Genomic DNA, 72,089 nt, shown 5'->3' with positions numbered 1-72,089 from the left:
ATAATATTATATATATTATATATATAAATATTTATATATTTATATATATGTTTATATATATTTATTTATTTATATATTATATATATATATTTATATATAATATATATTTATTTATATTTATATAAATTGTAATATAATTTATATATATATTTTATATATATATATATATAATTTTATTATTGGCTTTCTATTTTTCCCAGCTCTCCTGAATTTCTTATTGTCTCTTTTATTTCTGTAGAATTAAGTATTTTGTTATGTTATTTATTTTTTCTATTGCCTTGCTAGTTGAATTCTCTTACAGTATTTTCAGCTCAGCTAGATAATATAACATGTAACCTTGGCCTTTTGATGGTTAATACAATTATGTTTTCACTAATTTAATAAAATTCATAGATCTTAGAGTACTATAACTTTGTTTATTCCTACTGTTAAATTATTTTCTAGTGCTATTGTGCATTTTAATGTGCGTAGGTGTTTTACTTTTCTGTAATGCCAGTATTCTTTGAAATTTACTCATGCAATTACCCTTTCTGTTGCTCTTCATTCTTCATTGCGTCTACTGAATCTTTAATAGAATCATTCTTTCCTGCTTTATTTTATAAGCCTTAGTACCATAGAAGTAAAGGCTGCATAGAGAGAGTACTACAGGGATAGGAAGTTTTTCCTTTGAACTTTAAACTGACTAGTTATCAGCACAGGCATGTAAAGAAACTGTTGAAGTTCTCAAAGAGGAATAAATGGAACTGTCTCCACACATGACCAGGAATTATTTCTGTTCTCATAGCCATTGTGAAAACCTGCTGATTCTCAAAGCATCCAGTAAAGACCTCAGAAGTATCTAGTCTCAATAATAGGGAGTGGTGAAGATTAGCCTTAGAATAAAGTTGTCCTGAATCCTCTTAATAATATTTAAAAGTATGCTTTAAAGATCAAGTAATTCAAATAAATTAACTCTGTGCCAGAACAAAGTGTTAGCTATTTAAAGAATTGTTTTAATGTAAGTTGGTTATAAAGAAACCCATGACTCAAAAATGTAATAACACAGTGCCTGCCATCGAATCAAAAATTACAAAAAAAAAAAAAGAAAATAACAGTGTACAGTGTAGAAAGCATCAATCCCCAGAAACATATCTGAAACACACATATGATAGAATTACTATATAACTATGTTAGAAAACTATTTTTCATCTATATTATATATGTTACACACATATATTAAATATAGTTTATTAGATATATAGTATGTGGACATACTTCATAATACTATACTAATAGCATACTATGTATGCAGTATATTAAGATATTTTCTAATTTTATTCCATATGCTCAGAAAAATAGAGGAAATCATGAGCATAATGAGAAACTTAAGATGTAAAAAATACAGACTTCAACCAAAAATACATTTTAAAATTCAAAATATTGGATGTTATTATAGACCGATAATTCATAAATTTAATTTATTAATTAAATGTAATGACTTTCTATATAAACCAGGAGCCTGATCATACCTTTCAGTTTATACTGATGTCTAATATTGGTGCTCAATATTCTTTCCCAATTCAACCACTTATTTAATAGCTATTTAACACTATTATGATGCCTTCTCTTAATATATTAACAGGCATATGGTGGAGGTAGATGGAAAATTGCCATGCAAAGTGAAAATTGTTATGAGCTATGAACAATATACTTTTGCAGTATGTACGAGGGCAATCTTGGGTAAGTCACAGAAAGCTTCATTGAAAGTACCGTATTTAGCAGAACACTAAAGAAATTAGAGTTCCCCGAATAAAATTGTGGAAAGAGAGATTAAAGATAGATAAATCTATGCAAAAGTGCAAGGGAGGCAGAAGGGAATAAGAAAAGTTTTAGAAACTATTAGTACTTCATTGTGCCTAAACATGAAATCCTACAAATCTGTAGTAAGAGATGGGGATTCAGGGAATTGGAAAATAAAATTGATTTTTTCCTATTGTAGAGAGCTTAAAGTTTTCTGTCTCACAATGGAGATAAAAGATTTTAGGAAAAGACATGACATGGTTAGACGTATATTTAAAAAAAAATCATTCTGGGAGGTGCCTAGGTGACTCAGTCAGTTAAACATCCAACTTCACCTTAGGTCACTATTCCGCAGTTTGTGAGTTTGAGCCCCGCATCAGGCTCTGTGCTGACAGCTCAGAGCCTGGGGCCTGCTTCAGATTCTGTGTCTTCCTATGTCTGCCCCTCCCCTGCTCTCACTCATGCTCTCTCTCTCTCTCTCTGTCTCAAAAATAAATACATTTAAAATGAAGTAATAAAAAAATCATTCTAGAATAAATGTGAAGAATGTATTATTTATCTAGCAGTGAACATGGAGAAAATGATAATTCGAAAAAAATTTAAGTTCAATGGGTGTAAATATTTAATTTACAATGTCTTAACTTCCCACAAGTTCAATTTCTAGAAAAGTACCTGTTGTATATCATTCAATGGGTATTTATGAGAGTTTTCCAGGAGTTTTTAATATACTTCATTCAGGTTTTATTCTGCATCAACTCCTACCAGTTAGTATATCTTTGCTTACCATGTGTTGAGATGCTTTTTCATGGTAGGAAAGAAGTATATAAAACCTTCTTTATAATGACTGTTTAGTCAGCAGCATTTGGTAACAAAATAAATTTGGCTATGCTTGGTATTTGAATTTATTGGTAAAACTTCTAGTATTGTAAAACATTATTATTTTCCTAAGGTTTCCAATTGGCACTTAGGTAGCTGAGTCATCATAGATGAGTCATGATAGATTTTAGCATTAACAAATTTCTAGTTTGAGAACAACCCCTTCTTTAGAAGCCCTCAGGTTGATTCTGATCCCGGTTATATCTCCAGCCTTAAGCCATTAGAAAACATAGAAATTACATATATGTATATATTATATACATATAATTTTATAATAAAATAATAAAATATATGTATAAAGTTATATAAAATATAATCATAAAAACACATAATATTTATGTGTATATAAATAAATATGAATAAATTTATAAATGAATTTGTATAAAATATGTTTATATAAATAAAATTATAAACAATTATATATAAAATACAATTATGTAGTGCAACATGTTTTACGAATTCATTAAAATGTGCAAATATATATTCTATATAGAATATGGACAAATGGATTTAAAATATTTTATTTCTTACTTCATCTATGAGTTTTCCTCTAAGATCATTTTCTTTCTGCCTAAATAACATTCTTTTGTATTTCCTTTAGTATTAGTGTGCTGACAGTAAGTTCTTTCAGTTATTATTTGTATGAAAAGTGCATACTTTCATTCTTTAAGGATAATTTTGCCCATTAAAATGTTCTAGATTGGCAGCTATTTTCTTTCAGTACTTTAACTCTTTCCCCTTCTGGATGCCTTTTATATATCTTTTACTGGTTTTGGAGGGTGTTGTATAATTTTACTATGTTGATATATTTTTTTAAGTCATATAATTTCTTGAGCTTTTTAACACTGTGGATTGGTGTACATTTATCAGTTTTGGAAAACTATCCATAATCATCTCTTCAGATATGGTCTCTGTCCTTTTCTCTCTTTACTCTTCTTTGGAAGTTTTGCCTAAATATATTATACCTTCTGTCTCTGTTCTCTAGCACATAGTCTCTCTCCTAGTAGGTTCCATTTCTTTCTTTTCAAACTTAATTACAAACATTTGAATTCTCTCTTTAACCTTACCCAACCTTTGTTTAATGCTTCAATTAAGTCTTAATTTCAACTCTTGCAGTCATTATAATTATTTTAATTGCTTATGTCAGATTTACACTTTGCTACTTCACGCTAACTTTCTCAGGCTTGACTCTTGTTTCTTTGAATATAGTAAACAGTCTGGTACCCTTCCACTATTATGTTTATTTTTTCTGGTGTGGTCACTTATTAATTTGCCTCTTCAAATGTCTGGTTATACAGTCGCTTATTTTACACCTTGTCTGAACATCTGGGGGGATAAAAAAGGCAAAACAAACTGAATCTTAACTCTTCTCTCTGATACCTTTGTGAAACCTAATCCTCCATATCTATAAATAGATAATCTGTCCTTCCAACTGTGTCAGTAAGCATCTTAGATGACATTCTTTTTTTTCATCTTGCACATCTATTAAAGTCAGGAAATACAGTGAATTTTTACATCTAATGAAACTATAAAATACATTGACAGTTCTTTCTGGTCTGCCATTAACATCTGAATTAGCCAGTGTTCAATCTGGGAAATAATTCAATATCAAAAATTAGGACAAAAAGTTTTAAAAGCTATAAGAACACAAGTAAAGCTCACATGGGTACTCAGGTTGAATGTCCAACCCTGTTGCTAAAACCGTAGATGCTCACAGCCCACACTGGAAACAAATGACTATAGATTCTGTGGAAGCTTCAAAAAAATCAGTCACCCTATGGAGGCTATATTAGTTTTACCATTGCCACTGATGAATTCTGTCCTAGCCTGCCATCATTGCTTTTGTAAAAAGAATTAACATTCTTACCTTTGTCTTCTAAATTTTGTATAAGTATTTCTCATTAAACAATCAATGTTAGAACTCTGATGGTAAGGATCCAAGAAAATGTAGTTCCTCCAAAGGCTCATCTATGTAAAGGAAGCCATGAAAGAGGTCAGAGATGAAGATGGGTGTTAACCTACAATAGTTGCCTCACCACTCTAGTCCAGGCTGCCATCATTTCTATAAACCATTGCTTAGATTCCAGTTTTACTCTTTCCCTTCTCCAAATCCATTCTCCACCCAGCAACAGAAATGACATTCTTAATATATTTAATGGATCATTTCAGACCCCCTTTTAAAACCATTCAGTGACTGCCTTGCCTTTAGCATTGATTTTCTTTGAACTTAGATATAATTGGCATACAATGTTGTGTAAGTTTAAGGTGTACATGTTGATTTGATGGATTTATATATTGCAATATCATTAATGACTGTAGCATTAGCTAACACCTCCATCATGGTACATAAGTAGCATAGACTTTTAATTTCTACTATGTTCTGACAAATTGCCATTGACCACTAAACTGTGCAGAATTTGGCTCTATTTCCAACATTACCTATTTTTACTATGCTTCAGACATGTCATTCTCTCATTTCTTCTAATATCAAATGCAAGGACATTTGTAATGGCAGAGTTTGTATATGTTTGCTTCGCATGGAAGATTCTTTCTCTCAAAAGCTCACATGGCATGCTGTGTTTCACTTTTTAGGCTCTATACTATTTATCACTCGTTCAGAGTGATTCCCTGATCACCTTCTTTAATGTATCATTTTCCATATTGCTACCAACATTACTATCACTTTTTTTTTCTTCATAGATTTTACACAAATTTATAATCATTTTACTTAATTTGGGTACACGAATTTCCTGTCTCTCCCAGTAGAATGTTAAGCTCCAAGAAAATGTTTGTCTTTTTATCATTGAAATCTCAGTGCTAGTCACAAGACCCAACACCAAGTAAGTACTACATAAACTTTTTTAAATGCATGAATAAATGTAGAACCTTGGGGGAAATTAATTATCTTCTTTAACATCTTTAAAATGTAAACACACACATTCAACTTCATAGGATTGTGCTGAAATTAAATAAATGCCAGGCATAAAATACAGGCAATAGAATGTAGCTAATGAAACAATTATTGATAAAAATAATCTAAATGCAGAATCTAATGTGAAGTCATTGGATGCTTATGAGCAGAAGTATGATTTAATATGTTCTTAGGATCTTGAATCTGGTCTCAATTTAAGAAGTAATAGTTAATATTAGGAAATAAGTAGACTCAGGAAGAAGTTATTTTAGTAATATGTATAAGGAATAATCAGGATCTCAATTACAATGGGGATTAGTACGAAGTGTAGGAAGATGTTATAGATTATGGTGGTAGGATTTATTTGCCTGACAATGAATTAGATTATGGAGAATGAGAAATGAAAATACCTGATGTTTCAGACGTGAGAAACTTAAAGAATGCCAGTGTTGTTAAAACCAACAGGAAAATTATATTGTAATGTGGATGTTTTCTTGTTGAGGGGTGGTGGGAAGACGATATCAGAAGAGATAATTCTGAGTTCAGTTTTAAACAGTAAATTTTACTGATATGAAATCAGGAAAGACAATTTGGAACTTAGAAATTACTTTGCCTAGAGATAAAGATGTTGGAGTCTACAGAATTGAAAATAAATAAATCTATGGATTTTCAGCAAACTATTTGGTTATATTTCAAGATTTAGAAGAAAAAAAATTCCCCCATGAGGTCTAAGCAAAAGAAATAAAAGAGGAATGGGAGGAATGATGTGATTATCTTGTAAGTGGGAAAAATAGGGTTTCAAAAAGTGGAATGTCAACTGGCACAGTAAAGTTGAGTATGGTGAAAATTGAAAATAGCCTTTGCATCAGGAATTCTTGATGTGAGAACAGTTAAGTCGTATTTTGATTAAATTTTCATATCTCAAGTGATTAAAAGTAACATAAAGACATTTTTTTTTACTTTAGACAAAGTAAATGCTTTTCTCATAGTTGCTATCACAACACACCGTGGTTAGGTTCTGTTACTGAATTGTGTCTCCTCAAATTCATGTTAAAGCCCTGACCTAAGCCCTCTAGGGTCACTGCAGATGTAATTAAGTAATTGGGAATGAGATGGGCCCCTAATCTGACTGTTATTCCTATAAAAAGGGAAATTTGGACACAGACATGTACACAAGAACAACACCATGAGACAATAAAGCCAGATATCAGGGTGCAGTTAGGGGAGAGGCATAGAACTGATCCTTCCTCACAGTCCTTAGAAGCAACCAACTCAACCAACACCTTGATCTTGGACTTAGAGCCTCCAAAACTGTGAGATAATAAATTTCTGTTGCTTAAATCACTCAGTTTGTGTTACTTTGTTATGACAACCCTAGCAATGAGAAACAGATTTTGATGCAGTAGAAATTGTGCTGAGAATTGAAAACTAAAAATTTAGTAGTGACTATATTTCTTTCTTGTTCATCAAATCTATTTTGGTTTCTTTAATCCCCCATAATTTGCTTCAATCTCCTATGACATACCACCTTACTTAGCAAATTTTGTTACTGAAAGAGAAAAGAGAAAAAAGTTGAAACTACCTTTCACAATGCCCCAATCATTCTATTTCCAAGCATAGAGTATGAAGACTTGTGTCTATCTACTTCCTCCTAGATTATAATGGAATAAAAAACAAGAGCTTCTTGTGTCCAAGTCTTGTTCTAGTTATCTCTGGGTGTTCTGTTTGTTTGTTTTTAATACATACCTTCCCATTCCCTTTGTACCATCCAGCTACTCCAATTTTTTCTTTCATTTTGAAAATATATCCATGATTTCCTACTTTAAGCTATTGCTCTTTCATTCATGTATCTGTGTATAGTTACCACACTATCTAAAGTTTCCCATATGTGTTCAAATCCTTAGAGAAATTTGGATAATTTTCAATACTGTTTTTCATTTCTCATTGCAACTTGAACTACTATAGGTGTATTCCTAACTCTTTTACTGTTCTTGTTTTTTTACTAACTTGTCTCTTATCATTTATTTATAAATGTTCCTACCTCCCAGAGTTGTTTTTAGGCAATGGCATCTACTTTTAAATTTTCAACTACTTGCTTATACACAGATAAATGGCTTCCTTTGCTGAACTTAATGTCTATATAACCTATTAATCAGTATATCTCAGTAAAAAGTATATCCCAAATTAAAAACATTATCTAACTCAAAGAAACTTTCCACTTTCCTATTTTTTTCTGTCTTGGTTAATTGTACTCTTAACTTGGTTGTTCGATCTTTGATTCTTCTAATTTTCTCACTTCTCACATCTTATTGATCACCAACTTTTACATATATCTCTTTTAATACTGACTACATTTCTTGCCTGGTTTCATTAATATTCAAAAGTTTCAATTATAGCACATTCTGTCTCCAATTTGAACTTTTGTAATATCATTCTCTCCATTTTAACTGCCTCCTTTCTGCCCTCAGCCCCTATACATGTCTGCCTTTTTCTGTATTCTCAAATTTTTCTACATATTCCTAACTCTTACTGAAATAGGCATTTTCATCCCTCTGCATTAATTCAAAATGTTCAGAGTCCTTATTATGGGCCAGTCATAGAGCAGGGGGCTATGAAACAAAGATGATTTAATCACAACTACTGTCAAAAAACGTATGGTCTAGGAAGGAAGCGAGGCAACAGAGATTCATAAACGATAACACAATATGAACTATTGAGTCATAGTACTTGTATTAAAAGCTCAAAAATGCAGTTGCTAAGTATGACCTCTAGCAAGTGACCTGAGCCTCTTAAGCCATCACTTTCTTGTTGTTAAAATAAAGCTAATGAGGGGCGCCTGGGTGGCGCAGTCGGTTAAGCGTCCGACTTCAGCCAGGTCACGATCTCGCGGTCCATGAGTTCGAGCCCCGCGTCAGGCTCTGGGCTGATGGCTCGGAGCCTGGAGCCTGTTTCCGATTCTGTGTCTCCCTCTCTCTCTGCCTCTCCCCCGTTCATGCTCTGTCTCTCTCTCTGTCCCAAAAATAAATAAAAAACGTTGAAAAAAAAATTAAAAAAAAAATAAAATAAAGCTAATGGAATGCCTACTCTATAAAATGAAAGTGAGGAATGATTAAGCTTGATATAATTTCTGTCCTGTAATAAGTGATCAAAAATTTTTAGCTATTAACATATTAATATTAATGAGACAATTATCATATAGTTAATAATATAACATAATATAAATAATAAAATACTTAGAGTTAATAACACAATTATTAATTGCTGAATGTCATAGGAATGACGAGAGGGGAAGGTATTATTACACTGGTGTGGTGGAGACCACATGAATGCTCATGTTCTCCTTCCATAGTGTGGAGTTGTCACTGGAAGATGGATGTCCAAACAGGAGCTGCATCTTCCAGTTTTGTTTTCACACACGTGTAGTTCTATGACTAGTTATGATTAATGGAATGAGATAGAAACTGAGAGTGTCACTTATGAATCAGGGATTTTAAGAAATGGGTGAAAATCTCCATTCTATTTTTCCTCATTCCCTGGTTGCAAAGAACTACAAGACCATATGGGATAATGAAGCTACACAAAAGAAGGAGCTACATAATGGAAGGCAAACTGCCAGCTGTTCAAGAACATCTGCATTTGACAGATGACATAAGAAAGAACATTTACTATATTATGCCACTGAAATCTTAGGATTTGTTTCCTACAATAGCAAGCAGCACCCTAAATATACATGCTGGAATCTTTATAAGGGAGAGGAAGATTTTCTTTAGGAAGAGAAAATGTGTTAAAAGCTTCCTATGTGGTATAATACATTATCTTCAGTGTGAAGAAAATGAATGGACAAAAATGTCATGAGAGGATATATCTGGCAGAAAACTACTGTTTATAAAATATTAAATAATATTTGAGTTCAGAGAATCATAAGTTTGGTAAGGTTATAGTGAGTATTTACAGTAAAAAGAGGAGGCAGGCTGGACAGAAAATTTGAAGCCAAATTATACAGGGCCTAGTATTGACAGCTAAGAAGTTGATATGGATAGAGAGGAATATAGAAAAAATTTAGAAAAAGAGTATCTTATAAAAAATAACAACTTTAAGCAAAGAATATTTCAGAAAAAAATAGCTGGATAGTAAACATAAGGCTGTTTATTAGGCCATTTGCATACAGGTTACAGATTTGGGGAACCATAATTTCTTGTTAAATAGGCACCTATTTATACCAAATCTTGAGCATTAAGACTTACACTGGTCAACAACCTTACAGAAAACTGTTTGCATCAAATCTTCCATTAATTAATGTACTATTCAACCAAATACCTTCCCTAACATTGACCAGTGGGACTAACCAACCATGCTTGTCTTCCCTATATTCATCAGTCAGTTTTTATTCCACCAGCATTTCTATAATGATCTCTGTATTCTTCCAGCTCAGACTGAAATTTCCTTGAGCATTCTATCTAGTTTTTTGCCTTTGGGGGAAAGCTTATCTTCCTTAAGTTTCTTGATTCAAGTTTATTGTGGTAAAGGAGGCATGGGGTAGGAAAAAAATGGTTATAAAACCTAATTAACACACATGTTTTCCTAATAAATAGTTTTGTAATCTATGTAGGTATGTCACTGTTAGAGATACTTAAGTAGATCAGCTCAGAGAGAGATGTCCTCTCCATATAGACCAAAAACATAATGAGACAATTGAGTCTATTTTTAGGCTATAGAAGAAATAGCTCTTATCAGCTATATGGGTTGTAGATGAGTGAGTTCTCAAGTGAATTTATCTCAGCTGATGTTTCTATATGCAGTTTTTTGATTCTCCATTAACCAGTTGGATTACTGGGGTCCTGAATACTCTTAGAGGTAATAGATATGAAAAATATCCTTTTTTTGAAATAATGGCTCTAATTGTGACCTACTGTCACTTAGTTGTAATGACTTAAATCTGTGCTTATCTTTCTCAGTAGTTCATAAGCAGAATTGTGTTTCATTCCTCTTTATATCTCTAATGCCTTACTCTGTGTCATGGTAAGCAGTCTATAATTGGTTATTAAGTAAAGGAATGGTTAAATGAGTTAATACTGGGTATTTTATTGGTGGTTGTAATCAATAAGTTCCATTCATGATATAGGTATTATTGTTTAAATAATCCTGACCCAAACTGTAGGCTACAATGATAAGATCATAGCTCTTCATAATAAAAAGGATTGCAGTGGTCAGCATTCCAAATCTCTCCACTCTACTTTTTTTTTTTTTTTTAAGTTTAGAAATCTGAGTTTAGCATGAACACTAACCATTCCAGAATCCCTTAGGGCCTTTTTTCTGTGTGTTTAAAATTTCCCTGACACCAGAAAAACAACAGTTGAATGATGACCAGATGGCAAGAGAGCTGTGGTAATTTGGCTGGAAGTAAGATGAGCATTGAAGCATAATGAGCAAATTAGAGATTTAAATCTTTTCTATGAGCAGATCAACCTAATGGGGTGAACAAGATCACCCAATGGGTTTTTATTAAGTTTATTTATTTCCTTTTAAAAACAGTTACTGATTCATTGGTATTATGATTTTGGGGAGATGTGACTGATGGATTAAATGGAAATATTTTTCAGGTATTATGTTCTTAGAGCTACCCAGGATGAATCCTTCCTAATCTTAGTGTATGAGGGCAGGAATGATATCATTGAGGTGCGTAGCTAAAACCTTGGAAACAATCTTGTACTCTCTATTCAGGAGAGCAAAAGGGATGAAAATCCCCCAATTGTTCCTTACCTTGTCATCTTTTTAAGGATTATGGGATCAAGGGAGTTTTCATGTTCTGAGACATAATTCTGGTCTTAAAAAATTCTGAAAAGACTCTCTGATGTTAGAGATAATTGCCACAATCAGGTTTTATAAGAATTGATGGGAAATCTGTCAGCACCTGAGGCTTTTCCTAGGTTTGTGGCTTAGATTTGGGGTCTCTCACTTTTAATGATATTGTGTTGTCCAACTGATTGACTTAATGGAGGGAGTGAATTGAAAGTCAAGCCTATCCATTTTCTGTGTGCTATAGCATAGAAAAAATCATGTTGACTAGATTCGAAAACATTTAAAAAATATTAAACACCTTTAGTTTGTCTTTCTGAATTATTGGGATAGTTTAATTTGGCTTGTAATTTACTTGCCTCTTTTGCAGTTTGCTACTCTGTATATCTATAAATTAATCAATAGCTGAGGTGTTAGAAATGGGAATTCTATATAGGCAGTGATATTAATATAGAAAGGAGACTGTGTATTTCCAATTCCATGTGCAATCCCAGAGATGACAATATTCCTTTTAATTAAATGAACAATGGAATAAATTGGGATGATAGGTCTATTTATTTAATTTACATTCTAAATATATGACATAATTGAGCATCTTAAAAGCTAGAGCCTAATTTTGCTTTATTATGTCCTATCAATAATTGTTATTACTAATGTACTAAGCTCAGGTTAATAACAATACGCTATTTAAAGATAATGAATTGTTTGGATTGAATTGGATATGCATGCAACTCTCAAAATTTTCTTTAATGTCAGTCTTTACGTGGATCTGCTCAAATGTGTTTCAGCTGATGATTTTTTTTAATTAAGGGCTTAGACATATATACTGATTTAAGAAGTGGACACTGATTTAGTGTCTCATAGGCAGAATGTGTCTAAAAACAAAGTTAAATAGAGAAAGGCAGTTTAAGAAGTGGAAGTGAACTTGTGCAAGCAATCTCAAGAGAGAAACAGAGAGACACAGAGAGAATGACCAATGTCATTATTTGGATCTCTGAATCACCAGTTCATAAAAGTAATACCATCCTTTGACCTTCCATCCCTGTTAAACAAATTTCATTTTTGCCTAAGCTTTTTGAATAGAATTTCCCTAGATAATATACCCTGATTTATACACCAACTTAATGATAGAATGTGTAAATAAAGATTGATCAGTTAAAGACAACTGCAAACTCTATACTCTACTATTTACCTGGATGACCATTAAGCAGAAAAATTATGAATTCCTGACAGATAGAAGTATTTTATTGAAACTAGTCAACAGTGGAGCTCAATTTTCCTAAACTCCTTTAAAAGGGATAGATTCAAGGGAGGTGCGCTCAAAATGTCAAAATGACTTTGACTTTTATTACCAAAGGTCTTTTATTTTGAAAGAAACACAAAAGATAAGCAGAGTGAAGTAGTACAGTGTCTGTAAAATTTATTTTCCACTTCTGCTGCTACTTCGGTAAAGTTAAGAAGGGGCAATACAGTAATCTAGAAATAGTTTAGAGTGTAATTTGGTGGTAGATGTTGAAAATATATTGTACTGTTATTGATGGCTCTGGATCATTTATGCATATCCTCTGCAGTATTTGAAATGATGGTCGTAATGAAGATTGAGCAAGATTTGGGGTTTATTTGCTGAAGGTTGGGACTAGTAGGCAACCACAAATATCTATTTGCAATTCTTTGATATGCGTAAGGAGCAGGCACCTTCATTCACCTATTCATTCAACAAATATTTACTGAGTACTACTGTGTGAAGCACTGGGGATAAAAGAACAAGGCAGAGATGTTCCCTTTCTTCAAATATCTTACAGCACAGTAAAGGCATGTAAACTATATAATAATTTATTATTTCATAATATAAATTATAATGGGAGTAATAATGGAGGATGTAAATCACATGTAAGTAGCATCTAATCCTGATTTAGAGATTTAGAGATTTAGAGATTCATAGAAGGCTTTCTGGAGAAATGGTTGCAAAACTGATTCTGGAAAGACAAGTAGACATTAGACAGGAATAAAGTCAAGGGAATGATATGGATAGATGAAACAAGATGTGCAAAAGTCTAGAAGATAGTAAACCTTATGCTTTATAAAAAATTAATTCAAAGTGAATCAGAGGTTTAAATGTAAATTGTAAAGCTACAAACTTTTATTCATTTTTATTTTATTTTTTATTTATTTTTATTTTTTTCAAAATATGAAATTTATTGTTAAATTGGTTTCCATACAACACCCAGTGCTCATCCCAAAAGGTGCCCTCCTCAATACCCATCACCCACCCTCCCCTCCATCCCACCCCCCGTCAACCCTCAGTTTGTTCTCAGTTTTTAAGAGTCTCTTATGCTTTGGCTCTCTCCCACTCTAACCTCTTTTTTTTTCTTCCCCTCCCCCATGGGTTTCTGTTAAGTTTCTCAGGATCCACATAAGAGTGAAAACATCTGTCTTTCTCTCTATGGCTTATTTCACTTAGCATCGCACTCTCCAGTTCCATCCACGTTGCTGCAAAGGGCCATATTTCATTCTTTCTCATTGCCACGTAGTACTCCATTGTGTATATAAACCACAATTTCTTTATCCATTCATCAGTTGATGGACATTTAGGCTCTTTCCATAATTTGGCTATTGTTGAGAGTGCTGCTAAAAACATTGGGGTACAAGTGCCCCTATGCATCAGTACTCCTGTATCCCTTGGATAAATTCCTAGCAGTGCTATTGCTGGGTCATAGGGTAGGTCTATTTTTAATTTTCTGAGGAACCTCCACACTGTTTTCCAGAGTGGCTGCACCAATTTGCATTCCCACCAACAGTGCAAGAGGGTTCCCGTTTCTCCACATCCTCTCCAGCATCTATAGTCTCCTGATTTGTTCATTTTGGCCACTCTGACTGGCGTGAGGTGATATCTGAGTGTGGTTTTGATTTACATTTCCCTGATGAGGAGTGACGTTGAGCATCTTTTCATGTGCCTGTTGGCCATCCGGATGTCTTCTTTAGAGAAGTGTCTATTCATGTTTTCTGCCCATTTCTTCATTGGGTTATTTGTTTTTCGGGTGTGGAGTTTGGTGAGCTCTTTACAGATTTTGGATACTAGCCCTTTGTCCCATATGTCATTTGCAAATATCTTTTCCCATTCCGTTGGTTGCCTTTTAGTTTTGTTGTTTGTTTCCTTTGCAGTGCAGAAGCTTTTTATCTTCATAAGGTCCCAGTAGTTCATTTTTGCGTTTAATTTCCTTGCCTTTGGGGATGTGTCAAGTAAGAAATTGCTATGGCTGAGGTCAGAGAGGTCTTTTCCTGCTTTCTCCTCTGGGGTTTTGATGGTTTCCTGTCTCACATTCAGGTCCTTTATCCATTTTGAGTTTATTTTTGTGAATGGTGTGAGAAAGTGGTCTAGTTTCAATCTTCTTCATGTTGCTGTCCAGTTCTTCCAGCACCATTTGTTAAAGAGACTGTCTTTTTTCCATTGGATGTTCTTTCCTGCTGTGTCAAAGATTAGTCGGCCATACGTTTGTGGGTCTAGTTCTGGGGTTTCTTTTCTATTCCATTGGTTGATGTATCTGTTTTTGTGCCAATACCATGCTGTCTTGATGATTACAGCTTTGTAGTAGAGGCTAAAGTCTGGGATTGTGATACCTCCTGCTTTGGTCTTCTTCTTCAAAATTACTTTGGCTATTCGGGGCCTTTTGTGGTTCCATATGAATTTTAGGATTGCTTGTTCTACTTTCGAGAAGAATGCTGGTGCAATTTTGTTTGGGATTGCATTGAATGTGTAGGTTGCTTTGGGTAGTATTGACATTTTGACAATATTTATTCTTCCAATCCATGAGCATGGAATGTTTTTCCATTTCTTTATATTTTCTTCAATTTTCTTCATAAGCTTTCTATAGTTTTCAGCATATAGATCTTGTACATCTTTGGCTAGATTTATTCCTAGGTATTTTATGCTTCTTCGTGCAATTGTGAATGGGATCAGTTTCTTTATTTGTCTTTCTGTTGCTTCATTGTTAGTGTATAAGAATGCAACTGATTTCTGTACATTGAATTTGTATCCTGCCACTTTGCTGAATTCATGTATCAGTTCTAGCAGACTTTTGGTGGAGTCTTTCGGATTTTCCATGTATAAAATCATGTCATCTGCAAAAAGTGAAAGCTTGACTTCATCTTTGCCAATTTTGATGCCTTTGATTTCCTTTTGTTGTCTGATTGCTGATGCTAGAACTTCCAACACTATGTTAAACAACAGCGGTGACTTGGGTATCCCTGTTGTGTTCCTGATCTCAGGGAAAAAGCTCTCAGTTTTTCCCCATTGAGGATGATGTTAGCTGTGGGCTTTTCATAAATGGCTTTTATGATCTTTAAGTGTGTTCCTTCTATCCCGACTTTCTCAAGGGTTTTTATTAAGAAACGTTGCTGAATTTTGTCAAATGCCTTTTCTGCATTGATTGACAGGATCATATGGTTCTTATCTTTTCTTTTATTAATGTGATGTATCACGTTGATTGATTTTGGAATGTTGAACCAGCCCTGCATCCCAGGAATGAATCCCACTTGATCATGGTGAATAATTCTTTTTATAAGCTGTTGAATTCGATTTGCTAGTATTTTATTGAGAATTTTTGCATCCATATTCATCAGGGATATTGGCCTGTAGTTCTCTTTTTTTACTGGGTCTCTGTCTGGTTTAGGAATCAAAGTAATACTGGCTTCATAGAATGAGTCTGGAAGTTTTCCTTCCCTTTCTATTTTTTGGAATAGCTTGAGAAGGATAGGTATTTTCTCTGCTTTAATCGTCTGGTAGAATTCCCCTGGGAAGCTGTCTGGTCCTGGACTCTTATTTGTTGTGAGAATTTTGATAACTGATTCAATTTGGGTGTTTAGGAATTTGTCCATTTCTTCCAGGTTGTCCAGTTTGTTGGCATATAATTTTTCATAGTATTCCCTGATAATTGCTTGTATCTCTGAGGGATTGGTTGTAATAATTCCATTTTCACTCATGATTTTATCTATTTGGGTCATCTCCCTTTTCTTTTTGAGCAGCCTGGCTAGAGGTTTGTCAATTTTGTTTATTTTTTCAAAAAACCAACTCTTGGTTTTGTTGATCTGCTCTGCAGTTTTTTTAGATTCTATATTGTTTATTTCTGCCCTGATCTTTATTATTTCTCTTCATCAGTTGGGTTTAGGCTGTCTTTGCTGTTCTGCTTCTATTTCCTTTAGGTGTGCTGTTAGATTTTGTATTTGGGATTTTTCTTGTTTCTTGAGATAGGCCTGGATTGCAATGTATTTTCCTCTCAAGACTGCCTTTGCTGCCTTCCAAAGTGTTTGGATTGTTGCATTTTCATTTTCGTTTGTTTCCATATATTTTTTAATTTCTTCTCTAATTGCCTGGTTGACCCACTCATTCTTTAGTAGGGTGTTATTTAACCTCCATGCTTTTGGAGGTTTTCCAGACTTTTTCCTGTGGTTGATTTCAAGCTTAATAGCTTTGTGGTCTGAAAGTATGCATGGTATGATGTCAATTCTTGTATACTTATGAAGGGCTGTTTTGTGACCCAGTATGTGATCTATCTTGGAGAATGTTCCATGTGAACTCGAGAAGAAAGTATATTCTGTTGCTTTGGGATGCAGAGTTCTAAATATACCTGTCAAGTCCATCTGATCCAATGTATCATTTAGGGCCCTTGTTTCTTTATTGGCCATGTGTCTAGATGATCTATCCATTTCTGTAAGTGGGGTGTTAAAGGCCCCTGCAATTACCACATTCTTATCAGTAAGGTTGCTTATGTTTGTGAGTATTGTTTTATATATTTGGGGGCTCCTGTATTCGGTGCATAGACATCTGTAATTGTTAGCTCTTCATGATGGATAGACCCTGTGATTATTATACAATGCCCTTCTTCATCTCTTGTTACAGCCTTTAATTTAAAGTCTAGTTTGTCTGATAGAAGTATGGCTACTCCAGCTTTCTTTTGACTTCCAGTGGCATGATAAATAGTTCTCCATCCCCTCACTCTCAATCTGAAGGTGTCCTCATGTCTAAAATGAGTCTCTTGTAGACAGCAAATAGATGGGTCTTGTTTTTGTATCCATTGTGATACCCTATGTCTTTTGGTTGGCGCATTTAGTCCATTGACATTCAGTGTTATTATAGAAAGATATGGGTTTAGAGTCATTGTGATGTCCGTAGGTTTCATGCTTGTAGTGATGTCTCTGGTACTTTGTCTCACAGGATCCCCCTTAGGATCTCTTGTAGGGCTGGTTTAGTGGTGACGAATTCCTTCAGTTTTTGTTTGGGAAGACCTTTATCTCTCCTTCTATTCTAAATGACAGACTTGCTGGATAAAGGATTCTCGGCTGCATATTTTTTTCTGTTCATTACATTGAAGATCTCCTGGCATTCCTTTCTGGCCTGCCAGGTTTCAGTAGAGAGATTGGTCACGAGTCTTATAGGTCTCCCTTTATATGTTAGAGCACGTTTATCCCTAGCTGCTTTCAGAATTTTCTCTTTATCCTTGTTATTTTGCTAGTTTCACTATGATATGTCATGCAGAAGATCAATTCAAGTTACGTCTGAAGGGAGTTCTCTGTGCCTCTTGGATTTCAATGCCTTTTTCCTTCCCCAGTTCAGGGAAGTTCTCAGCTATAATTTCTTCCAGTACCCCTTGAGCACCTTTCCCTCTCTCTTCCTCCTCTGGAATACCAATTATGCATAGATTATTTCTCTTTAGTGCATCACTTAGTTCTCTAATTTTCCCCTCATACTCCTGGATTTTTTTATCTATCTTTTTCTCAGCTTCTTCTTTTTCATAATTTTATCTTCTAGTTCACCTATTCTCTCCTCTGCCTCTTCAATCCGAGCCATGGTCGTCTCCATTTTATTTTGGAGCTCATTAATAGCATTTTTTAGCTCCTCCTGGCTGTTCCTTAGTCCCTTGATCTCTGTAGCAATGGATTCTCTGCTGTCCTGTATACTGTTTTCAAGCCCAGTGATTAATTTTATGACTATTATTCTAAATTCACTTTCTGTTATATTATTTAAATCCTTTTAGATCAGTTCATTAGCTGTTGTTATTTCCTGGAGATTCTTCTGAGGGGGATTCCTCTGCTTGGTCATTTTGGATAGTCCCTGGAGTGGTGAGGACCTGCAGGGCACTTCCCCTGTGCTGTGGTGTATAACTGGAGTTGGTGGGCGGGGCCGCAGTCCGACCTGATGTCTGCCCCCAGCCCACCGCTGGGGCCACAGTCAGACTGGTGTGTGCCTTCTCTTCCCCTCTCCTAGGGGCGGGATTCACTGTGGGGTGGCATGGACTGTCTGGGCTACTTGTACACTGCCAGGCTTGTGGCGCTGGGGATCTGGCGTATTGGCTGGGGTGAATCAGCAAGGTGCACAGGGGCGGGAGGGGCAGGCTCAGCTCGCTTTTCCTTTAGAGATCTGCTTTGGGAGGGGCCCTGCATTACCGGGAGGGAGTCAGACCGGCCAGAGGGATGGATCCGCAGAAGCACAGTGTTGGGTGTTTGCGTGTTGCAAGCAAGTTCCCTGGCAGGAACTGGTTCCCTTTGGGATTTCGTCTAGGGGATGGGCGAGGGAGATGGTGCTGGCGAGCGCCTTAGTTCCCCGCCAAGCTGAACTCTGTTGTCCGGGGCTCAATAACTCCTCCTCCCATTGTCCTCCAGCCCTCCCGGTCTCCGAGCAGAGCTGTTAGCTTATAACCTTCCAGATGTCAAGTCCCGCTTGCTGTTGGAACACACTCCGTCTGGCCCCTCCGCTCTTGCCAGTCAGACTCAGGGGCTCTGCTTGGCCGGCGGGCCTCCTCTCCACCCCAGCTCCCTCCTGCCAGTCAGTGTAGCGCGCACCACCTCTCCAGCCTTCCTGCCCTCTTCAGTGGGCCTCTAGTTGGCGCTTGGCTCCGGAGACTCCATTCTGCTAGTCTTCTGGTGGTTTTCTGGGTTCTTTAGGCAGGTGTAGGTGGAATCTAAGTGATCAGCAGGACACGGTGAGCCCAGCGTCCTCCTACTCCGCCATCTTCCCCAGGTCTCCAAGCTACAAACTTTTAGAGAAAAAAAACATCAGATATTCAGACAAAGAAATTTTAGACTTAACACCAAAGCATGATTCACAGAAAGGAAAACAGGTAAGGTGGACTTCATCAAAATTAAAAACTTTCATCCTGCAAAAGTTTCTATTAAGGATAAGAAAATGCAAGTTACAGACTGGGAGAAAACATAGCAAACCATATGTTTGCCAAAGACTAGTATGTAGAATATATAAAGAGCTTTCAAAACTGAACAGTTATCCCCAAAATGTAATAGTTAAATTGAGAAAAGACATGAAGAAACATATCACTAAAGAGGGTATAAGAATAGCAAATGAACATGTGCAAAAAATTCAGCACATTAGCTTTTAGGTAAATGCAAATTAAAATCACAATGAGATATCACTGCATACCATTTAGAGTGGCTAAAATTTAAAAAATAGTGAAGATTCCAGATGCTGTGAGGAGAGAGAGAAACTGGATCACTTATATTTTGCTGATTGGAATGTAAAATGGTACAGGATACTCTGCAAAAAACAGTTTGGTAGTTTCTTAATAAACTACATATATAATTATGACACAATCCAGCAATTGCACTTCTAAGACTTATCATGAAGACATATCCACACAGACATCTGAACATGGAATTTTATAACATCTTTATTCATACTAGCTCCAAACTGAAAATAATTCAAATGTTTTTAACAGATGAATAGTTAAATAAATTGTGATACATTTATACCACAGGGAATATTATTCATCAAAAAGGAAAAGATACATAAAAATCTGGATAAATTGCCAGAGTATAATGTTGAGTAAAAAAAAAAATCTCAAAAATTGAATATTGTTTGATTTCATTTATATTACATTTTTGAAATGATAGAAGTATACTAATTGAGAACAAGATGATAGTTATCAGAGATTAGGGAGGGGTCGAGGGTGTGAGAGAAGTGAGTATGTCTATAAAAGGGCAACATAACGGAATCTTGTAACGATGGAAATGTTCTGTATCTTGCTTGTATCAATGTCAGTGTACCAGTTGTGATTTTGTACTGTAGGTATGCAAGATATTACCATTAGGGGAAATTGGGAAAAGGGTTACATGGCATTTCTCTGTATTATATCTTAAAAATGTTTGTAGATCCACAATTATCTTAAAATAACAAAATAAAATAAGTCAGAAATTTCGTCAAGACATGATATATAACATTATCAACATGGGGTGAAGCGTATATATATTTGAACTGGAGTGACTTAATCTCTCTGTGGATCCGTTGTCTGTTTCATGGGGAGGCTCTCTTTCCCATATTCCTATCACAGATGGGAAAAGATGGATCTGTGAGATACTTATGAACACTTGTGACTAGTTTTGGTTTATTAGATTGTAGAATTTTTATAATAAAATTTAATAAAATGCAAACATTTGGATGGAAAGTTAAATGTGTTAAAATGACCACATTTTACAAGATGCCATAAAAATCAGGCTGTTTCGTTTTGTTTTGTTTTGACTAATCAGTTACTTTTAAATGAAAAAAAAAATCTAAAAGAATGTTATATGGTTACAAGGCATGGCATTTAGTGCAATTTGTGTCAAAAAGTACAAGTAGGAGTCAAAAACTTCAAATTTAAATAATGAAACACAAAACGCATGTTCTAAGTTGACAACTGACAATGCTTCAGGTAGATGACATGTGCACTGTAGGTATAAAATCATATTTTATTTTTAGACAACTGCAGTCTGCTTACTGATTGAGAAGTTGAAAATCATTTATCTTTTATTATTTTATACAACTTTTTATTTGTGGGCCAGGCCAAGGTAACTTAGATAAAAATAGAATAAAGCTAACAGCTAGAAAGGGGCCAAAAATAATAATAACTATTCACTGTGCACTAAAAATGTAATTCTAGTGGTTATTAGGTTTTCAAAATGTGTGGGACTTCTTTTGGACAGTTGTCAGGATCAGTACTTTTTATTGTTCTCATCATTATTTTTATGTTTGAGGGTTTGTGATAGTAGACAAGGTAGGTGGTTTAACAAGAATTGTCCTGGAGAATAGAACCAACAAGGTGAGGAAGCAAGAGAAAAACGTGATGTTCTTCAGATTTTTATTTCTCTGACGTTTCTATAATAAGTAACTTTGACGAGTTCTGAGGCAGAAAGTAACCTAACTTTCTTATGTCCTTCTTTCCCAAATACACCTTAACACACATATTTTAGAGTATCTTTAACTGTTGCATTGATAAATTCAGCAAATAAAAATTAGTTCTAAAGAGTTATATATTAAATAATGTTGTACAATGCAACATAAAATGCAAAAGCTTATTTTTGCTAGCTAAAAGGATATTTTTTTCTGTGCAAACACTGATGATACTGAAAACCTTAGTGTCTTTTATGAAAACTTTCAAAATACTATGAAATGCCATAAGAGTTGTTTTTTTTTTTTTTCATGTACCAAAATAGCAGGTTATTTATATGGAGTTTAGGGGCTGCAGAAAAAAAAATCTCAAAAAAAAAAAAAAGAAAAAAAAAAGTCCTGAGATATATAAAATGTAAATGTATCATTGCTGCTAACTAAATAGTAAGAGATTATTTAAAAGAAAAATGATATATCAGAGAGAAAGTCATGAAAATGATCAACTATATAAAATTCTCAGTGAATTCTAGTCAGAAAATAAAGAATTTTTTTAAATGAACATGAAATGGAAAAAGCAAAGTGAAGACTTAAAAGGGAAAAAAGTTTTGCTCCATCTAAGGAACCACTATATGAATTTTATAGCAGCCCTTAATGGAATACTAAAGGATTTCTATTTGGAGGTTCACAAGCATGCCACATGAATCCCCTAGTGACTGAATTTACAGCCCTGTGGTTTTTGAATTTGGCTTGAATTGTGCTTTATGCTTGCTGGGTTAGTGCTGCATTAAATTCTAGCTAAAAGTATCTTTTCTACTTCACATTGTTTGTATAAAACACATTTCCTTCTTTCTGATGGTTAATATGTATTTTTAAGATAAATATTTATAATATTTGGGAATAGTTATCACTTTAATAAAGATATGTTTAGGTAAATTTACACATACCAAATTGTGTTTGTGATGTTTTGTCTGTCTGTAAGGCTGCTCTTTGGGTCTGGATGAGACTTATTTCAAAATGATGTTTAATGTTGTTGCTTCATTGTCATTACTATTATTTTGTCACTCATCTTTCTCACCTTTGTTCCTTTTTTACTGTCATCTATTGCTATTTCTATATTCTATATTTCCTATTACATTCATAACTGACCGCCACAGATTGGATCGTTAGGATTAGACACTATTTCAAAGAACATTGCCCAAGTCAAGCTCTTTATATATTTTAAAGGGAAAAAATTTGAACTATTCCTTTAAAAAAGTAGAAACTGTTGGTTGCCTTGTGTCTTGGCTGATAATGAAAATCAACTGTTTAACATTTTAGAAATGTTTCGCATACATTAACCTTAGAAATACACACTTCCTATTTACCTTTACCCATCTCATAAACTAATGTCTTCAGAAATAAAACAATATTACATCCATAAGCCAAAAATCACTTCTGAGGTCTAGAGGCTTGAAGCCCTAAGTATTATCCTGTGATTGTCTTCCTTCAATCAATCAATGAATCAATCAATCAAACATGTACTATTATTATAAAAACCTATATATAGAAGTGGATATATATGAATCAGGAAGCTCTTGGTAATGACAGATGGCAGGTAAAGGAGTGACAGTGAAAGTCGACAAAATGGATTCGTTTCAGAAATAGTGAAGAAAGAGTGGGACTTGATGTTTAATTAGACTTGGTTTGCAAGTCGAGAAGACTTAATTTCTGACTTGAGATTTGTGGGGACGATTTTGCTATTTATTGCAATTAAGCCAAAACAACAAGAACAACAACAACAAAACTATGAGGACAAATGGGAGAATGATTTTTATCATCTTATAAGTTGGATGCCAAACTTTTGTTTGTGGTATACTAGATTCACTTCATGGACAACAAAATAGAAGCATACTTGTCTTGGTCTCTGACCAGAACAGGCTTAGCTGTTACAGAGAAAGTAACTGCTGCTAATGCTGTCACTGCAAAGACAACTGCTCTTGTGCCTTTGTGGTGCTTATGGATTGAACTGACAGTACCTTATCTCACCCCTGACCAACATGAACTTTTGCCTCCTTTCCTGGGCCTTTCCTGTTGCCACGGAGGAACAAGACACTCTAGGAGCCATTTGACACACACAAATACAGCTAAGAAATGCAGGATGTGGATTCTTCAGAGACAAACTTTGGCCATTTGAAAACAAAAACAAGTAGCTAAATTGTTCTCCCCTCCAAGTTTATTTCATTTAGAATTGCAGTTGTAGTCTATTAAAATATGTCCTGTGAGTCTCTTTAAATGTATCCTGTGAGACAAGCCAATCAGCTTGTCAGAAAGCTGTAGAAGATGCCATAACTGACTCCCATGTGCTGGCCAACTTTCCTTTTCAGATTATTCCCTGTTACACATCTTCCTGATTCTTTGGGATTGACCCTTGATATTCAAGCAATGGTGAAGCAAATTTATTATTTAAAATTTTCATCAATTGGGATGATAAAACACATTACACTTTTACATGACAAAGACAATAGTACACAAAGTAGTACCTTTGGTCATGTATTTCATTTGGAGGGAGATGTAACCATAAGTATGGATATATACCTGGACTGTGGTGAATGGCTTGATTGGTTAAAAATGTCCTGAAAGAAAAGTGGTCAAAGAATATGGCACATGGAAGGACCTATAAGGTTCAGAAAATTGGGATGACAACATAAAAGTGGATTCTGATGAAGCTGGGAACCTTGAGCACAGAAGTAGTCATCTCACACCTGCATAAAGAGTTTAACTGCTACTTCTCTAAAGAAACTGTAATGATTTCTCATGAACTAATTGCCTCAAAAAGCACTGCTGATCTTCCTTAGGACCTAGCCTCACCTCCTCTTTTTGCTTCCCTTATATTTTTCTCATGACTAGATTAGGGTTAAGAGATTTTGTTAGGAAGGCCAACCAGAGGTAAAGAGTCATTCCCATCAAATCTTATTAATACAACATTTTGCTTATCAATTTATTATTTATTTATTTAATAAATTTATTCATTAAAATTTAATTTTGGCTAAATCTCATATTTAGATTTTGTTCAAATCAGTCTGATTTTGGCCATTAGGAACACTTAACACTTGGCTCCTCTGTCCCTTTAACATAACTAATCATCAAGGATTAATTTTCGCCTGTGTTTTTTTTTTTTTCTAGAAGTTCTGTAGAATTTTTTTTTTTTTTTTTTAGTTTTCCAGTATTTTTTTTTGGTATTTTTATTTAATTTATTATTTTTTTTAATTTACATCCAAGTTAACATATAACGCAACAGTGATTTCAGGAGTAGATTACTTAATGCCTCTTACCCATTTAGCCCATCCTCCCTCCCACAACACCTCCAGTAACCCTCTGTTTGTTCTCCATATTTAAGAGTCTCATGTTTTGATCCCTCCCTGTTTTTATATTTTTACTTCCCTTCCCTTATGTTCATCAGTTTTGTATCTTAAAGTCCTCATATGAGTGCAGTCATATGATATTTGTCTTTCTCTGACTAATTTCGCATAGAATAATACCCTCTCGTTCCATCCACGTAGTTGCAAATGGCAAGATTTCATTCTTTTTGATTGCCAAGTAATACTCCATCGTATATATACACCACATCTTTATCTGTTCATCCATCGATGAACATTTGGGCTCTTTCCATACTTTGGCTATTACTGATAGTGCTGCTATAAACATTGGAGTGTATGTGCCCCTTCAAAACAGGATATCTGTATCGAAAAAATAGGTAGTAGTGCAATTGCTGGGCAGGGTAACACAAAAACAGATACTGTGTTTTGCTGGCACAACACAGTGCCAGGGTAGTTCTATTTTTAATTTTTTGAGGAACTTCCATACTGTTTTCCAGAGTGGCTGCACCCATTTGCATTCCCACCAGCAGTTCAAAAGAGAGCCGCTTTCTCTGCATCCTCACCAGCATCTGTTGTTGCCTGAGTTGTTAATGTTAGCCATTCTTACAGGTGTGAGGTGGTATGGTGGTTTTGATTTGTGTTTCCCTGATGATGAGTGATATTGAGCATTTTTTCATGTGTCAGTTGGCCATCTGGATGTCTTCTTTGGAGAAGTGTCTATTCATGTCTTTTGCCAATTTCTTCACTGGATTATTTGTTGTTTGGGGGTTGAGTTTGATAAATCCTTTATAGATATTTGGCACTAACCCTTTAACTGATATGTCATTTGCAAATATTTTCTCCCATTCTGTCTGTTGCCTTTTATTTTGGCTGATTATTTCCTTCCTTGTGCAGAAGCTTTTTATTTTATGAGGTCCCAATAATTCATTTTTGCTTTTGTTTGCCTTGCCTCCAGAGACGTGTTGGGTAAGAATTTGCTGCGGGCAAGGTCAAAGAGGTTTTTGCCTGCTTTCTCCTTGAGGATTTTGATGGCTTCCTATCTTACATTGAGGTCTTTAATCCATTTTGAGTTTATTTTTGTGTATGGTGTAAGAAAGAGGTCCTGGTTCATTCTTCTGCATGTCACTGTCCAGTTTTCCCAGCACCACTTGCTGAAGAGGCTGTCTTTATTCCATTGGATATTCTTTCCTGATTTGTCAAAGATCGTTGGCCATATGTTTGTGGGTCCATTTCTGGATTCTCTATTTTGTTCCATTGATCTGAGTGTCTGTTCTTGTGCCGGCACCATGCTGTCTTGATGATTACAGCTTTGTAGTATAGCTTGAAATCTGGGATTGTGATGCCTCCTGCTTTTGTTTTCTTTTTCAAGATTGTTTTGGCTATTCAGGGTCTTTTCTGGTTCCATACACATTTTAGGATTGTTTGTTCTAGCTCTGTGAAGAATTATGGTGTTACTTTGATAGGGATTGCACTGAATATTTAGATTCCTTTGGGTAGCATTGAAATTTTAACAATATTTGTTCTTCCTATCCAGGAGCATGGAATATTTTTCCTTTTTTTGTGTGTATCTTCTTAAATTTCTTTCATAAGCTTTCTATAGTTTTCAGTGTACAGATTTTTCATCTCTTTGATTAGATTTATTTCTAGGTATTTTATGGTTTTTGGTGCGATTGTAAATGGGATTGATTCCTTGATTTCTCTTTCTGTTGCTTCATTATTGGTGTATAGGAATGCAGCCGATTTCTGTGCATTGATTTTATGTTCTGTAACTTTGCTGAATTCATGGATTGGTTCTAGTGGTTTTTAGGTGGAAACTTTTGGGTTTTCCATGTAGGGTATCATGTCATTTGCGAAGACTGAAAGTTTGACCTCCTCCTGGCCGATTTGGATGCCTTTTATTTCTTTGTGTTGTCTGATTGCAGAGGCTAAGACTTCCAATACTATGTTGAATAACAGTGGCAAGAGTGGACATCCATGTCTTGTTTCTGACAGGGGAAAGTTCTCAGTTTTTCCCCATCGAGGATGATATTAGCATTGGGTTGTTCATATGTGGCTTTATGATCTCGAGGTATGATCCTTCTATCCCTACTTTCTTGAGGATTTTTATCAAGAAAGGATGCTGTATTTTGTCAAATGCGTTCTCTGCGTCTATTGAGAGGATCATATGGTTCTTGTCATTTCCTTTATTGATGTAATGAATCATATTGATTGTTTTGTGGATATTGAACCAGCCCTGAATCCCAGGTATAACTCCCAGTTGGTCATGGTGAATAATTTTTTAATGTATTGTTGGATCCTGTTGGTTAATATCTTGTCGAGGATTTTTGCATCCATGTTTACCAGGGAAATTGGTCTATAGTTCTCTTTTAGTGGGGTTTCTATCTGGTTTAGGAATCAAGGTAATGCTGGATTCATAGGAAGAGTTTGGAAGTTTTCCTTCCATTTCTATTTTTTGGAACACCTTCAAGAGAAGAAGTGTTAACTCTTCCTTAAATGTTTTGTAGAATTCCCCTGGCAAGCCATCTGGCCCTGGACTCTTGTTTTTTGGGAGATTTTTGATTAGTAATTCGATTTCTTTACTGGTTATGGGTCTGTTTAAATTTTCTATTTCTTCTGTTTCAGTTTTGGTAGTGTATATGTTTCTAGGAATTTGCCCATTTCTTCCAGATTTCCCATTTTATTAGCATATTATATTAGCTCATAATATTCTCATTATTGTTTTTATTTCTGCTGTGTTGTGATCTCTCCTTTTCATTCTCAATTTTATTTATTTGGGCCCTTTCCTTTTTCTTCTTGACCAAACTGGCTAGTGGTTTATCAATTTTGTTAATTCTTTCAAAGATCCAGCTTCTGGTTTCATTGATCTGTTCTACTTTTTTTTAGTTTTGATAGCATTAATTTCTGCTCTAATCTTTATTATTTCCTGTCTTCTGCTGTTTTGGGGTTTTATTTGCTGTTCTTTTTCCAGCTCCTTAAGGCGTAAGGTTAGGTTGTGTATCTGAGATATTTCTTCCTTCTTTAGGAAGGCCTGGATTGCTATATACTTTCCTCTTACGACCGTCTTTGCTGCATCCCAGAGGTTTGGGGCTGTGGTGTTATCATTTTCATTCGCTTCCATGTACTTTTAAGTGTTCTCTTTAACTTCTTGGTTAGCCCATTCATTCGTTAGTAGGATGTTCTTTAGTCTGCATGTACTTGTTACCTTTCAAATTTTTTTTTTGTTTATTTCGAGTTTCATTGCATTGTGGTCTGAAAATATGCATGGTATGATCTCAATCTCTTTGTACTTGTTGAGGGCTGATTTGTGTCCCAGTATATGATTGATTCTGGAGAAGCTTCCATGTACACTGGAGAAGAATGTATATTCCACTGCTTTAGGGTGAAATATTCTGAATATATCTGTTAAGTCCCTCTGGTCCACTGTGTCATTCAAAGCCACTGTTTCCTTATTGATTTTCTGTTTAGATGATCTGTCCATTGTTGTAAGTGGGGTGTTGAAGTCCCCTACTTTTATGGTATTATTATCAATGAGTTTCTTTATGTTTGTGATTACTTGATTTATATATTTGAGTGCCACCACATTTGGAACATAAAAGTTTATAATTGTTAGGTATTCTTGGTGGATAGACCCTTAATTATGATATAATGCCCTTCTTCGTCTCTAGTTACAGTCTTTATTTTAAAGTCTAGATTGCCTGATGTAAGTGTGGCTACTTTGGCTTTCTTTTGTTGACCATTAGCATGATAGATGGTTCTCCATCCCCTTACGTTCAATCTGAAGGTGTCTTTAGGTCTAAAGTGGGTCTCTTGTAAGATCATCATATAGATGGATCTTGTTTTCTTATCCATCTGTTACCCTTTGTCTTTTGATTGGAGCCTTTAGGCCATTGATGTTTAGAGTGAACACTGAAAGATGTGAATTTATTGCTACTATGTTGCTTGTAGAGTTGGAGTTTCTGGTGGTGTTCTGTAGTCCTTTCTAGTCTTTGTTGCTTTAGGTCTTTTTTTTTTTTTCACCTTTTTTCGCCTGAGAGAGTCCCCCTTAAAATTTCTTACAGGGCTGGTTAATGGTCACGAATTCCTTTAATTTTGATTGTCTGCGCAGCTTTTAATCTCTCCTTCTGTTTTGAATGACAGCCTTGCTGGCAGCACCTCACTCCTGAGTTTTATCTGAGATGTGGCTGTGTTTTCTGACACCTCACTTCTGAGGGACTGCAGCTTTGACATGCTCAGACCCTCTGGGGGAAGGTCTCACCAAGCAATATGACTGTATATGTGTGAGTGTCTATGTGGAGTCTTTATTTTAGTCTACTGATCTGTGCATCTATTTCATAGTTGTCATACTGTCCCTACTGTACTGTAGCTTTTATAAGTCCTGAAGTTGTGTAGTATCAGTTCTTCAACTTTATTTTTTTCTTATTCAGTATTGTGTTGTCTATTTCGTATCTATTGCCTTTCCATATCACGTTTAGAATCAGTTTGTCAGTATGTACTAAGTTGCTTGATATGATGTTGATTGGGATTGCATTGAAGTTATAAATTAAATTGGAAAGAATCGACACCTTAACAATATTGAGTGTTTTGATTCATGAGCATAAAATATATATATTTAGAGTTTGTTTGGTTTTTACAAATGTTTTATAGTTGTCTGCAGACATAATGTGTTTAGTTTTTCTCCTGGCTTCTTGTAAGTTAGTTTTTCTGTGATTTTGGCCTTTTGCAGTTTAAATATGATATGCCTAGGTGTAGATTTCTTGGCATTTATTCTGCTTGGAGTGTTTCAAACTTCTTTGATATGTGGTTTGATGTCTTTCATTCATTTTGCAAAATTCTTTGCCATTATTACCTAAAAAAAATTTTCGCTTCCTTCCCTGTCTTCCCCTTCTTGTGTTCCACTTATGTAATATTGCACCATTTGAAATGGTCTCCAGAACCTTGGATTTTTCTGCTTTTGTTTTTGTGTAATTATTCTGTTTGCATTTCATTTAAGAGTGTTTCTACTGACATATCTTCAAACTCCATGATTCATTCCCTTTCCCTGTCAATTGTACTAATGAATCTAGAGAAGACATTCTTAAATTCAGTTACAGTGTTTTGATTTCAGTGTTACTTTTGGGGTGCTTGGTTAGCTCAGTCAGTTGAGAGTCTGACTCTTGATATAAACTCAGGTCATGGTCTCTGATTTCATGAGATTGAGCCCTGTGTCAGTCTCCATGCTGAGCACAGAGCCTGTTTGGGATTTTCTCTCTCTCTCTCTGTCTGCCTCTCCTCCAGTCATGCTCTTTCCCTCAAAATAAATAAATAAACATTAAAGAAAAAGAAAATGTTACCTATCTGCTCTTTCAGGGTCTCTACTTTTTCCATTATAGCTCTTCACACTTAATTATATCTATTTTTAATATTCTACATGTTAGTTTTAACAGTTGTGTCTTATCTGAGTCTAGTTGTAATGCTTGTGCTGTTCTTTTGGACTGTGTTTTTTTGTTGCATTTGGACATGCTTTGTAATTTTTGTTGAAAGCCAGAAATTTTGGGGGGAAATAGGAACTAAGGCATATGGGTTGTTATATGAGGATTTATGCTAAAATAGGTATTATTGTGTTTAATATATGTTGTAACTATATGTGCTAGAAACTTATACATCCTTTGTTTTCCTTGTTTTTGTCACCTTTGTTGGTTTGGGCTTCCATAAAGTCTCTTCAGAGTCTATCTAACAAGTCTTTCAATATTAATCTACTGTTATTATTACTCTGGAATCCTATTTTTGTTTCACTAAGATATAGAGGGAGGGAGAGTAGTCCATAATCTTATAACTGAAACTCCTTGCTTAGGGGCACCTGGGTGGCTTAGTTAAGCATCCAACTCTTGACTTTGGCTCACATCATGATATCAGGGTCATGACATAGTGTTCTGCACTGAAGTCTGCACTGAGCATGTAGCCTGCTTAAGATACTCTCTCTCCCCCTCTTTCTGTCCCTACCCCACTCTCTCTCTCAGAAACAAACAAGCAAACAAACCCTCATTGTTTATTGGGAGTATGACCTCATGTTTCTCTAGCTTTTGTCTGTTTTGCTTTCTTCTCTTTTCACTGGATGCTTTTCCCAAATTTATTTTCTTGAATCCCTAACCTCTGTTAACTATACGCCACCTGCTCCCCACCCCTTACCCTCCAATATATATTTTTGGTGAGACATAAAAGTTAAAAATGGCTGCTGTAGATGTGATGCCTTACTCCCAGCTAGGATGAAGTTATGGCAATGTCTTGTTTCCTGGAGATTAAACCTCCATTATGAAAAATACTCTGGTTGTAGTTCACAATATTTGTTCTTCTGCCCATGGCAGAACTATGAATGATCTTCACCAGGAGAACCTGTTAAGGTTCCTGAAAGCAAAGTGCTAGAAAGCGTGAGTCCCCCCCAAAGACTGTGTCTCTCTCTTAAAGATTTTCTCACTCTCAAGATAGTTTATACTCAGCTTCCATAAATTATTCATAATTTCCCTTTATGTATTCCTATCAGCTTATGGCCTAGGAGTTTCTGCTCCATAAAAGCAAATCCTGTCTGTGTCTGTCAGAAGGTGCCTGTCTTTCCTGATTTTATGATGGTGTTTTACCTTGAAACCTCTGTTCTCTGGTATGTGCAATAAAACTATTGATTTTCATTTTGTACACATTTTAGTCGTTGTAGGGACTAGAGTGACAACTCTCAAGTACTTTGCATATTATTTTTTTTTAATTTTTTAATATTTATTTATTTTTGAGAGACAGAGTGAGACAAAGTGAGAGTGGGGGAGGGGCAGAGAGAGAAGGAGACACAGGATCAGAAGCAGGCTCCAGGTTCTGAGCTGTCAGCACAGAGCCCAATATAGGGCTCGAATCCACAGACTGTGAGATCATGACCTGAGCCTAGGCTGGACACTCAACCGACTGAGCCACCCAGTTGCCACGTAGTACTTTGCATGTTCTTAAATGGACAGGTAATATATATTTTATGCTTGTAGGTCATGTGATTTCTGTCATAACTACTCAACTCTGCTACTATAGTATAAAAGCAACCACAAATAATATATAAACAATTGAGTTTGAATATGAACAGATAGAACTTTACTTAAAAAAAATAACAAGTTTTCTTCCATTTCTTCTTCACTCACCTCCATTTTAGAGCTAAATTCAGATTCAAGACACAGTGGACTCCAAAGAATGAAGTTCAAAGTGAAACCTGTGAGAAGGTGTGATAAACACCAAGATATTTGCACCATTTTATGCTGGCAGAATACTAGGGAACATGTGTGAAAATGGATTTTATGATTATGGAATCAAAGTAGAAGGATATATAAAATTGGATTAGGCAAGATTTATTGGTATCAACCTTTGAAAACAGAGATCGTGGATTCAGTGTTTTAGCTTGATGGGCTAAGAATGTCTCTAACAGTTTGCTTATCAGTTGACTGAAATATGGACCAGCAGTAGTCTATAGTCTATGAAGTTGAAATGCCCAAAGTTCCTTTGTGTGTTATAAATGAAGGTATCAATAGATTTAAGAAGTTTGGAATGCTGAAGAGGAATGTTAAGTAAGATTTGATCACCCATTTTGAGAGGGGCAGACCATTTATCATTGTTGCCATAATGAATTTATGAGCTCCAGTTCACAGACCTTTAATATAAGAGAGGACAGGTACATTTGAGTAAGGTTCTTGCCACTCTTCCAAAAATGTATATTGTTAATCTTCTTCCCAGGCATTCCTAAAGGACCTGTAGCCTGACCGGGCTACAGAAGAGAAAATAATCGGAATTGTCAAGGATTATTGATCGTTGATTCTGTAGACCCAAAGCATCACTGTGGTCTATTAGTCAGAGTAGGAGTATATAGAAGTTATATGATTAATGGTTTGTTTTTATCAGTGAAGGTTTGCTTCAGGTCTGTGTCACAGCAGGCTCAGTCTTCCTAGTATATATCTGTGCATTTTCATACTCACTTCCCTTGGAAGATTGAATGGGCTGGAAGAATTTGCTACTCCCCAAAGAGAAGTGTTGCCCCACACATTGGGTCAGAACAGCATCATCAGGTCATTGTAGTTGACCTATGCTGTCCTATCCTGTGAGCAGTGTATTCTTTTGGGGAAAGTTTGGACAGTGGCACGCTCACTAGAATGCCCCTTCATCTTCTCTGGCTATTAGGCTTCTATAATCAGCATATTTACTTTCATTTAGTGTGAAACTGTAAGTGGATCTACCCAATTTTTCATCAACAGCACATGGGAATAATAAATTTGGATTTATGAAATGCAGTTGTATTACACATATAAGCCAAACAGATAGAAAATGTTAATAATTTTAATTTTAATCAATGATGTTTCATGGATTTAAAATGTAATAGCATTACTTTTCAACTAGTATAAATAGCTGAAAGCATAGCACAAGTACTTTCTTGATATTGTAAAGTTATCAAATTCATTTCACAATGATAATCTTTACATCAATCATAGCATAATCAGAAGTGTATGAATCTGTCTGTACTGATAGATATAAATATATTTGTCAATGCTAAAAAACATTTTTCACAGCTGAGTGTATTATTTAATTTGAAGTTAAAGGCCTTATACTACAGTTCAAATAATTTTAGTGGATCAGGTGTCATTATGTGAACATCTTTGTCAGCAATTACTTGCTATAAAAATATGAAAACAAGTACAATTTGTCTAAAATAGACATTTTTCCTTTGAAATATAATGTGAATGTTTCTTTAGTTGTCCTCTTTCATAAAGAACTAGAAATTAGAATCAGCCAGAAGAGTGTCAAAAACTTACCTTCACTTTTCCCAAACTGTAGTTTAATTGAGCTTTAACATCAAATAAACAGTCTTTACCTTTAACACTAATGCACCCAAAAGACAGTTTCTATTCATTTTGTATGATTAAAACTACATTAGGAATATAAATGTATTAATTTATAGATACAGATACTAATTGCTTAAATATTGAGTTCAAAACCAGGCACTAATATGTGTGGAATAATTGGTTCTTGCTGTAGAAGGAAACCATAATAAAGAACTTGAAAGTGCTGTCACATTTCACATAACTAGCAAAATCTCAGAATATTTTTCAAATATTCTGAAAGAAAATGTCTTGGGGCTTTCTTAATGAGAATGAATGTGGTTTGAAAAGATCAAATAATATTCACATATGTCAAATATAGGTTTTAATAACAGTTAGAGATAATGAATAAAATTAAAGTAGGTCAATTTAAGTCATTTATTTTCCAAAAGGAGTTACACATCATAACCACTACTTGTTAAGATATAATTAAAAGCAAAAAGTAGTATTTACCAAAGCTCAGTTACTCAACATAAAAAACCAACATGAATTATGATTTATCATCTTTTAATTTTTATGTTCATCTTTTTATTAACGTATCAACATTTTGTAGCTAATAGTCATATAAATATGATAATGTAATAATAATTTATATAATAATGAAAATCATGAAAACAGTACCATTACTTTGGCCCTAGTATATTAGCAATCTGCTTTTATTGTGATTGAGAAAAAATTCAGAAGCCTTCTATCACACATAAAACTTTTTTGGAATTACATATCTTTTCTTTGAGAACAAAAAACTCCAAAAAACTGAAAAGCATTCCTTTGATTCATCAAAAATAATACTAAATAGAAATCATAATATTCACATATTCATATATGTGAATTATAAGACTATAATCCTTTCTGTGGCAAAACATATTCTTTGCAAATAAGACTCCATTACTGAACATATCAGATCATGACTTCAAATATATTGTTCTTTGTTAGAGAGTACAACTTGCTTAATAAAAGTCTACTATAAATTCAATGTAAATACCTAATTTTCTTTAAAAATCAGACTCCAAGAAACTTTCATCAGAAAATTTAATTTCTGAAATCCAGTGAGTATACTCTCTGGAATACTTTTCTATGGGGGTCATTATTTACAGGGACACATTTTAAAGAAATTCTACATGATCAATCCACATTGTAAATTTTTTTTGTAATTTCTTAATTTTTGAAGGAAATGAAGAGAGTATGACAGTTTGAGTTAGGATGGCAGGTGTCATCATCATTACTCTCATAAACATTGAAGATGAGAATAATTTTCTTAAAGATCTTTAAAAAATAATCAACATTGTTGGCAGAGTTCGAATCAGCACACTCAAGAAACTTCCCCCAGGTCAAGGAAATAAAACCAAAAACTGCTGGAATCTAAAATTTCTCTTCATTACCCTTCTGAATCAGCACCCTTCCCCTTCTACACAAAGGTAACTACTGGCTTAAATTTTTCACATATATTTTTCTTTCTTTCTTTCTTTCTTTCTTTCTTTCTTTCTTTCTTTCTTTCTTTCTTTCTTTCTTTCTTTCTTTCTTCTTATAAAAGGAATATAAAATAAGTATTATTTGTGCCTGGCCATTTTAATATTTTTTGTCAATAATGTGTATATGTGATACATTTTTATTATTGCATACCCTCATTTCCATTACTGTTTATCACTTCACTTCCTGAATATACCAAAACTTATATATCCATTATATTGCTACTAAATACTTGGATTATTTTAAATTTGGGGGTATTTGATTAATGCTGCTAAAATTCTCTACATATCTGTTCCCATTCATGAACTCTATTAATGTACAGCTACAAGTGAATTTGCTGACTCCTAGGATATGCATAGGTTTAAATTTAGTAGACAATGCCAGAGTATTAAATTAGGTGTGTGAATTTACAATTATATAGACAATTTTATGAGAACTCCAGTTTCTCTACATCATGACAACACTTGCTAGTGGATATATAATGGTATTGAACAAATGTGGTTTTAATTTACAGACAACTGATTGCTAGGCAATTAAACACATTTTCCTATGCCTGGTCATTTAGATATACAATTTTGTAAAATATTTATCAGGTTTTTCCCTTTTTCCTATTTGTCTTTCTCTATTTTTCTTGTTAAGGCACAGAAATTCTTTTATAAATTCTTAATACAAAATTTTATGGCTGTGATGTGTTGCCAATATTTTTCTCCAACCCTGTAGGTTGTCTTTTTGTTCTCTTGTAGATGAATTTTGCTAGGAAAAGAAAAATATTTAAAATTTTGATATATTTTAAATAGTGTTTTCTTTCATAGTGTTTTGCCTAATTAAAGAAATCATCATCTGTTCCAATATCCTTAACATATTTATGTTATATTCTATAAGATATATTGCTTTACTTTTTACTTATGTTTCTTTAATCCAGATGAAATTTATTGGCTATATATATGTAATGTGATTGAGGTCAACTTTATTTTTTTCCCATACTGATATGCAATTTACCTCACTCTTTTTTGGTGCTACTTTCTTATAAGTAAACTATGTACACATACGTCTTTTCCTGGACTATTTATTTCAATCTGCTAAATTATTTGTCTACCTTGAAACCGATACAAGAATGTTTTAATTGTTATGGTTTTAGAATAGGTATTACTAGTAATAGGTACTACCTACATTCTTCTTTGTAATTCTTTTAAATATGTTATCTAGTAAAGAATTCTTCTATTTTAAGAATCTTTTGTTTTATTTTTCTTATTTGCTGTCTTTTGCAGAGCAGAATTTTTTAATTTTAATAAAGTTCAGTTCATCAGTTCTTTCTTTCATGGGTTGTGCTTTCAGTGTTATATTTAAAAAGTTGTTGCCATACCAAGTCAGCTAAGTTTTCTCTTCTGTTGTCTTCTAAGAATTTTATAGTTTGGTGTTTTAAATTTTGGTCTGTGATCCATTTTGAGTTAATTTTTCTAAAGAGTATAAGGACTTTTTTCTTTAAGTTTATTTGTTTATTTTGAGAGAAAGAAGGAGAGCATCATCAGGGCAGGGGCAGAGAGGGAGGGAGAGTGAGAATCGCAAGCAGGCTCTGCAGTGTCAGTGAGGAGCCTGATGTGGGGCTCTATCTCATGAACTGTGAGATCACAACTTGAGTCAAAATCAAGAGTCAGATGCTTAACTGACTGAGCCACCCAGGCACTGTGAGTATAAGGACTTAACCTAGATTAATATTTTTATGTGTGGATGTATAGTTGGTCCAGCATAATTTGTTGAAAAATATATGTTTGTTTAATTTTTTACCTCTGCTTCTTTGTCAAAGATCAGTCAACTGTATTTGTGGAGATCTATTTCTGAGCACTTGAGCTAGTGATATTTTAATTAATAAATGAGCAGTGTAAGAAAGAAGGTACTGAGAAGTCTCAAACCTTTGGTAATGGGACAGTGCAGGCTCTTTGAGAACAGAAGTTGCATTGGTATGAGTTGCCTTATCCATGAATAGCAGTAATGTGTTCACTAGCCCAGCTGGAGAGCCTAAATCTCTGACCATATCAGAGATTTGTAGAATATCCTTCAACAAATTTATTCTCAAACTAGCTGGAGTGTATTCTGTTACAAGTATAAAACCTGATGTAGTATTTGGTGTCAGATTGAGGCAACAAAAAATGTGAATCTGTCAATAAAATTGTAGCTTGTAATATAAAAAGAAGGATTCAAGCAGCCCAGGTGGTCAGAGGCAAAATCAGTAATAGAATTAGTGCCTTTGATCAACAGTAATAAAATGCCCATTGAAGGCAAAGCTTTAAAGTACCCAGTAGCTACTGGCACTAAACACTATGATGGGAATAAAGAAAGAGAATACTGTGGGATAGGGTTGTGACTTCTAGTTACATAGCAAACATAAATAAAAGTTCAAAATCCTTGTCTCAATATATGTTCAAAGATTTGGGAGAAAATAATTTGTTATCTTTTACAGGGTCAGATAAAATAAAACTGAGAATTTGGTTTTGTGTTTTTCCAAATATGACATTTTTTATTCAGAAATAAAAGTCATTTATATATGACAATTATAGCATAGTTTTGAAAACATTAGGGCACTATATTGGAAAGGAAAACTATTGGATATTTAGATGGCTTAAGGAACCTAAAAAGACCTGATGTCTTATTAACCAGCTCCTGTGTAAATAGTGGGAAGAGATAAAGTTAGAAACTGCAAGTATTACATTAATTTCTATTAAGTAATGGAATATAAGATATTATAATAAGAAATGTCAACTTGAGATCCAAGAGATTCTTTATGAGGAAATTAAGGAGATTAATGAAATTATTCAGGTTTAGACAAATTTTTAGCACATATTCATGACAGAAGCATCATGTGGTGTTAAGAGTATAGTTGCTGTAGACAGATATTCTAGACCAAATCACAAGTCTGCTATGTACTATGTGCATTTTCTAAAACAGATTTTTTTCCATTGTTTATGACTTCATTTCCTTATCTGTAAATGCAAATAAAAATGCTATCTACCTGCTAAAACTATTGTAAAGATTAAATGAGATAATTATTACAGAGTCTTAGAACCTGAAATAATGTGTATGTTGAATTAAAATTTAAAAAAAAAGAATATGTTTGTTCAGTCTAAGTCCAGATGGATCTGAAAAACTTCCAATGGCTTATTGCAAGTTAAATTAGTTGGTTGAATTCAATTTTTTGATTGCTGTGCCAGATACGGCCATGTAACTAGAGGAAACAAAAAAATGAAAAAATAACAACGAACACCTCTGACACCTATATACAGCTCTTGAGCTGTCAAGAGCTTTTCCTCTATATAGCAAAAAAAGCGGGAAAGGTAAAAGAGCCATTGTCTTTCACCTGACAGGCACAGCAATACACTTTCATTATCATGAAAGGTCTGTATCCTTTTTGAGTTCTATATCAAAATCTCCATTGCATGTGTCTTGTCATATGTTCATGTTACAGGATACAAACTGGTTCATTATATTGATGCTGAGATGATAATATTGCTAGGTGGTTGTGTAATAGAAGTTATCCCCTATTTCTTGCAAAAAAAAAAATGAATGCTTATGAGAGGGTGAGAGATAAAATGAATAAAAAATAATACATATACCTTCTTAATAAAATTAATTTCAGAGGAAAAGACAACATTTCACATACTTGTTTCCAGTCTATTTTAAACATTTATACCTAGATTTTCTTGTTTGTTATTTGTTTTGTTTAGTTTAACCAGATGGTCTCTATCTTTTAATGTTATAAACTAACTCATTTATATTATTGGGAAAACTGAAACAATATGTTTTATTCTTGACATCATGTCTATATATTTTATAGTATATAATAATTTCTTCTATTTTGTATTACCCTGTAATTTTATATTATAATTATAATTTCCTATATGTATAATCTTTCTTCTCTTTAGTTAGGTTGATTAACTTTTCTTTGTTCATTAATTGTTTTAGCTTGTGCTTTGAAAGGCACTGAACATACTGTCCAAGAAACGCATTAGCACTGTTGTTACAAAGAACAGACCCTATAGTTTCACTTCTGAAATGTAACCATGTAACGGACACTACTGAATGCAGCGTTCATTGAACACTGCTGTTACATATGCACCCACTCTTTGTTTTCTCTGAAAATAAATGCTACTTCTTCAATATCTCTGACCCTCAAAGGGATGATTTTTTTTATGATCCCTATTGCTTCACATAAAAATCTAGAGCAACTTTGTATAATTGATAGATTTCAGAACTATACTTTAGTTTCAAAGGATGTAATTTTAGCTTCTGTGATGGATTATGAGCTCTGCCTCTATAGATGGGAATTGCCCCAAAAGTGGGAGAGAGGTTGAGAGGTTCTGTTGCTGGGTGGCAAAAATCAACCAAAACATATTGTAAAGAAAGGGAAAAAAAAAGATTTTATGACATATTTTTAAAAATATTTTTAACGTTTATTTATTTTTGAGACAGAGAGAGACAGAGCATGAACGGGGGGAGGGTCAGAGAGAGAGGGAGACACAGAATCTGAAACAGGCTCCAGGCTCTGAGCGGTGAGCACAGAGCACTACGCAGGGCTCCAAATCACGGACCGTGAGATCATGACCTGAGCCGAAGTCGGACGCTTAACTGACTGAGCCACCCAGGCGCCCCAAACATATTTTTAAAGATAACTTTTATTTCCAATAGAACTTCATGTTTCTTAAATATCTGCAGATCAGATTCTGAGCTCTTTAACTGATATTATTTCCTTTCATTTTATCTTTCATGATTTCATATAGATATTCTGTAATTCATGGAATAAATATTAGAGTGAACTACAAACAATACACTCCCATACACAATGTTGGAAGAGGGAGAATAATTGAGAAATAGTTTTAAAAACACATTCACCTAGCAAGTTAGGACATTTGGTTAATGCTACGTAACTATTGCCACAATTAATCCCAAGTCCATTGTTATTTACAAGGGATAAAAAAGAATTCGTGTCAATTTCCTCAGTGGTCACAAAAAGAGATTCTAGATTTTGAAAATTAGAAAAAAATGTGAATTTTAATATGTCTTACGAAATTCTTAGGTACTATAAAAATGCTTTTTATTTTTATTTTTTTAAATGTTTTTATTTTATTTTTGAGAGAGATAGACAGAATGCAAGTAGGTTAGGGGCAGAGAGAGAGGGAGACACAGAATCTGAAGCAGGCTCCAAGCCATCAGCACAGAGCCCGATGCGGGGCTCAAACTCAGAGCTGTGAGATCATGACCTGAGCCAAAGTCAGACGCTCAACTGACTGAGCCACCCAGGCACCCCTAAAAATGCTTTTTAAGTTTTTCTCTCTCTATTACATGAAGAAGAAAAAATAAAAAGCTCTACAGAGAAGACAAGAAAAGGTAGAGAAGTAGACCAGAAGTAAGAATAAATATATTTTCTTAATAATATAAAAGGTCTAAATTCCCAAATTATGATGAAAATCAAGGATATTCACAAGTTGTTGGTAAAAGTACATAGTACCTATTCACAAGATAATAGTGAATAAAGTATTTTGATCAACATGTATCGAGGTGAAAGTAACATCTGTGTGTTTGTATTAAAATTTTTTAAATTATAATTTAACATAAAACATTAAATGGAGCATGGACATCTATCCCATATTGATAAATTGTAACTCCACAAAAATACATAGCAGTTACAGACCTCAAAGTTTTAATTTTGGATAGGAATATGTCTTCATATTCTTATTGAAACTATTTATTGTCAGGTAACTCTAACCTCATTCCACACTGCCTCTGACCTTGACTCTACATCAACTTCCTTATTTGGAACAACTCTGAGTATCCTTCAGGACCTCAGCTGACTGAAGACCAGTACTGATTTAACATTTCATCAAAATTTATAATCTTTATTTATTTCTCATCATTAATCTTTATTGATGTTTCCATTATTATATAGTCAGTTTCTTCCAAATCCACATCTCAGTTTTTCCCCTCATGTTCTTTGGAAGTTTACATTTATCTCCAGGGCATTCATCATTGTATTAAGTTTCAGACATTAAATAAGAATAATATTATACTAATGATAATGATAATGTTAATGATAATGATATAGAAAAATTGATGCAGGTTATAATAGAGGCAGTATAAAAGGATGGGATCAAATAGTAATGATGAAGGCTTAGCTTTAAAAGGAAAGAAAATTTCTTTGCTTCTGTGATAATATATCACAGAAAATTTTGCTTATTTTTTTCATAGCATCTGCCCTATATTTTGTCTCCCTTAATATATATATTATATATATATAATATAATATATATATATAATTTTTTACTGTTTATTTGTTTTATTTTTATTTTTTATTTAACTTTATTTTTTATTTTTTAAAATTTACATCCAAGTTAGTTAGTATATAGTGAAGAAATGATTTCAGTAGATTCCTTAATACCCCTTACCCATTTAGCCCATCCCCCCTCCTACAACCCCTCCAGCAATCCTCTGTTTGTTCTCCATATTTATGAGTCTCTTTTGTTTTGTCCCCCTCCCTGTTTTTACATTGGTTTTATATTATTTTTGTTTCCCTTCCCCTATGTTCATCTGTTTTGTCTCTTAAAGTCCTCATATGAGTGAAATCATATGATTTTTGTCTTTCTCTAATTTCACTTAGCATAATACCCTCCAGTTCCATCCATGTAGTTGCCAATGGCAAGATTTCATTCTTTTTGATTGCCGAGTAATACTCCATTGCATATATGTACCACATTTCTTTATCCATTCATCCATCGATGGACATTTGGGCTCTTTCCATACTTTGGCTATTGTTGATAGTGCTGCTATAAACATGGGGGTGCTCTCCCTTATTATATATTTTTATTATTTTTAATGTTTATTTATTTATTTTGAGAGAGAGAGAGAGAGAGAGAGAGAGAGCAAGCAAGCAGGGAGGTGCAGGGAGAGAGGGAGAGAGAGACAGAATCCCAAGCAGGCTCCTTACTGCCAGCACAGAACCTGACACAGGGCTTGAACTCACCAACTGTGAGGTTATAAACTGAGCCAAATCCAGAGTTGGATGCTTAACAGACTGAGCCACCCAGGCACCCCTGTTTCTGAGATAATATATCACAGAAAATTTTGCTTATGTTTTTGATAGCCTCTGCCCTATTTTTTCTCTCTCCCCTATTATCTTCTTCATTCACTTGCTGTATAGTTGGTTAACTTAATCATATAGTACCTTATTTTCTACTTGTCTCTACTACCAAATTTGGAACTTAAAAGACTAATTTTTAAGTGAATTTTTTTCCTCATTCTAGATTGCAAACAATTTATAGTATAGCTCCAGCTTCTTTTGTGCCCTAAAGGTCTTAAAAATTGGTTCAATTCACAAGGGATGCACAATAATAAACTTTAACTCATTGGTTGTAAAATCAATTATTGATATTAATTGCATTATAATTTCAAGTTCTCTGGTGCTTCAGAGCAAGAATTGTCTTGGTTCACTGATTATAGAGGCTTGTAAAACTATCTTAGATTTGGTTTCCTGATTCTCACATAAACAGTACAGTCTTTTTGTACAGTGGATTCCTTCTGCATGTCACTAAAGTTTTCGATTATATATTGAAACGTGTTGCTTATATCCTCAGAGTTTAATTCTATTGCCAAGGCCTGGAAGATTGTTTCTCTAGTTTTCTATAGGAAGATTACTGAGGCCTACGATTGTTCTTCTCGGAGATTAAGTAAATACCTAAAACATTTTTGGTGTCTGTAATGTGTATGCTTTCTTCCCCTTATGATACCCCAGATTTTATTTAACTGCATAGCCATAGGCATAATGAGAAAGAAACTCTCTTTGAAAAGCACATCTGATTTTAAATAAGGAAAATGTCTTATTCTTGTTTTTTTTTCTCTAGCATTTTCAATCTCTAGGGTGAATATCACCAATTTTAGAAGAGAACCCTAAAGAGAGAGACTGCTTATGCATATGGTATTCAGTGTGAGGTTAACAGGTGCAACATTACTTTAAAGAGTGCAGTTAGGCATTTTTTAAAGGAATGTGAAAATGCTTAGGGAATTTGAATCCATTTAGTTTAAGCTAAAGGATGGTTTCAACTTGGGTTAGTCTTCCACATTCAAAACATTTTGTACCTATACCTTCTTCCTTCCACTAATATCATAGTCTATATGAAGACACAACATCAGTTTATATAATTTTTGAATAACATAAGACTGGAAAATGTAAAAGATTTCTGGAATACCTGTTATGGATGAAATTCAAATCTCCTAAATTGTGTTCATAAAAATGTTGGCCTAAGAGGTCTAAAAAAAAAAAAAAAAAGCAGAAAAGTCTTTTGTTTTCTTTCTGTCTTGCTAAAGTTATAAAACATCACTTAAAGCCCCAATCTTGGTTTTCCATATTTTTTTAACTTCTAGTACTTTATACCAAACTGGAATTTATTTTATTTTAACTTTCCTGGATTTAAGGAACCTAACTTATCGATAATATTTAAATATAACCTTTTTAGGTTATCACGTTTTCAACTGATATTATTACTATGTTTGACACTTTCTCACGACCTAGTGATGAACACACTTTTTTAATTACATTTTATCCTTGAACACCACATTAAACTGTGCCAGTCTAGTTATAGTACAGTACTGTACTGTAAATGTATTTGTCTTCCTTATGATGTTCTTAATAATGTTATTTTCTCTAGCATACTTTATTGTAAAAATACACTATATGATTCATATAGCATATAAAATGCACATTAATTAACAGTTTATGTTATCAGTAAGGCTCTGGTCCATAGTAGGCCAACAGTAGTTAAGTTTTGGGGTATTTTCTTTCTTTTTTAAATTAATTCTCAGGTTAGCTAATATACAGTGTAGTCTTGGCTTCAGGAAATAGATTCCAGTGATTCATCATTATGTATAACACCTGGTGCTCATTCCAACAAGTGCCCTCCTTAATGTCCATTACCCATTCCTCCCCACACATCCCCACATCAACCCTCAGTTTGTTCTCTGTGTTTAAGAGTCTCATGTTTTGCCTCCCTCTCTGTTTTTGTCTTATTTTTCCTTTTTTTTTTTTTTTTCAAATGACTTAGATTTAATCATCGGAAGCAAACTAAGTGGAAAGCTTACAATAGAGAGGAATTACGTGTCAGCGCCTTTTGCGAACCGAGCTGGGACAGAAGGGGGCCGGGGCCGCCCCTCAACCTGATCCCCTCCAAACAAAGACATCCAGTGTCCCTGGCAGTCTGGCTCAGGGAAGAGGGAGCCTGTGCTGGCTCTGTGCGTTGAGGCCGCCTTGCCCACCACTCACTCCTGGCCGCCATCGGGGGCCCCGCCCTGCCGGCTCTGGTCGTCACCCTTCTTCTTGTGCCCGGAGACGATGTCATCAATCCGCAGTAGCAGAACTGCCGTCTCCACTGCTGTCTTGTAGGTCTGCAGCTTGACAGCCAGGGGCTCCCAGATGCCCAGCTCCCTCATGTCCACCAGAGTGCCGGTCTCCCCGTTCACACCCCAGGTCTCACAGCCCTCCTGGGTGTGCTTGGCCCAAAGGGAGGTAAGCAGACGAATGGTGCTGGCCCCACAGTTCTGGATGAGGGTATGAGGAATGACCTCTAGGGCCTGGGCCACAGCCCTGTAGGCCACTGCTCCACACCGGTCATGGCCTTGGACTTTTCTGTCAAAGCCTGGGCCACGGCCATCTCAGAGGCCCCGCCCCCGGGGACCAGCTGGGGATCCAGGAGGACGTTGCGGCACACCTGCATGGCGTCCTGGAGGTTGCGCTCCACTTCTGAGAGAAGTGATTTTCTGTGATTATCTGTTAAGTTTCTCAAATTCCACATATGAGTGAAATCATGTGGTATCTGTCTTTCTCTGACTGACTTATTTCTCTTAGCATAATACTCTCCAGTTCCATCCATGTTGTTGCAAATGGCAAGATTTCATTCTTTTTTATCCCCAAGTAGTATTCTGGTGTGTGTGTGTGTGTGTGTGTGTGTGTGTGTGTGTGTGTACACACACACCATATCTTCTTAATCCATTCATCACTTGATGGACATGTGGGCTCTTTCCATAATTTCGCTGTTGTTGAAAGAGCTGCTATAAACGTTGGGGTACATGTGCCCCTTAGAATCAGGACTCCTATATTCTTTGGATAAATTCCTAGTAGCACTATTGCTGGGTCATAGGGTAATTCTATTTTTAATTTTTTTGAGAAACCTCCACACTGTTTTCCAGAATGACTACACCAGTTTGCATTCCCACCAACAGTGCAAGAGGGTTCCCCTTTCTCCACATCCTTGCTAGCATCTGTTGTTCCCTGAGTAGTAAATTTTAGCCATCCTGACTGAACTGAGATGATAGCTCAATGAGGGTTTGATTTGTATTTCCCTGAAGATGAGCAGTGTCGACCATCTTCATGTGTCTGTTAGCCATCTGAATGTCTTTTTGGAAAAGTGTCTATTCATGTCTTCTGCCCATTTCGTTACTGGATTATTGGTTTTTTGGGTGTTGAATTTGCTAAGTTCTTTATAGATTTTTGATACTAACCCTTTATCTGATATGTCATTTGCAAATATTTTCTCCAATTCCGTTGGTTGTGTTTTAGTTTTGCTGATTGTTTCCTTTGCTGTGCAGAAGATTTTTTTTATCTTGATGAGGTCCCGATAGTTCATTTTTGCTTTTATTTCCCTGGCCTTTGGAGACTTGTCAAGTAAGAAGTTGCTATGGCCGAGATCAAAGAGGTTGTTGCCTGTTTTCTACCATAGTATTTTGATGGTTTCCTGTCTCGCATTTAGGTCTTCCATCCATTTTGAATTTATTTTTTAGTATGGTGTAAGAAAGCGGTCCAGTTTCATTCTTCTGCATATTGCTGTCCATTTCTCCCAGCACTCTTTGCTGCAGAGACTTTTTTCAATTGGATATTCTTTCCTGCTTTGTCAAAGATAAGTTGGCCATATATTCGTGGGTCCATATCTGGGTTCTCTATTCTATTCCATTGGTCTATGTGTCTGATTTTGTGCCAGTACCATACTGTCTTGATGATGACAGCTTTGTAGTACAGGCTAAAGTCCAGGATTGTGATGCCTCCAGCTTTGGTTTTCTTTTTCAGGATTACTTTGGCTCCTCAGGGTCTTTTGTGGTTCCATACAAATTGTAGGATTGCTTGTTCTAACTCTGTAAAGAATGCTGCTCTTGTGATTGGGATTGCATTGAATGTGTAGATTGCTTTGGGTAGCATAAACATTTTAACAATATTTGTTCTTCCAATCCATGAACATGGAACGTTTTTCCAATTCTTTATGTCTTCTTCAATTTCTTTCATAAGCTTTCTACAGTTTTCAGTGTAAAGATCTTTTACCTCTTTGGTTAGGTTTATTCCTAGGTATTTTATGGTTTTTCATGCAATTGTAAAAGGGACAGATTCCCTGCATTTTCCATGTAGAGTATCATGTCATCTGAGAAAAGTGAAATCTTGACTTCTTCTTTGCCAATTTGGATGCCATTCATATTATTTTGTTGTCTGAATGTTGAAGCTATGACTTCCAACACTATGTTAAACAACAGAGGTAAAAGTGAGATCCCTGTGGTGTTCCTGATCTCAGGGGGCAAGCTCTCGGTTTTCCTCACTGAGGACGTTACTAGCTGTGGGATTTTCATATATGGCTTTTATGATATTAAAGTATGTTCCTTCTATCTCGACTTTCTTGAGGGTCTTCATTAAGAAAGGATGCTGTATTTTGTCAAATCCTTTTTCTGCATCTATTGGCAGGATCATATGGTTCTTATCTTTTCTTCTATTAATGTGATGTATCATATTGATTGATTTGTGAATATTGAACCAGCCCTGCAGCACAGAAATGAATCCTACTTGGTCATAGTGAATAATTCTTTTAATATACTGTTGAATTTGATTTGCTAGTATCTTGTTGAGAATTTTTGCATCCATATTTGTCAGGGATATTGTCCCATAATTCTCCTTTCTAGTGAGGTCTCTGGTTTTGGAATCAAGGTAATGCTGGCTTCATAGAATGAGTCTGGAAGCTTTCCTTCCATTTATATTTTTTGGAACAGCTTGAGAAGAATAGGTATTAACTCTGCTTTAAATCTGGTAGAATTCCCCTGGGAATCTATCTAGCCCAGGACTCTTATTTTTTGGGAGATTTTTGATAACCAATTCCATTTCTTTGCTGGTTATGTGTCTGTTCAAATAGTCTATTCCTTCCCTTTTGAGTTTTTGGCAGTGTGTGTGTCTAGGAATTTTTCCATTTCTTCTAGATTGTCCAGTTTTCTGGCATATTATTTTTCATAGTATTCTGTAGTAATTTTCTGTATTTCTGTGGTGTTGGTTGTGGTCTCTCCTCTTTTATTCATGATTTTATCTGAGTTCTCTCTCCTTTCTTTTTGATGTATCTGGCTATGGGGTTTATCAATCTTGTGTATTCTTTCAAAAAACCAGCTTTTAGATTCATTGATCTGGTCTATTGTGTTTTTTTATTTGATATTGTTTATTTCCACTGTAATCTTTATTCATCTTCCTTGGCTGGCTTTGGGCTTTCTTTGCTGCTGCCTTCCTAGCTCCTTTAGGTGTAAGGTTAGGTTGTGTATTTGGGACCTTTCTTGCTTCTTGAATTGTGATATATTTTCCTCTTAGGACTGCATTGGCTGCATCCCAAAGGGTTTTGACTATCAAGTTTTCATTTTCATTTGCTTCCATGTATATGTATATGTATGTGTGTGTGTATATATATATATATATATATATATATATATATATATATATATTTTAATTTCTTCTTCAATTTTCTGGTTGACCCATTCATTTTTTAGTAGGATGATCTTTAACCCCATGTATTTGGGGGCTTTCAAAATTTTGTCCTGTAGTTGATTTCAAGTTTCATAATGATATAATCTGAAAATATGCATAGTATTATCTCAGTCCTTTTATACTATTGAGAGCTGTTTTGTGACCCAGTATGTGATCTATTTTGGACAATGTTCCATGTGTACTCTAGAAGAATGTGTATTCTACTGCTTTAGGAGGAAAGTTCTGAATACATCTGATAAGTCCATCTGGTCCAATGTGTCATTCAGAGCACTGTTTCCTCACTGATTTTCTACCTAGATGATCTGTCCATTGCTGTAAGTGGAGTCCCCTACAATCATGATATTATTATCTATACATTTGTTTACGTTTGTGATTAATTGATTTATATATTTGGGTTCTTTCACATTGGGAGCATAAACATTTATAATTGTTACCTCTTCTTGATAGATAAGAGTTATCTTGACAGATAGACCCCTTAATTATGATACAATGCCCTTCTTCATCTCTTGTTATACTGTTTACTTTAAAATATAGTTTGTCTGATATAAGAATGGCTATTCTGGGTTTCTTTTGACATCCAGTAGCATATAGGTGGCTTTCCACCCCTCACTTTCAATCTGCCGGTGTCCTCAGGTCTAAAATAAGACTCTTGTAGACAGCATATAGATAGATCTTGTTATTTTTATCCACTTTGATACCCTATGTCTTTTAATTGGGGCATTTAGTCCATTTACATTCAGAGAGATTTTTGAAAGATACAGATTTAGTGTCATTGTATTATCTGTAGGTTTCATGCTTGTGGTAATGTCTCTGGGCCTTTGTAGTCTTTGCTGCTTTCCACTCACAGAGTTCCCCTTAGGATGTCCTGCAGGGATGGTTTAGTGGTCACGAACTCCTTTAGATTTTGTTTATCTTGGAAAGCCTTTATCTCTCTTTCTGTTCTGAAATGACAGTCTTGCTGGACAAAGGATTCTTGGTTGCATATTTTTCCTATTCAGCACATTGAATATTTCCTGCCACTCCCTTCTGGCCTGCCAAGTTTTAGTGGACTGGTATGCTACTACCCCCATGTATCTACCCTTGTAGGTTAAGGCCAATTTTTCCCTAGATGCTTTCAGAATTCTCTCTGTATCTTTGTATTTTGCCAGTTTCACTATGACATGTCACAATCTTGACCTGTTTTTGTTTATTTTGACAGGAAATCTCTGTGTCTCTTGGACTTGGAGGCCTATTTCCTTCCCCACATTAGGGAAATTCTCAGCTACAATTTGTTCAAGTAAACCTTCTCCCCTTTCTCTCACTCTTCTTCTGGAACTCCTATGATACAGATATTATTTAGTTTAATTGAATCACTTAACTCTTTAATTCTCCCCTTGTGGTCTAGTAACTTTCTTTCCCTCTTTTTTCAGCTTCATCATTTTCCATAATTTTATCCTCTATTTCACCTATTCTCTCCTCTGCTTCCTCTATCTTATTGTTACTGTGTCTAGTTTATTTTGCATCTCATTTGTAGCATTTCTTAATTCATCGTTACTATTTCTTAAGTCTTTGATCTTTGCAGTGATAGATTTTCTGCTGTTTTCTATGTGTTTTTTTTTTCAAGTCCAGCTATTAGTCTTTTGAATGTTATTCTAAGTTCTTGTTCAGATATATTGTTTACATCTGTCTTGAGGAATTCTCTGGCTTGTCATTTCTTCCTGGATTTTCTTTTGAGGAGAATTCTTCTGTTTCATCATTTTGGCTAGTTTTATGTCTTTTATGTGTTTTAATAGCTTGTTATGAGTCCTGCACCTGCAGGTACTACTATATTTAAAAGGGATCATACACTGTCCAGGGCCTGGAACTTCAGGAAGTGTTTTTTTTGGAATGTGTTGTGTTCTCTCTGTTGCATTTTGGCTGCTCTATCTGATTGGTCAGTCCATTGCAAAGCTCCTCCTTGCTTGTTGTGGTGGATTGTTTAGACCTTCCACCAGGTGTGCTTTGATTTGTTCGTTACTCTGGAAAAAAGGAAAGGGGTGGTGAAAAGACCAAACAGAGAATCAAAAAACTGTAAGGCTTAATCCAGAGAAAGAAAGAGGGAGATATAGAAAAGGTATAAAAAGAATAGAGTAAAATTGCCTGATTAAACAAACAAAACAGAGAAAAATATATCTGCTAAGAATTGACCAAAAATCAAATCAGAAACTATAAGACTGATTCCAAAGGAAAAAAAGGAAAGAATATAAAGAAAATGAAAAGAAAAGAAAAGAAGAGAGGAGAGGAGAGAAGAGACAGACTAACAGACAAAACCACAAGACAGTTGTCTACTCATGCCTGGGACCAGTGGCTGTGCTGGCCTGGAGGAGAGGCCATCTGGTTTCGTCATTGCCAGTCTCTCTCCAGTAAATAAAACGTTGCCAAGCTCAGAGGGTTTGGTGAATGCAGGTCCCTGGGGGCCTGTGCTGTTCTCTGAAGCCCCACCAGTTGGTGATGGGGAGGAAAATGGTGACACCCCAATATCTCCTCCCTCTCCTCCCTCTCCTCCCAGACCCCGTGGATGTCTCAAACCATGCCATTCAGGAAGCCCTCACAGAGTAGCAGGGACAGTTGGCTTGTCCTGCTCCACTGTCTCCCTCGCCTCTTAAGTGTTTGGTTGGGATTCAGCACCCGATGTCTTAAAGGGCTTTGCACTGCCTGGATGCTGTTCTGGGTTAGCACCACTTAGCCTTGCTGATATTGGGCCTTTGGCTGGTACCTGCAGTGTCTTTTGTTTTGGGGGAGGTGGGGCGGGGAAGGGCAATAAACCCTCTTGCCACAGCACTCGAGGAAAGAAAGTGTTCTCTTCCAAGGCACCTCTGAGATCGCTACCGTGCCCTGGGGCTGGCTTCTCTCCCCACAGGGCATGCACAAGGCTGGCTCTAGTCCCAAAAGACGTGTGCACTTTTGAAAACTCCAATCTTCAGCCTCTGAAGCTGCAAAATGGAAACTGGCACTCTCCCTATTTCTCATTACCTAGTCTGTGGTCCAGAGACGTTTTTCTCTTGTACTAACAATACCACAATTCCACAGCCTCTTTGTCTTTCCCTTTTGTCTTCTCACAGAAGGGGTTCCCTCTCCTCTGTGCCTCTGCCGTTTTATCTCCCCCAGTTCACGTACACACACTTTGGTCCCACCAAGCTGTCTCCCTCCACCTGTGGCAATTTTTCTGTTACTCCATAGCCTGATTTCTTGGGAGTTCCAAGTGATCTGACCTCAATACAGATGTGTTTGAGGAATGAGGAAAATCATGGTCCCCCTATTTATCCACCATCTTCAAAATATCCCTGGGATGGTTTTCTCAAAGTGCTAATCCTAGAAAGCAAGGAATGTCAAAGAAGCACTATAATATATTATATGAGCAGAATACAAAAATACACATACATTTATTTTAAAAGTTAAACACAACTGTTATGATCCTATGATTTTCAGCAATTTGAGCATAAAATGATACCTATTTCTATATTTATGTATCATGTATATATATTATATTAGGTATATTAACCTTAATTTCAACTGGAAGACAAATGTTGAGAATCAGGGAGCCAATAGGTTACAATAGATTGGGGCAATAATTCTTCTATCTCTAGTGCTTACTTTTTTAGTGATTATGTTGGTTATAGAATGTGGTTATGCTTTACTAATATTATTTTATGTAAGCCTCTAAAATAATTCTGGAAATCAGTACTAATATCTCACATTTATTGATTAGGATGACAAGTTAGGTAATACAGTCCTAGATCTCTTATGTAGGATGAATACATATCACATCTAAGCTTTACCACTTTCCTCTGTAAAGCATCGCAAAAACTTAAATTATCTGTAACTCCTCTCATATTTGGGGAGAGGATTAACTAATATATTGAAAGTACCTTAAAAAAGCAGGTGCATGTCAAACAGTATATAAGGATTTGCTTTTACTTCAATTACTTTGTGAGAAACAAAATTCTTATTGAGATATATAAAGTCTGGTTATAAAAGAAGCATCCATGTTCCACCAAAAAAATCAAGAAATATTTTGCGAAATGTTTTTTTTTTTCTCTACACTTATTTAAATGTTTTTTATCCTTTGATTTGTTAATGGGATGATTTTCTTTGATTGGTTTGTAAGATTAAGTGCATCTTAAATTCCTGAGATCCTGATATTCAGCCTAATTTAATAAAAATATAGTATTATTTTTTCCATTGCTATAGTCAGTTTGTTAGTGTCCATCTGTTACTCCGAGTAAATTATTTTTTCCTATTCTCTGGCTGATATGTGCATCTGTTTGTCATTGTTATCCTGCAGTTTCTCTGTGGTGTATCTGGGTGAGAAGTTTATTATTTTCTTCCTCCTTCTCATCCTTCTTCCCTCCCTCCCTCTCCCCCTCTCTATGTCTTTCACCTTGCTTGGGATTCAATGGAGTTCTTTAGTGTGTCAGTCAGTGTCTTTTTTTTTTTTTAATGTTTATTTTATTATTTTTGAGACAGAGAGAGACAGAGCATGAACGGGGGAGGGGCAGAGAGAGAGGGAGACACAGAATCGGAAGCAGGCTCCAGGCTCTGAGCCGTCAGCCCAGAGCCGGACGCGGGGCTCGAACTCACGGACCGTGAGATCGTGACCTGAGCCGAAGTTGGACGCTTAACGGACTGAGCCACCCAGGCGCCCCAGTCAGTGTCTTTAATAAGCTCTGTAGGCCCATCACAGGAGTGAATACGAGTTTACCTCTAATTCATCCTAAAATGGGAATCCTTTGGAGTCCCAGTTTAATGGAGGAAGTGTTTCCTATTCCTTTCCCTTGATGTTTTCAGACTTTTGTACCTGTGGTCATCATTCAGTTTAATATCTTAGTATGCGTTGCAAATGTTTTCAAGGCAAAAGAGGTTGCAGTGTTCTGCTTATTCTTCTAAGTTTCTATCTTTAACTAGAGGTTGGTTTAGTAATTTCTTACTATTTCTTACTATTATAGATGCCCCTAAATACTTTTGAGAATTCTTAAAATATTTCATCTACTATTGGTCATTTTTATTACCGGAACTCAGTGCTGCATCATTACCAGAAAAAGAAGCATTATTTAATCTAGTGTTCATCATTACTCAGCAATGTATCCTTAGAACATCTATTGTTCACCAAATATATATTACCTTCAACTGTTTTTTAAACAGCTATCATGTGCCAGACACTGTTTTGGATATGTGGGATATTTCAATGAACAGAAGAAACATACCTGTGCTCATGAGTTTACATTCTAACTTACCTTTGATATTTTAAAAAACTAAACTCTTTAAACTAATCTATCTAGGAAGGTAGATTAATCTTTGGGGAAACATGTTAACTATAAAGTGCTACTTTGAAAATTGCAAATGAAAAATAGATTTCCTACCTATTGTTATTTTTTTTTTTTACTTTCCACTTTGTGTGAATATTATTGGACAATCACATGAGAGCTCCAAGCTGCTCTCAATCGTAGTATAATTAAACTGGTTAATTTAGCTTGCAGAGTGATTTTTACTTTTAGGCTATTAAAAGAGCTTGATAAAGTGGTTTAGTTTTGCGGTCTTTTAAATTCTGATGTTTTCCTAAATTCAAGCTCTTCTGAACCTGCACAATATCTTTTTGTCCTGTCTCTTCCCTGGGGGTCTGCCAGGGTCTTTTGTATTGAGTTATAATAAATATTTTAATTATTTACTTCTTTTTGTTGTCTCTACATCTATTTATGCTTTTTTATTAGTCCTTTTTCTGTGTCTAGTTTGTGGTTTGTTTTTTTTTTTTCTTTACTTGACAACAACATTTTAAAATTGGTACTTGTTGTTGCTATTTGACCAGTCCTGTGCTTTCTATTTGTCCTTGTTTCTTTTTCACTACAATTGATTTTTAACCACCCAAAGATAAACTGTGACTTCCAACTGCACTGTGGCTCTAGTTGTTGCAATTCCTTCTTCGAAATGGCTGAGTGAGCAGAAGATGACTCAAATCATGAGCAGGAAGCAAATGATTTCTTCCCTCATGAATCTTTGGCTCAGCATTTGGCAAATTCTAGAGATGTTGAGGTATTTCCAATGGTCTCATTCTTCTGCTTTCCCTAGATTGTTCCAGCATTTATGATCAATCAGAACTTCATTGAAAGTCTCATCTTTTTTTGCTGCTCATCAATATGATCAAACTGGAAAAATCTGATAATATGTTTTAGGGGATAGTTGAGTTGCCAAGGAGGAAGAAAAATATGACCGAAGATAATTTTATTTTCAGACTTAAAGATCATCAGAGGACATACCATTTACAACAAACATTTTAAAAGAATTATTTAATAGAGATCTGACCACTGTTTTTTATTGCCTAAAGTAATATAGTTCAGGAAAAATATAATTTAATCCAGCATCAGGAAGCCTCATACTTCTTCTAGAATGTTAAAGGAAATCTCAGTTTTACATGATTGTATATTTTTTTATGCAGCTAATTTTTACTATCAGATCTTAATTTGGTCATATATGGAATGAAAGGTTTAAAATAGATGACTTCTATGATCCCTTAGAAGGATCTTTGCATATATATTTTAATATAGTAAAATTTACTGTCCTTTTCTTACAAATTCAGTCCTGTGAACTTTATTACATGTATAAGTTTATATACCCCCTCCTCATAATCAGGACGTAGAACAGTTTTAGCACCCCCAAAACTCTTCGTGCTACCTCTTAAAGATAGACCCTCTGCCACTCCCAGTTCGAGGAAATCACTAATCTCTCCATCCCTATATATTTGTCTTCTTGAAAATATCACATAAATTGAGTCATACAACATTTAACCATTTAAAGATTGGTTTCTCTCACTCAACATAATGACCTTGAAATTCAACTAAGTTGTGTGCATGCATAATATGGTCACTTTTTCTTTCTGAGTAGTATTCTGCTATCTGGATTTATGACAGTTTGTTTATTCACCCACTAAAGGGTATTTGGACTATTTAAGCTTGGGGCAATTATGAATGGAATTTTTTATAAGCACTTATGTGCAGGATTTAAAAAAAATAAAGTTTCATTTCTCTAGGGTAGATTGAGAGGAGAGAGATGCTGAGTCATACCGTATGTGTATATTTAATCTCATAAGAAACTGCCAAATCAATTTCTAGAGTGGCTGTATCATTTTGCATTTACACCAGTAATGTAGGAATGATAACGTCACTTTGAATTCTCACCAGCATTTGGTACTGTCAGAATTTCTAAAATTATCTATTCTAATGGACATTTAGTAGTATCATATCATGGTTTATATTTTCATGATGGCTCTATATTTGTCATCTGTATATCCTTTTTAGTGAAATGTTGGCTCATGTCTTTTGCCTATTTTCTAATTGGATTATTTGCCTTTTCACAGTTAAGTTTTTTTAGAGTTCTCTTTATACTAAGGATATACATCGATTTTTAGACATGTGACTTGTAAATATTTTATTTCAGTTAATAGCTTTTTTTTATTAAGACTATTTTTATAGTAGTCTGAGGTTCACAGAATAATGGAGAGAAAGTTACAGAGATTTCCCATATACCGTCTGTCTCCAATGTGCATGGCTTTGCTCATCATCAGTATTCCCACTAGTGAGATACATTTGGTACAATTGATGAACCTACACTGACACATAATGATTACCTAAAGTGAATATTGTACATTAGGATTAACTCTTGGTGTTGTACATTCTGTGGGTTTGCACATATATGCAATGACATGTATCCATCATTTTGGTATCATACAAAGTATTTTCATTACCCTAAAAATCCTTTGTACTAGCCTACTTATCTGGATTGTATGGAAAGAGCATATTTAGTTATAATAAACCACTAAATTATCCTCCAAAGTAACTGTCCCACTTGCATTTTCACTAACAATGAGGGAGAATTCCTTTTACTCCACATCCTTGCTAGCATTTAGTGTTGTCATGTCCCAAGTTTTGGCCATGACAATAGTTATGTTGTGGCATTTCATTGTTATTTTGTTTTCATTTGTATTTGCCTGATGAGACATGATGTAAAACATCTTTTCATATGCTTATTTGCTATCTGCATATCTTATTTGGCCAGGGAGTCTGTAAAAACCTTTGGCCCATTTTTCATTGGGTTGTTTGCTTCATTATTGCTGAGCTTAAAGTGTACTTTGCATATTTTGAATAACAGTACTCTATCAGATGTGCCTTTGGCAAATGTTTTCTTTCAGTCTTTGATTTGTTTGCTAATTCTCTTGACATTGTCTTTCACAGAGCAGACTTTTTTTTAATTTTAAGTCCTATTTTCATTCAAGGATCATGCCTTTGATGTTGTGTTTAAAAAATCATCACCATACATGAGTCAACCGGATAGTCTCCTATGTTATCTTCTAGAAGCTTTATAGTTTTGCATTTTACATTTAAGTTTGTGATTCATTTTTCAGTAAATTTTTATGAAAAACGTATGATATGTGTTTGGAATAATTTTTTTTGGCATTTGGATTTCCGATTATTCCAGCACCATTTGTTAAAATGTCTCTCTTTGCTCCATTGTATTGCCTTCGCTAGTTTGTCAAAGGTCAAGTGACTATATTTATATCAATCTATTTATGAGATCCCTATTCTACTTTACTGATCTATTTATTTATTCTTTTAGTTACTGTAGCTTCATAATAAGCCTTGAACCTGGGTACTGTCAGTAATCCAACTTTGTTCTCTTTCAATATTATGTTGGCTATTCTGAGTTTTTGTTTCTTGATGTAAACTTTAGAGTCAGTTTATTAATATCCATAAAATAACTTGTTAATATTTGGATTGGGATTGTATTGAATCTATATGGCAGGTTGGGGAGAACTGACATCTTGACAATACTGAGTTTTTCTATCTGGGAACATGGATTATCTCTCTCCATTTATTTAGTTCTTTTTCTTTAATTTTTAAAATATTTATTATTTATTTTTTTAAATATTTAATTAATTTATTTTTAATTTACATCCAAGTAGGTTAGCATATAGTGCAAAAATAATTTCAGAGTAGATTCCAGTGATTGATCCCCTATGTATAATACCCAGTGCTCATCCCAGCAAGTGTCTTCCTTAATGCCCCTTAACACTTGGCCTATCACCCCACCCAAAGCCCCTTCAGCCTCAGTTTTTCTCTGTATTCAAAAGTCTCTTTTGTTTTGTCCCCCTCCCTGTTTTTATATCGTTTTTGCTTCCCTTACCTTATATTCATTCGTTTTGTATCTTAAATTTCTCATATGAGTGAAGTCATATGATATTTGTCTTTCTCTGATTGACTTATTCACTTAGCATAATACCCTCTAGTTCCATCCACATAGTTGCAAATGGCAAGGTATCATTCTTTTTGATTGCTGAGTAATACTCCATTATATATATATATATATATATATATATATATATATATATACACACACACACACACACACACACACCACATCTTCTTTATCCATTAATCTGTCCATGGAAATTTGGGCTCTTTCCCTACTTTGGCTATTGTTGGTAGTGCTACTGTGAACATTGGGGTGCATGCGCCCCTTCAAAACAGCACACCTGAATCCCTTGGATATACACCTAGTAGTGCAATTGCTGGGTCGTAGGGTAGTTCTATTTTTAGTTTTTTGAGGAACCTCCATACTGTTTTCCAGAGTGACTGCACCAGCTTGCATTGCCACCAACAATGCAAAAGAGATCCTCTTTCTCCACATCCTTGCCAACATCTGTTGTTGCCTGAGTTGTTAATGTTACCATTCTGACAGGTGTGAGGTGGTATCTCATTGTGGTTTTTATTTGTATTTCCCTGATGATGAGTGATCTTGAGCATTTTTTCATGTGTCTATTAGCCATCTGGATGTCTTCTTTGGAAAAATGTCTATTTGTGTCTTGCCCATTTATTTACCAGATTATTGGTTTTATTGGGTGTTCAGTTTGGTAAGTCCTTTATAGATTTTTGATACTAACCCTTTATCTGATATGTCATTTACAAATATCTTGTCCCACTCCATTGGTTGCCTTTTAGTTTTGTTGATTTTTTTTCCTTCACTGCGCAGAAGCATTTTACTTTGATGAAGTCCCAATAGTTCATTTTTGCTTTTGTTTCCCTTGCCTCTGGAGATGTGTTGAGTAAGAAGTTGCTGCAGCCGAGGTCAAGAAGGTTTTTGCCTGCTTTCCCCTCTAGGATTTTGATGGCTTCCTGTCTTGCATTTAGGTCTTTTATCCGTTTTGAGTTTATTTTTGTGTATGGTGTAAAAACGTGGTCCAAGTTCACTTTTCTGCATATCACTGTCCAGTTTTCCCAACACCATTTGCTGAAGAGACTGCCTTTATTCCATCAGATATTCTTTTCTGCTTTGTCAAAATTAGTTGACCACATGTTTGTGGGTCCAATTCTGGGTTCTCTATACTGGTTTATTGATCCAAGTGTCTGTTTTTGCCAGTACCATACTGTCTTGATGATTACAGCTTTGAAATATAGTTTGAAGTCTGGGATTGTGATGCCTCCAAATTTGGTTTTCTTTTTCAAGATTACTTTGGCTACTTGGGGTCTTTTCTGGTTCCATACAAATTGTAGGATTGTTTGTTCTAGCTCTGTAAAGAATGCTGGTGCTCTTTTGATTGGGATTGCATTGAATGTGTAGATTGCTTTGGGTAGTATCCACATTTTAACAATATTTGTTCTTCCAATCCATGAGCATGGAATCTTTTTCCATTTCTTTGTGTCTTTTTCAATTTATTTCATAAGCCTTCTATAATTTTCAGTGTAAAGATCTTTTACCTCCTTGGTTAGGTTTATTCCTAGGTATTTTATGGTTTTTGATGCAATTATAAAAGGGATCAATTCCTTAATATTTCCTTCTGTCACTTCATTATTGGTGTATAGAAATGCAACAGATTTCTGTGCGTTGATTTTATATCCTGCAAATTTGTTGAATTCATAGATCATTCTAGCAGTTTTTTGGTGGAATCTTTTGGGTTTTCCATATAGAGTGTCATGTTGTCTGTGAAGAGTGCAAGTTTCACTTCCTCCTTGCTGATTTAGATGCCTTTTATTCCTAATGTTTACTTATTTTTGAGAGAGAGAGAGAGAGAGAGAGAGAACGTATTGGGGGGCAGGGGACAGACAGAGAGAGAGGGAGACACAGAATCCGAAGCAGGCTCCAGGCTCTGAGCTGTCAGCATAGAACTTGGTGCAGGGCTTGAACCCATGAACCATAAGATCATAACCTGAGCCAGACACATGCTTAACTGACTAAGTCATGTAGGTGCCCCTATTTAGTTCTTTGACCTCATTCATCAGAGTTTTTTGGTTTGTTTTTTTGCTCTTGTAAATCTTGCATATATTTTGTTAAATTTAGCCAGCCTATAGGAAAGCAATTGACTTACTTCTACCAAAGTGAAAGATTAGATCATCTGGTAGAATCAAGTCAAGCTCAGTTATTCTGAGGGTTTTATATGTCTATGAATATTTTTTTAAAACTTTGACCTTGGCTATATTTTTATTCAAATGGAAATATTCGAAGGTATGCAGACACAGTATTCCACATTAACAACAAAAGAATTTACTGTAGTTTTTCAACAAACCTTGCACATGAACTATTTTATTTTGTGTGTGTGTGTGTGTGTTAATATTTCTATATCTAAATGCTGTACTTTCTGAAACCAAAATATTTTTCTTGAATATTAAAATGCCTTTCAGAGTACATATACATAGAAAATGTGTAGAAACTTTTTGATGTTTGTGAGAGTTATATGGGCATGTGTGCATGCATGTGCATGTGTGTGTGATTTTCAAATTTCAAGCATTGTTGGTTTTCCTATTTATTTTAATTCAATTTCTAATTTAAAAAAATTCAATTCCATTGCTTCTATTGCTTTGAAAATGACTTTATTGGTTTTCGTGGGGGAGAATTTCTGTCTCTCAGATTGATTGATTTCAAAACCATACTTAAAACAGTAATGTTTTTAATCATTTTGTGCTTATTCATTAATACTCTAGAAATTTCTTATGTTATTTATTAGGGGATCTTGTGTACCTGTTCCTTTGAACAGTGTACATGAAATGGACAGATCAAGAATCTACGCTGCCTGAACAGTGTGTTTACAGTGTGTATTCTTGGAATTCCACTATCTAATGCTTTTTGCCAGAATGTGACTGTAGCATCCAATTTGGAGAACCACTTCACGCCTGCCATTTTTCCCATTATTTCTGTTTAAGTTGGCAGATGAGAATATTCTCTTTGGATATTTTCATTCAGCAACTTTGGATGCATGCAGATCTCAAATTACCATCTGTTTTATCAACAATTACCACTGAGTGAATCTGAGCAGCAGTTTCTTGCACCTGACTCATATGCCATTTTTCTATTACTAAGTTAAAGTTATACCTCAGTCTGGTCAAGTTCTCAATAATGTTGATGTTATTCAAATTAAATGTATTAGTTTTCCTATATATTCTATCAACTCTGAAGAATAATAAGTTGGAAATGATCCAATGTTTTCAACTCACCAACAAATAATATAAATTGCATTGGGCATATACATTTAAGAGTATAAAGTATGGCACCATAGTAGTCATATCTCAAATGACAGACTAACCTTGTTAAAAAGATGAATTAATAATAAAAAGTACTGAATAAACATGAATATAATAAACAGTAAAGAGTTAACTGATATGGATTAATAAATGATAATGCTAAACACAATTTTTATAGTACTATCTTCCAATAATTATATTGACACATAATTATTTGAATCTAAAAAGCCATAAAGTAATTATCAATCTAGTCAAAATTATATACAAAAATAGATTTCAAGTGTCAGGATAGTTCACATTAAGAGATACTATTATTTGTAAGCCTACAAATAATAGATGACAGGTTTTCAAGGGAAGAGAAAACAAATACATGATCTCTAAGGTTTAGAGAGAAATTTCAAAAAATTATATAGAGTAGGGACACCTGGATGGCTTGGTCGGTTAAGACTCTGACTTTGGCTCAGGTCATGATCTCACAGTTTGTAAGTTCGAGCCCCATGTCGGGCTCTGTGCTGACAGCTCAGAGCCTGGAGCCTGCTTTGGGTTCTGTGTCTCCCTCTCTCTCTGCTCTTCCCTGGCTTCCACTCTGTGTGTCTCTCCCTTTCTTTCTCAAAAATAAATAAACATTAAAAATTTTTAAAAATTATATACAGTATAGGTTAGATCATTTTAAAAGCTGTTATATTCTATAGACTACAAGTACATAAAAGAATAGTCAGGTTTACAAGGTAATCTCTGAAAAAGCTCACATCACCACATTTGCCTTACAGTCAACATATGAAGTACATGTATTTTCTTCTTTCTTCCTACCACCCAAACTCACTACTTTTACTATTATTTTGAATGCTTAAAAAATAGAGTTGACATGGAAATAAATTTCAGTATATATGCTGTCAGAGGTCTCAATGTGCATGGAACTAATATATTGCAATTAACCTATGCAGTCAAAATCAAAGATATGAAGCTAAACATAAAGTTTCAACAAATTTCATTTGTCTATCGTAATTGTCATATGCATAATAAAAACACTCAGTAAGATATATAGAAATTTGAGAAAGTGAATAACCATTTGCTGTCTTATTCCCTCTTAAGAAAATTGAAAATAATATTCTTAAAAATGATGTATTTATATGAAGCACAATTATATATAACAATGGAAAAGATTTGAGTGATGAGTTAAAACAAAAGTTTGATATCTGGGAACATAACATTCAAATTCAATATAGAAAGATCAGTTAAAACTACATTGATATTTATCACAAGGTATTTAAATGATAGGTAAGGGGCACCCAGGTGGTTGAGTTGGTTGAGCGTCCGACTTCGGCTCAGGTCATGATCTCATGGCTCCTGAGTTTGAGCCCCACGTTGGGCTCTGTGCTGACAGCTCAGAGCCTGGAGCCTGCTTCGGATTCTGTGTCTCCCTCTCTGTCTGCCCCTAACCCACTTGCATTCTGTCTCTGTCTCTCTCAAAACTAAATAAACATTACAAAAATTGATATGTAAAGTGAAGCAAAGTGGATTGACTTTGAATGACTTGGGCTTCAATGACTGGGAGTATAGGAATATAACCACTTGAGACAAAATATTTATCAAATTATTAACATTTCTTGTGAATTTCAATATCCCTTAATGTTCCTAAATTGAGGATAAAGAAATTTATAAATGAGGAGAAACACTTCCAGAATAATGGAATAGGGACCTTAAAAAGTTCACACTACTATAAAAGCAAAGAGAACACTTGTGAAAATTGTCAAAATCAACTTTATCAGAACTCTGCAATTAACCAAAAGGCTTCAACAAATTTGAGGAGCTATTATTTATGAGGAAGTACTTGAATATTGGTAAGTATAGCAAGCTTGGTGACATTTTAACTTGCCCCATTCCTATACCCTTTCTTCTGCAACATTATGACCTTCAAAACCAGCAGCATTGTAACCTTGGCAGTTGTGCAAACTAGCTTCTGAACAGCCACTAGAGAGGGCAGAAGGATTTGTAGTAAACCCAAGGCACTAGACACTAAAGATTAGCACTATAGGACCCATCAAGCAACTCCCCAGAAAAAGGACATTCATAGGATTTATCTTTATTTGGCCTGATTCAGTGTTCAAACAGTAATAATTCTATCACCAGGGTTTTGTCTAAAACAATCAGTGGTAATTGTTTAACTTCACAGCTGCCTGAGACACTGAAAGAAGTTGGAGCAAACAAGGTAATAGTAAAAAACTTGAGAGAATATGGGAAATCATCTATCTATAGAGATCTTTAAAAAATTCCAACATACTTCTGGGAATCTAGAAGGCTAAAATTATGTGCAAGAGTGTGTATATGCCTAGAAAAGTCTTAAGAAGATTTTAAATGTTGCCTCTGTTTTGCTTTGAGACTCTGCACAGGGAAGTGAAAGCTAAGGCAGTGTTTGTAAACTTCTGAAAAATTGATATGCCCCAACACACCCATAAAGTTGAACAGTAAAGAATGGGAGATATAGTGATTCAAGGCATTTAAGAATATCTTGTCCACTCTTTGGCTGTCCATTAAGCTAACAAAAACAAGACTTCAGTGACTGCAACACAACACAGAATACAGACCCTAGAGAAATACTTTAGGAAAGTCACTAAATAGCAACAATGTCAATAATAATAAAAAACAGCAACAATAACCTTAGTAGCCTAAGGTGGCAGGAGGGGGGGGGGGATCTGATTCTCACAGTTGCCACATTATATATTTCTTAATGTTTGTTTGTTTGTTGCATGCACAATGTTTGTTTGTTTGTCCCAAGCAGGCTCTGTGCCGTCAGCAAAGAGCCTTGAGTGGGGCTCGAACCCACAAACTGTGAGATCATGACTTGAGTCAAAATCAAGAGTTAGACACTCAGCCAATTGAGCCACCTAGGCACCCCCACATTATGTAATTTAAAATGCCCACTTCTCAAAAATAGTTATGATATACACAAATAAGCAGAACATAATGACTTACACAAAGAAAGGAAGAAAAGCATATCTTTCCAGAGGAAGCACAGATGCTGCACTCACAAAACAGAGACCTTAATCCAGCTGTTATAAATATGTTCAAAGACCTAAAGAAACTATGTCCAAAGAATTAAAACAAAGTATAGGCTGATGCTTCACCCCAAAGAGAATATGAACAAAATATATAAAATTGTTGTTTTATACAGCTTCATATATAAAGTCAGAAGTAAAAAAGAACAATGACTGAAGAGAAAAAAAATGACTAGGGTGTGTAATAGCAGACTTGAGCTTAGAGAAAAAGAAGCAGTGAACTTGAAGATATATCAATTGGAATTATTCAGTATAAGGAACAGAAAGAAGAATGAAGAAAAATTAACCAGAACTCATAGGCCTATCAAACATACTAATTTCTGCATAATGAAAATCTCTAAAGAAATACAGAGTAGAGAGAAAATTTGAAGAAATAGCAGAAATTGTGTCAAAGTTGATTATAAACATTATTGTACAAATCTAAGAACTAGGTACATATTAACCAAACTGTTGAAATTAGGAGTGTCTGGGTGGCTCAGTCAGGTAAACATTTGACTGCAGCAGAGGCTTTCTGCTGTCAGCACAGGGCTTGCTTTAGATCCTCTGTCACCCCTCTCTATGCATCTCCCCTGTTCTTTCTCTCTTTTTGTCTCTTTCAAAAATAAATAAATGTTAACCAAAAAACTATTGAAATCAATTAAAAAGAGAGAATCTTGAAAGAAAAATTACTTATCACTTACAAAGGAACCCAACAAGATTAAGATCTGACTTCTCATTGTAAACAACATGAGTCAGAGGCAGTAGGACAACAAAAACAAAGTGCTGGAATAAAATGATGCTCTACAAAAAATTCTTTATCCAGCAAGGTACTCCTTCAAAAATCAAGAAGAAATGAAGGCAGTCCCAGATAAACAAAAGTGAGTGAATTTAGTTTCCCACATCTGGAGATTGGAAGACCAAGATCAAGGTACTGGCAAAGTTGGTTACTAGTGAGGATCTCTCCTTAATTTTTAGTTAACTGCCTTCTCACTGTGTCCTCACATGGTCTTTTCATACACTTTTGATGTCTTTTGATCTTGATATAAGGACATCAGTTCTATAATGAATGAGAGACCCAAACTTAATACCTCATTTAACATTAATTAACCTCCTTAAGGACCTTTCTCCACATACAGACACATTAGAGCTTAGGGCTTCAACATATGGATATTGGAATACAACTCGGTCCATAACAGGGAGTGTCAGATCATTGGAAGGATAATCTTGCTTAGATTGTTTGGAACCTTGGAAGATGTACATTGTCTGTCTGTCTATGTATAAATCAAGACATAGGTAAAGGTTTCATATCAGTAACACATAGCTCTCTAAGCATTGATGCAGAGTCAAAAACAGATACAGGAGCCTGTAAATTTTCTGCTATCTTAGCCCTTTACAAGCTCTTATTATTAACATCCTAATGTGTCAAAGCACCAAAGTTGAGAATTGTTGTTCCACAATTCCAGCCTACTATTCATTCTGAATGTCTTTTTTAACACTCATTTATTTTTGAGAGAGCAAGAGAGAGAACAAGTGGGGGAAGGGCAGAGAGAGGGAGACAGAGGATCTGAAGCAGACTCCACGCTGTAAGTGCAGAGCCCTACTTGGGGCTTAAACTCACAAACTGTGAGATCATAACCTGAGCTGAAATCAAGAGTCAGCTGCTTAACCAGCTGAGCCACCAAGGCTCCCCATAGCCTACCAGTCATTCTCCTCAAGAGACTTGAATCATGGAGATGCGCCTTGGTGGTTCAGTTGGTTAAGCGTCCCACTTCAGCTCAGGTCATGATCTGGCAATTGGTGAGTTTGAGCCCCACATCAGGCTCTGTGCTGACGGCTCTGAGCCTGGAGCCTGCCTTGTACTCTGTGTCTCCCTCTCTCTCTGCCCCTCTACCACTCATGCTCAGTCTGTATCTCTCTCTCAAAATTAATAAACATTAAAAAAAGTAAAATAAATAAACTTGAATGATGGAAGTGATGTCAGCACCATGGTGGCATGAAACATCCTTCCTTTTTGTCCTTATTTTTTAAGTTTTTAAATTTATTTTTGAGAGAGATGGAGAGAGCAGGGCTGGGGGAGGGGCAGAGAGAAGCAAGAAGAGAGGGAGAATCCCAAGCAGGCTCCTGCAGTCAGTGTGCACAACCTGATGTGGGGCTCGAACTCATGAAACTGTAGCATCACAGCATGAGCTGAAGTCACGAGTCAGATGCTCAACTGACTGAGCCACTCAGGCACCCCCTGTTTTTAATAACGAAAATTTGACATCCATTAAAGAACAAAAGTGCCTCTGTGTGAGTTGTGGAACCCCACGCCATATGCCAAAGGACCTGGGAGACACCTATCCACCTGTGCATCAGATAGTAGGCAGGCATACCTTGGTATGGGCTGTAGAAATGGCAGGAGACTATGAACTAGCTTAAGCCCCTCTTGCACATGGTTGAGGAGCACCTGGAAATTCTAGTTTAGGTACACACACAGATGAGAGCTGCATGATAACCATAAAGCAGAACCCTTAGTGTATTCACAAAAGATAACAGAATTAGATCAAACAATCACAGAAATCACCAATTCACAAAGGTACACAGCAAGAGATGAAAAAAGGAAACTGGATCTACAAAACAACCAGAAAGTGATTAATAAGATGGCATAATAAGTCTCTTCATATCATTACTGCATATCATTAATTACTCTAAATGTAAATAGATTGAATTCTCCAACTAAAAGGCACAGAGTAGCTGTTTGAAAAAACAAAACAACAAAACAAACAAACCAAAAAACAAGACCCAACTATATACTGCCTAAAAGAGATTTACTGCAGCTTTAAAGACACACGTAGGCTTGAAATGAAGGGATGGAAAGAGATATTCTGTACAAGTAAAAACCAAAAGGAAATGAGGGTAGCTAAACTTACATCAGACAAATGGACTTTAAGTTATAAATCATAAGGGACAATGGTCATTATATAGTGATAAAGTAGTCACCTCAAGAAGGTATAACTATATATATATATATATATATATATATATATATATATATATAACACATTCCACAATAGAGCAACTAATTTTTAAGCAAATCTTAACAGATTTGAAGGAAGAAATAGAAAGACAACAATATAATAGTCATAGGGGATTTAAAATTTTTGGTTTTGTTTGTTTGTTTCTTTGTTTTGAGGGCAGGGGTAGGTGCAGAGAGAGAGAGGGAGAGAGAGAATCTCAAGAAGGCTCTGTGCTGTCAGCATGGAGCTCAACACAGGGCTTGAACTCATGAACTATGAGATCATGACCTGAGTCACGATCAAGAGTCAGATGCTTAACAGACTGAGCTACCCAGTCTCAATAGTAGGGGACTTTACTATTTCATGTTCAACTATGGAGAAATAATTCAGACATAAAAAGAAATGTTGGAAAAAGAAATGTTGGACTAGAACTATACTTTATACCAAAAGGTCATAATAGACATGTAGAGAACATTTCACCCAGCAGCAGATTACACGTTTTTGGTCAAGTGCACATGAAACATTCTCAGGAACAGATCATATGATAGACTACAAAGCACATCTTGGTAAATTTAAAAACACTGAGTTATACCAAATATCATTTTCTACCACAGTATTAAACAAAACTAGCAGTCAATAACAACGGGAAACATAAAAAAACTAATAACCATGTGGAAATTAAACAACACACTCTGAACATTAATGGATCAAAAAAGAAAGTAAAAGGGAAATGAATATATTTCAAGGGGAATCTAAAAATATCTCAAAACAAGTGAAAATGGAAACACGACCTACCAAAACCTACAGGATGCTATAAAAGCAATTCTAAGAGGGAAGTTTGAAGAGATAAACATATATATTAAGAAAACAAAGTCTCAAACAACCAACTTTACACCTCCGGAACTTGGAAAACAACAAACAAAACCCAAAATTAGCAGAAGAAAGGAAATAACAGAGATCAAAGTGGAAATAAGTGAAATGGAGAACAGAAAAACAATAGAAAACATGAGTGAAACTAAGAGATAGGCTTTTTTGAAAAGATAAACAAAACTGACAAAACTTTATGTAGGCTTAGTAAGAAAAAAGGAGAGAAGACTCAAATCAGAGATGAAAGAGGAGGCATTACAACAATTACCACAGAAATAAAAGAATCAAAAGAGATTTAATGATTATATGCAAAACATAAATCTAGAATGAAGGGATAAATTTCTAGAAACATAAAATGTACCAAAATGGAATTATGAAGAAATAGAAAAATTTGAGCGGACCAATAATGAATAAGGAGGTTAAATCAGTAATCAAAACTTCCCAGCACATAGAGGTCTAGTACCAGATAGTTTCAGTATTGATCCACTAATCATTTAAAGAAGAATTAATGCCAGTCCTTCTCAAACTCTTCCGAAAAATTGAAGAGGAAACACTCTGAAACTCATTTTATGAGGCTGACATTACCTGGATATCAAAGCCAAATAAGGACACCACAAGAAAGAAAACAATAAACCAATATCCCTGATGAATATAAATGCAAAACTTCTTAATAAAATACAAGCAAACCAAATTCAACAACACATTAAAAGGTCTGACATCATATTCAAGTGGGATTTATTCCTGGTATGCAAGGATGGTTCAACCTATAAGAATCAATTATGTGATATAGCACACATAATTTCACACATAATAGTGTGAAAAACAAAAATTATATGATTATCTCAGTAGATGCAGAAAAAGCATTTGACAAAATATAACACCCTTTCATGATAAAAACTCTCAACAAATTGGGTATAAAAGTTAAATACATAATAAAGGCCACACATAATAAACCCACAGCTAACATCATACTCAAGGGAAAGGTGGAAAGCTTTCCCTCTAAGAACAAAAGCAAAACAAGAATGCTCACTCTCACCACTTATTCAACATAGCACTGAAAATCCTGCATAGAACAATTAGGCAAGATAATAAAAACGGGCATCTAAATTAGAAAGGAAGAAGAACATTATTATCTTAAGCAAAGTCATTATTTTCAGATGACATGGGAAATATATCTTAAAGGCATATATATATATTATATATAATATATATATAATCATAAAGCTCCATTAAAAAGTGTTAGAACTAAACAATGTATCAGAAAAGTTGAAGGATACAAATCAGCATATAGTAATAGGTTTTATTTCTATACACTAGTGACATATTTGAAAAACAAAGAAAAGTTTCATTTACAATAGCACCAAAAACAAATATATACTAATAAGGTAACCAAGAAAATGAAATATCTGTGTAATGAAAACTGCAAAATTTATGAAAGAAATGGAAGTAAGACACAAATAGAAAGATATTCCATGTTCAAGGATTAGAAGAATTAATATTGTTAAACTGCCCATACTAACCAAAGTGATATGCAGATTCATTGCAATCACTATAAAAATTCCAATGGTATTTTTCACAGAAATAGAAGAAAAATCCTAAAACATGTAGTGCCACAAGGAACCCAAAGATCCAAAGCAACCTTGAGAAAGAAAAAACAAAGCAAGGGGCATTACACTTTATGATTTCAAACCACATTACAGTGATAGTAATCAAAATGGTATGGTACTGGCATAAAAACAGAAACATAGACCAATGCAATCGAATTGAGCCCAGAAGTAAACTAACATTCATGGTCATCTATGGTCAACTAACATTTAACAATGGATCCAAGTGAAGAAGAATAGACTCTTTAATAAATGGTGTTGGAAAAACTAGATAAACACATGCAAAAAAATGAAATTAGACCCATATCTTATAGCACTCACAAAAATTAGCTTGAAATCAATTAAAAGACTTAAACATAAGACCTGTAACCATAAAATTCTAGAAGTAAAAGTAGAGACAAAACTCTGACATTGTCCCTAGCAACATTTTTTTTTTTTTGATATGACACCAAAGTCAGAAACAGCAAAAGCAAAAATTAATGCATGGGACTACATCAGACTTAAAAGTGTCTGTGCTGCAAAGGAAATAGTCAACAAAATGAAAAGCTACATGTAGAATGGGAGAAAATATTTATGAACTATATATTGGATACAGGTTAATATCCAAAATATTTAAAGAACTCATGCAACTCAATAATAAAAAAAATCCAATTAAAAAAGAACACAGGAACGAATGAGACATTTTTCTGAAGAAGACATCCAAATGGCCCACAGGTGCATGAAAAGATGCTCAACCTCCATAATTATTAGGGAAATGCAAATCAAAACTACAAGAATATATATCATCTCACACTTGTGATAATGGATATCATCAAAAAGACAAGAGATAACAAATATTGGTAAGAATGTGGATAAAAGGAAAACCTTTTGCACTGTTTGTGTGAATGCAAACTGGTGCAGCCACTATGAAAACAGTATGGAGCTTCCTCAAAAAATTAAAAATAGAACCACCATATGTTTTATCAGTCCCACTTGTACCATATCTAAAGGAAATGACAATAGAATACTGAAAAGATACCTGCACCCTCATGTTTATTGTAACATTATTTACTATAACCAACAAACAGAAACAGCCTATGCCCATTAATGGATTAATGAATAAAGAAGATATGGTATTTATATACAATGAAATAGTATTCAGCCATGAGAAAAAAGGAGGTCCTGCTATTTGCAACAACATAGATGGACTTTGAGCACATTATGCTAAGTGAGATAATTCAGACACAGAAAGACAAGTAGTGTATGGTATCATACACTTATGGACTTTTAAAAAGCCAAACTGCTAGATATAAACAGTACAATCCCGTTACCAAGGACTGGGGAGTGGAGGAGATGGGGAGATGTGGAGATATTAGTCAAAGGGTACAAATTTGTAGTTAGAAGAGAAATACATTCTGGAGATCTAATGCACAGCACTGTGATTAGAGTCAACAATACTGTATTTCATACTTCAAAGGTTCTAAAAGACTAGATGTTAAATCTTCTCACCACAAAAAAGAAATGATAAGTGTGTGACGTGATGGGGGTCTTAGCTAAAACTATGCTGGTAATCATGTTACAGCACATAAGTCTAACGAATGAACACATTGCACATCCTAAAATTACACAGCATTAAATGTCAATTATATCGCAATTGTTTTAAAAGGTAAGATTATATATGTAAAACACCTAAAACAAAAGAAACTTGGATTATGTCATGAGGGAACTATAATGATACACTCTTTTTTGAAAATGTGTGTTTGTAAATATTTTTGTTTACATAATTTCCATTATATCAATATTTCTTAAAATGGTTAGAACCCACAGAATGCCAGAGAATATATTTGCAGGGCTTCATGATTAAGAAACACTATATTAAAATTTAATGGTTTTTATTTTGCATCTAAACCCACCACAAAGTCTGGCTAAGAAATTGAGTTACAGCAATCAGTTATAATTTGAGCCTCCTTATGATCCATGGTATTTAATAGTTACAGATATGGACAATCTGTACGCCATAGAAACCATGTCCATATACTCTCTAGTCTGATATATCTCCTGAATGATATTTCTTAGAAATTCATAATTTAAGGAAGTTATCAAATCTCCAGCTATAGTAAGAATAGCTCAAGGAGAAAAAGAAGCTTAAAATAAAGGAAACAATGAGGAAAAAGAAGAAAGAAATTGAAGTACAGGATCATAGCAAGAAATATAGAGGAAGCAATGCCTAGAGAAATTCTCTGAACTCTTGGAACACCTTGCATGCTAATAAGCTAAGCAGTTAGTGAGAAAACAATAGGAATATAAAGGGAAATATTCCAGGCATTCTTGCTTCTCTATTCATCATAGAGATTATTTCTTATTGGAGGCTAACTGGTTCTCCACAAAATTAGTTTGTAAAAATTTTCACATAATTTATATTTTCATAAAGGTCATTTTGAAATTTTAATAATGCAGTCTGTATGTTTTCAAATAAAATAATCTCTGTGTTGATTATTTGTTTCACTTCTTGGGTAAATCAAACTTTGTTCATTAACATTCAACATACCAATTATCAATTCAACAAAGAATCACCTACACTTTCCCGATTTATCATCATTGATCCTTTCTTCCACATAGTCATAGACAGTGTCTTCTTTGCCTATCCACTGAGAAAGACTTCTTGAATTTTCTGATGACTTTCCCTGGTGCAGCTTTTTAAAGTGCATCTCCACATACCTTTTGCATTTTCCCTGTTTTATTTCTTTTTCTCATTTACCTCTGACTTACATTGGCATTACTAATTGCCTCAAGGCCTTAGCAATGAAAAAATATTTGTGTGTGTGTGTGTGTGTGTGTGTGTGTGTAAAATGAACATTTACATATCTTATTTTTCTTTTTATGAACTGATTACAGGAGGCCTGTTTTTTTTCTTTCTGACAGTGGAATATGGCTTGACTATCAGTAAGTCAAATTTATTGGAGTATGTTAATTAGAGGATAGAAACAGTGACTTTGGTCTTTGGAGGAAAGTTAATTTTTCAAATAAACTACTGTATATTTTATTTCAGAGAAATAGTGCCTTTTGCACTG

At 34.8% G+C, this 72,089-nt stretch overlaps 1 pseudogene; it reads right to left on the bottom strand.

Moving 5' to 3' along the window:
- Positions 1–44,266: 44,266 nt before the first annotated feature.
- LOC131483876 (T-complex protein 1 subunit gamma-like) lies at positions 44,267–71,726 on the bottom strand (annotated as a pseudogene).
- Between the last annotated feature and the right edge of the window lie 363 nt (positions 71,727–72,089).

This window comes from Neofelis nebulosa, chromosome 8 (genome assembly GCF_028018385.1).
Source record: "Neofelis nebulosa isolate mNeoNeb1 chromosome 8, mNeoNeb1.pri, whole genome shotgun sequence".
Classification (NCBI taxonomy): domain Eukaryota; kingdom Metazoa; phylum Chordata; class Mammalia; order Carnivora; family Felidae; genus Neofelis; species Neofelis nebulosa.
The sequence above is the reverse complement of the archived record's forward strand: the minus strand, read 5'-3'. Positions and strand labels throughout refer to the sequence as shown.